This window comes from Oncorhynchus mykiss, chromosome 1 (genome assembly GCF_013265735.2).
Source record: "Oncorhynchus mykiss isolate Arlee chromosome 1, USDA_OmykA_1.1, whole genome shotgun sequence".
Taxonomy (NCBI): Eukaryota; Metazoa; Chordata; class Actinopteri; order Salmoniformes; family Salmonidae; genus Oncorhynchus; species Oncorhynchus mykiss.
In genome coordinates this window covers 23,871,854-23,943,942 of record NC_048565.1, presented here as the reverse complement: position 1 = coordinate 23,943,942, position 72,089 = coordinate 23,871,854, and the positions used below count along the sequence as shown (strand labels likewise).

Here is a 72,089-nt window from a genome sequence, read left to right as displayed (position 1 = left end):
ACTTCATTGGAGTATGACTCCTCTCTGGGAGACACACATGGACTGAATACAGAGCCCTCACCAAGAGATACTGAATCCAACATTGAGCATATGAGAGCTGCTCTTCCAGAGGGCACTGACAACGGTAGAGACAGCCATGAAAGACATAAAAACAGTAATATTACTAATGGGACAGGATCCACAGAAAACAAACGCTTCAAGTGTGATGTTTGTGAGAAGACATTCAGCAAGAAAGAGTTGCTCAGAGTTCACAAGCTAATCCACACAAAACCTTTCAAGTGTGACATTTGTGAGAAGACCTTCAGCAGGAAAGGGTTACTGGAAGGTCATAAGCTAATTCACACAAGACCCTTCACCTGTGATGTTTGTGACAAGACCTTCAGCCTGAACCGCATGCTGTTACGTCACAAACTAATTCACACAGGAGAGAGGCCATTTGCTTGTGGTCAATGTGGCAAAACATTCAGAATGTCCAAGCAGCTCGAACGTCACATGTTGCATCACAAAGAAAACAATTTCAGTTGCAAAGTCTGTGGAAATACATTCTCTACCAAGACAGATCTGACACAACATCGGCTAGTTCATGCAGTGGAGAGACCGTTTAAGTGCCTGACTTGTGGAAAGGGTTTCACAAAAAGGACCATACTTATGGGGCACGAGAGAATCCACACCGGTGAAAAACCATACAGCTGTGCTGAATGTGGGAAGAGTTACAGACAGTCTTATGACCTAAGAATTCATATGCGAAGACATACAGGTGCAGACATACGTCCACACTTATGCTCAGAGTGTGGTAAGAGCTTTAGGACAAAATCCGTCCTCGAAAAGCACAAGCGAATTCATACAGGGGAGAAGCCATTTAAATGTGAGACCTGTGGAGCTGCTTTTGGCCATAAAGGAAACCTTGTGAGACACCAAGTGCTTCACACGGGGGAGAGACCATACAAATGTAAAGTGTGTGGGAAAAGCTACCCTCAGTCCACTGACTTAAAAGCTCACATGCACCGTCATGGGGCAACCAAACCTTTTATGTGTGATCTATGTGGAAAGACTTTTATTTACAATTACCAAATGAGACAACATAATCTACAATGGCACATGGCTGAAGGAGATAAGGTTCCTGGGAGAGAGGGAACATCAACAAAGCCATTCAGTTGCAAAATATGTTTGAACGGCTTCAGCTCCATGCTAACTCTGAAAAAGCATAAAGAAATTCACACAGGACAAAAGCAATATTCTTGTTCCATTTGTGGAAAGACCATTGCATATAAAAATGCTTTTGACTATCACATGAGAGTTCACAGTGGAGTGAAGCCCCATGAATGTAAATACTGTGGAAGGAAATTTATTCTGAAACAAGCTCTTCAAGGACATGAGCGGACCCATACAGGTGAAAAACCCTTCAAATGCAGTTATTGTGACAAGACTTTCGCAGTCAACACCAATCTGAAAAGGCATGAGCGAATCCACACAGGAGAGAAGCCATTCAAATGTGATGTTTGCGGGAGAGGTTTCAGCCAAGCCAACAATGTTAAAGCCCACATGCAAGTCCACACTGGAGTTAGGCCTTACTATTGCAAGAGATGTGGAAAAGGCTTTTCTGACATAAGACACTACAAAAACCATAGCTGTGATGGTGTGGCTGTTACACGCACACACTGTGATGGTGATAATTATCGTAAATCTTCTGACGGCACTTTCAGAAGTAGAAAAGGAGACAGGAGTGTTTGCTATAATGCTGCTGTTGTGTAGACTCCGTGATATTATCTCAATATTATCTACAGACTGTAGACTAAAGTGGTGCAACTTCCTGCTTACAGATGTCATGAACAATGGGGATTTATTCAGTAGTGTGAAATGTTCTCGGGTGAGTGTCTGGAAAGCCTTGTATGAGATGAGAGCGTGCTTTAGGAAATTAGATATGTGCTTGCTGTAGTGCTTGGAGATCTTGCTATAAATCAAAGGGTTAATGTTCATGAGCCCAAATTCTCATTTGTTCATATTGTGTAAATCAATAAACACATCATTCATGTGAAGCTATAAACTGAGTGGGTCGAGCCCTGAATGCTGATTGTCTGATAGCTGTCGTATACCACGGGTATGACAACATTTATTTTTACTGCTTTAATTCCATTGGTAACCAGTTTATAATAGCAATAAGGTACCTTGGGAGTTTGTGGTATAAGGCTAATATACCACAGCTAAGGACTGTGTCCAGTCACTCCCATGTGTCGTGCCTAAGAACAGCCCTTAGCGGTGGTATATTGGCCATATACCACACCCCCTCGTGACTTATTGCTTAACTATAGACCCCTAAATCAAATCAAACTTTATTTGTCACATGCGCCGAATACAAGTGTAGACTTTACTGTGAAATGCTTACTTACAAGCCCTTAACGAACAGTGCAGTTCAAGAAGAGTTAAGAAAATATTTACCAAGTAGACTAAAATAAAAAAGTAACACAATAAGAATAATGAGGCTATATACAGGGGGCACTGGTACTGAGTCAGTGTGCGGGGTACAGGTTAGTTGCGGTCATTTGTACATGTAGGTGGGGGATGAAGTGACTGCATAGATAATATACAGTGAGTAGCAGCAGTATACAAAAAGGGGGGGTGGGGGGGATCAATGTAAATTGTCCGGTGACGATTTTATTAATTGTTCAGGAGTCTTATGGCTTGGGGGTAGAAGCTGTTGAGCCTTTTGGTCCTAGATTTAGCGTTCCGGTACCTCTTGCCGTGCAGTATTAGAGAAAAGTCTAACTTAGGTGACTGGAGTCTCAGACAATTTTATAGACTTTCCTCTGACACCGCCTATTGTATAGGTCCTGGATGGCAGGAAGCTTGGTCCCAGTGACATACTGGGCCATTCGCACTATCCTCTGTAGCGCCTTATGGTCAGATGCCGAGCATTTGCCATACCAGGAGGTGATGCAACCGGCCAGGAAGCTCTCGTTGGTGCAGCTGTAGAACCTTTTGAGGATCTGGGGACATGTAGGTATTACAGACTTGGTCAGGGAGAGGTTGAAAATGTCAATGAAGACACTTGACAGTTGGTCTGCGCCTGCTTTGAGTACACGTCCTGGTTATCCGTTTGGCTTTGAATGTTGACCTGTTTTATAGGTTTTTGTTCACATTGGCTACCGAGAGCGTTATCACACAGTCATCCAGAACAGCTGGTGCGCTTGTGCATGCTTCAGTGTTGCTTGCCTTGAAGCAAGCATAAAAGGCATTTAGCTCGTCTGGTAGGCTCACGTCACTGGGCAGCTCGCGTCTGGTTTTCCCTTTGTAATCCGTAATAGTTTTCAAGCCCTGCCACATCCGATGAGCATCAGAGCCGGTGTAGTAGAATTCAAACTTAATCCTGCTTTGCTTGTTTGATGGTTCGTTTGAGGACATAGAAGGATTTCTTATAAGCATCCCGATTAGTCTCCCACTCCTTGAAAGCGGCAGCTTTAGCCTTTAGCTCGATGCGGATGTTGCCTGTAATCCATGGCTTCTGGTTGGGATATGTACGTACAGTCACTGTGGGGACGACGTCGTCGATGCACTTATTGATGAAGCCGATGACTGAGGTGGTGTACTCCTCAATGCCATTGGATGAATCCAGGAACATGTTCCAGTCTGTGCTAGCAAAACAGTCCTGTAGTGTAGCATCTGCATCATCTGACCACATCCGTATTGAGTGAGTCGCTGGTACTTCCTGCTTTAGTGTTGCTTGTAAGCAGGAATCAGGATGATATAATTATGGTCAGATTTGCCAAATGGAGGGCAGGGGAGTGCTTTGTATGCATCTCTGTCTGTGGAGTAAAGGTGGTCTAGGATTTTTTTTTCTCTGGTTGCACATGTGACATGCTGGTACAATTTGGTAAAACTGATTTAAGTTTGCCTGCATTAAAGTCCCCGGGCCACTAGGAGCGCCGCTTCTGGGGGAGCATTTTCTTTTTGGTTTATGACCTTATGGAGTTGGTTGAGAAGTGGTCTTAGTGCCAGCTTCATTCTGTGGAGGTAAATGGACGGCTACGAATAATATTGATGAGAACTCTAGATGGTCTGGTCTACAGCTTATCATAAGGTACTCTACCTCAGGCGAGCAATACCTCGAGACTTCTTTAATATTAGACATCGCGCACCAGCTGTTATTTACAAATAGACACACACCCCCTCCCCTCGTCTTAACAGAGGTAGCGTCTCTGTTCTGCCGGTGCAAGAAAACGCTCTATATTGTCTGTATCGTCGTTCACTACGTCTCGGTGAAACATAAGATGATACAGTTTTTCATGTCCCGTTGGTAGGATTATCTTAATCGTAGGTCATCAATTTTATTTTCCAATGATTGCACATTAGCAAGGAGAACGAACGGATGGCAGTGGGAGTTTACTCGCTCGCCTCCAGATTCTTAGAAGGCTGCCCGATCCTAGGTGAGTTATTCAGGTGACTGCAAAGGTTGAATGAATTCTTGTTTTAAAAACAATTCTTATTTAAATTGACCTTATGTCTTTTTCCTGATTTATACACTGAAGTTTAGTGGTACCACCAGTCTCACATGGGTTTCTGTCTTTTTGTGCTTGATTAAATTAAATTGGGCAGGCAGGTTATTGCCAACTTGGGAATGCTGGCTAAAGTTTTATTTATAAAATAATTATCGTACCTTTCTGCTCAAACCTTGCATCAGTTTTACTTGCATTTCTAAATATTTACAATACCGAATATATTTAATTGTACTAGCACCACCTTATTGGCTTAGATGGTTACAATGTAGAAGAAATTGTAATTTAACATTGTTCAAAGCACCCCCCAGCAACAAATATGGGGAAAAAAAGCCCCATCAACAAAAAGTAGATGCAATGCCACTTACCTGCCTATATGACATCTGTAGGGAAAGTGGACAATGGTGCAGCAATAGGACTTGACCATAAACTAGACTTATTGACTTAGCTGCACAGTTACATTAGTTACCTAGCAGCATGATATACACTGCTCAAAAAAATAAAGGGAACACTAAAATAACACATCTTAGATCTGAATGAATGAAATATTCTTATTAAATACTTTTTTCTTTACATAGTTGAATGTGCTGACTACAAAATCACACAAATTATCAATGGAAATCAAATTTATCAACCTATGGAGGTCTGGATTTGGAGTCACACTCAAAATTAAAGTGGAAAACCACACTACAGGCTGATCCAACTTTAATGTAATGTCCTTAAAACAAGTCAAAATGAGGCTCAGTAGTGTGTGTGGCCTCCACGTGCCTGTATGACCTCCCTACAACGCCTGGTCTCCTGAGGGATCTCCTCCCAGACCTGGACTAAAGCATCCGCCAACTCCTGGACAGTCTGTGGTGCAACGTGGCGTTGGTGGATGGTGCGAGACATGATGTCCCAGATGTGCTCAATTGGATTCAGGTCTGGGGAACGGGCGGGCCAGTCCATAGCATCAATGCCTTCCTCTTGCAGGAATTGCTGACACTCTCCAGCCATATGAGGTCTAGCATTGTCTTGCATTAGGAGGAACCCAGGGCCAACCGCACCAGCATATGGTCTATATGGTCTCACAAGGGGTCTGAGGATCTCATCTCGGTACCTTATGGCAGTCAGGCTACCTCTGGCGAGCACATGGAGGGCTGTGCGGCCCCCCCCAAAGAAATGCCACCCCACACCATGACTGACCCACCGCTAAACCGGTCATGCTGGAGGATGTTGCAGGCAGCAGAACGTTCTCCACGTCATCTCCAGACTCTGTCACGTCTGTCACATGTGCTCAGTGTGAACCTGCTTTCATCTGTGAAGAGCACAGGGCGCCAGTGGCGAATTTGCCAATCTTGGTGTTCTCTGGCAAATGCCAAACGTCCTGCACGGTGTTGGGCTGTAAGCACAACCCCCACCTGTGGACGTCGGGCCCTCATACCACCCTCATGGAATCTGTTTCTGACTGTTTGAGCAGACACATGCACATTTGTGGCCTGCTGGAGGTCATTTTGCAGGGCTCTGGCAGTGCTCCTCCTGCTCCCCCTTGCACAAAGGCGGAGGTAGCGGTCCTGCTGCTGGGTTGTTGCCCTCCTACGGCCTCCTCCACGTCTCCTGATGTACTGGCCTGTCTCCTGGTAGCGCCTCCATGCTCTGGACACTACACTGACAGACCCAGCAAACCTTCTTGCCACAGCTCGCATTGATGTGCCATCCTGGATGAGCTGCACTACCTGAGCCACTTGTGTGGGTTGTAGACTCCGTCTCATGCTACCACTAGAGTGAAAGCACCGCCAGCATTCAAAAGTGACAAAAACATCAGCCAGGAAGCATAGGAACTGAGAAGTGGTCTGTGGTCACCACCTGCAGAACCACTCCTTTATTGGGGGTGTCTTGCTAATTGCCTATAATTTCCACCTGTTGTCTATTCCATTTGCACAACAGCATGTGAAATTTAATTTTTTCAATTAGTGTTGCTTCCTAAGTGGACAGTTTGATTTCACAGAAGTGTGATTGACTTACATTGTGTTGTTTAAGTGTTCCCTTTATTTTTTTGAGCAGTGTATATACTGAACAAAAATATTGACGCAACATTTTCATCGATTTTACTGAGTTACAGTTAATTTAAGGAAATCAGTCAATTTAAATATATTAATTAGGCAATAATCTATGGATTTTACATGACTGGGCAGGGGCGCAGCCATGGGTGGGCCTTGGAGGGCTTGCGCTCACCCACTGGGGAGCCAGGCCCTGCCAGTCATAATTTTTTCCCCACAAAAGGGCTTTATTACAGACAAAAATAATCCTCAGTTTCATCACCTGTCCGGTGGCTGGTCATGGAAGATCCTGCAGGTGAAAAAGGCAGATGTGGAGGTCCTGGGCTGTCGTGGTTACTCGTGGTCTGTGGTTGTGAGGCCTGTTGGACTTGTTGCCAAATTCTCTAAAACGACGTTGGAAGCCAGCTTATGGTAGAGAAATTAACATTAAATTCTCTGGCAACTGCTCTGGTGGATGTTACTGCCGTCAGCATTCCAACTGCACGCTCCCTCAACTTGAGACATCTGTCATTGTGCTGTGAAAAAACAGCACATTTTGCAATGGCTTTTTATTGTCCCCAGCACAAGGTGCACCTGTGCAAAGATCATGCTGTTTAATCAGCTTCTTGATATGCCACACCTGTCAGGTGGATGGATTGTTTTTGCAAAGGAGAAATGCTCACTAACAGGGATGTAAACAAATTTGTGCACAACATTTTTGAGAAATTCTGTGATTATGAAACATTTCTGGGATCTTCTATTTCAGCTCATTAAACACAGGACCAACACTTTAAATGTTGTGTTTATATTTTTTGTTTAGTGTATTTTCTAAATACAAGAGGCAGTGGAAATGCGATTTTGGATGCTTCTGTGCTTTTTGCTGATAATGCCCATCATTAGTGATGGAGTGTCACCACTAGGTGGAGAAGCAGCCCACTGAATAACTTGTATTTAAAAAAATAAAATAAATCACAACTGGTTGTGATACAGCCTTGATTCGAACCAGGGTGTCTGTAGTCACGCCTCTAGCACTGAGATGCAGTGCACCACTCGGGAGCCCAAAAGGCCTAGATGGCAATGGTATATAGCATTTATTTTGTATAAAACATTAGTCTTTTTCTTAGTGTCAACACAATTGAATCAGTATTTTCAGTTTTATCTACCGGTTTGTGCCATATGTCCTGTGAGTGTAATGTCTCCCAGATTTGGGGTCAATTTAATTAGACATTTGAATTCATCCATAAAGTGGAGAATATACTTTAAAATCTTCAAGTTATGGAATTTAATTGGAATTAGGCTGTTTTTTGACTTTTGGAATTGCAATTGTAAAAACATTTTATCTTCTCCCAGGTAATGGAATTAATGCGCATTGTATTAAACATTTACTGTAGGATTTGTTTTCAATCATTTCAACTTGTATCATTGTATTTCCAGTATAGCTAGGCTATTTGAACAGTGATGTGATTAGCCTGAAGGAATTTAATTTGAAATTGATTTGTTGTGATAATATTGAATTAATTTATTAGAAATGGGGTCTTCCAAATGGACAATGACCCCAAGCATACTTCCAAAGTTGTGGCAAAATGGCTTAAGGACAACAAAGTCAAGGAATTGGAGTGGCCATCACAAAGCCCTGACCTCAATCCCACAGAAAATGTGCGGGTAGAACTGAAAAAGCGTGTGCGCGTGAAGGAGGCTACAAACCTGACTCAGTTACACCAGCTCTGTCAGGAGGAATGGGCCAAAATTCACCCATCTTATTGTGGGAAGGTTGTGGAAATTTTACCCAAGTTAAGCAATTTAAAGGCAATGCTCCCAAATACTAATTGAGTGTATGTAAACTTCTGACCCACTGGGAATGTGATGAAAGAAATAAAAGCTGAAATCAATCATTCTCTCTCCTATTATTCTAACATTTCACATTCTTAAAATAAAGTGGTATTCCTAACTGACCTAAGACGGAATTCTTACTAGGATTAAGTGTCAGTAATTGGGAAAAACTTTGTTTAAATGTATTTGGCTATGTAAACTTCCGACTTCAACTGTGTATATGTATGTGTATATTCACTCACTCACTACCGATCAAAGGTTTTAGAACACCTACTCATTCAAGGGTTTTTCTTTATTTTCACTGTTTTCTACATTGTAGAATAATAGTGAAGACATCACAACTATGAAATAACACATGGAATCATGTAGTAACCAAAAAAGTGTTAAACAAATGAAAATATATTTTTCTTAAATAGCCACCCTTTGCCTTTGACAGCTTTGCATTCTCTCAACCAGCTTCACCTGGAATGCTTTTTCCAACAGTCTTGAAGGAGTTCCCACATATGCTGAGCACTTGTTGGCTGCTTTTCCTTCACTCTGCTGTCCAATTCATCCCAAACTAACTCAATTGGGTTGAGGTCGGGTGTTGTGGACTCCAGGTCATCTGATTCAGCACTCCATCTGGTTAAATAGCGCTTACACAGCCTGCAGGTGTGTTGGGTCATTGTCCTGTTGAAAAACAAATCAAATTTATATAGCTCTTCGTACATCAGCTGATATATCAAAGTGCTGTACAGAAACCCAGCCTAAAACCCCAAACAGCAAGCAATGCAGGTGTGGAAGCACGCTGGTTAGGAAAAACTCCCTAGAAATGCTAAAACCTAGGAAGAAACCTAGAGAGGAACCAGGCTATGAGGGATGGCCAGTCCTCTTCTGGCTGTGCCGGGTGGAGATTATAACAGAACATGGCCAAGATGTTCAAATGTTCATAAATGACCAGCATGGTCAAATAATAATAATAATCACAGTAGTTGTCGAGGGTGCAGCAAGTCAGCACCTCAGGTGCTGAACAGTTGAAACTGGAGCAGCAGCACGGCCAGGTGGACTGGGGACAGCAAGGAGTCCTCATGCCAGGTTGGTCCTAGGGCTCAGGTCCTCCGAGAGAGAGAAAGAGAATTAGAGAGAGCATACATACCCCGACACAAACTACTGCAGCATAAATACTGGAGGCTTAGACAGGAGGGGTCAGCAGACACTGTGGCCCCATTCGATGATACCCCCGGACAGGGCCAAACAGGAAGGATATAACCCCACCCACTTTGCCAAAGCACAGCCCCCACACCACTGGAGGGATATCTTCAACCACCAACTTACTATCCTGAGACAAGGCCGAGTATAGCCCACAAAGATCTCTGCCACGGCATAACCCAAGGGAGGGCTCCAACCCAGACAGGAAGATCACATCAGTGACTCAACCCACTCAAGTGAATCACCCCTCCTAGGGACGGCATGAAAGAGCACCAGTAAGCCAGTGACTCAGCCCCTGTAATAGGGTTAGAGGCAGAGAATCCCAGTGGAAAGAGGGGAACCGGCCAGGCAGAGACCGCAAGGGCGGTTCGTTGCTCCAGAGCCTTTCTGTTCACCTTCACACTCCTGGGCCGGACTACACTCAATCATATGATCCACCGAAGAGATGTCTTCAGTAAAGACTTAAAGTTTGAGACCGAGTCTGCGTCTCTCACATGGGTAGGCAGACCATTCCATAAAAATGGAGCTCTATAGGAGAAAGCCCTCCTATCCAAATGATAGTCCCACTAAGCCCAAACTAGATGGGATGGCTTATTGCTGCAGAATGCTGTGGTTGCCATGCTGGTTAAGTGTGAATTCTAAATAAATCACAGTGTCACCAGCAAAGCAACCCGACACCATAACACCACCTTCTCATTGCTTTACGTTGGGAAATACACATGCAGAGATCATCAATTCACCCACACCGCGTCTCACAAAGGCATGACGGTTGGAACCAAGAAACACAAGCAATAGACATTAGACCAGTGGAAATCTGTTATTTTGGTCTGATGAGTCCAAATTTTAGATTTTTGTTTCCAACTACTGTGTCTTTGTGAGATGCAGAGTAGGTGAACGGATGATCTCCGCATGTGTGGTTCCCACCGTGAAGCATGGAGGAGGATGGGTGATGGTGCAGGGGGTGCTTTGCTGGTGACACTGTCTTGTGATTTATTCAAGGCACACTTAAATAGCATGGCTAGCACAGAATTCTGCAGTGATATGCCCATCCCACGTGGTTTGCGCTTAGTGGGACTATCATTTGTTTTTTAACAGGCCAATGACCCAAAACACACCTCAGGGCTGTGTAAGGGTTATTTGACCAAGAAGGAGAGTGGTAGAGTGCTGCATCAGATGACCTGGCCTCCACAATCACTTGACAACCCAATTGAGATGGTTTGGGATGATTTGGACCGCAGAGTGAAGGAAAAGCAGTCAACAAGTGCTCAGCCTATGTGGGAACTCCTTCAAGACTGTTGGAATAACATTCCTCATGAAGCTAGTTGAGAGAATACCAAGAGTGTGCAAAGCTGTCATTAAGGCAAAGAGTGGCTACTTTGAAGAATCTAAAATATATTTTGTTTTGTTTAACACTTATTTGGTTACTACACGATTCCATATGTGTTATTTCTTAGTGTTGATGTCTTCACTATTATTCTACAATGTAGAAAATAGTAAAAATAAAGAAAATCCCTTGAATGATTAGGTGTGTCTAAACTTTTGACTGGTACTGTATATATTTTATGGGGAACAAATTTAACCCCTTGTTTTTGTTAGCACCAAACTACCAGCATACTTCATTTTGTTTGTATGGGTTACCTTCAGAAGAGTCCCTGTATAACACTTGTGGAGAGCAAAATGGAGAACACCATCATCAGTCTCCCCTTTCCACAGAGTGATCATATTCCTCCACAGATGCGGATGGCTGACATTGACGGATGCAGTGGATTTTGATGCAGCCCATCCAAAAAAAAAACGTATCTAGCTTAAATTGACAGATTTTGATGGGGATTTTTTGACTCTGTTGCTTTATACTGAATAAGATTTTACTGAGTTACTGTTCGTATAAGGATATCAGTCAATTGAAATAAATTCCTTAGGCCCTAATTTACAGATTTCACATGACTAGGAATACAAATATGCATCAGTTGGTCACAGCCTTAAAAAAAGGTAGGGGCGTGGAACAGAAAACCAGTCCGTATCTGGTGTGACCACCATTTGCCTCATGCAGAGCGACATCTTCACATAGTTGATCAGGCTATTGATTGTGGCCTGTGGAATGTTGTTCCACTCCTCTTCAATAGCTGTGCAAAGTTTCTGGATATTGGTGGGAACTGGAACACTGTCGTACACGTCGATCCAGAGCATCCCAAACATGCTCAATGGGTGACATGTCTGTGTATGCAGGCCATGGAAGAACTGGGACATTTTCAGCTTCCAGGAATTCCAGGAGTTATGCACAGATCCTTGCGACATACATTATCATGCTGAAACATGATATTATGGCGGCGGATGAATGGCACGACAGTGGGCCTGAGGATGTCGTCACAGTATCTGAAATTAAATTTGCCATCGACAAAATGCAATTGTGTTCATTGTCCGTAGCAAATGCCTGCCCATCCCAAAACCCAACGCCACCTTGGGGCATTTTCTTCACAACGTTGACATCAGCAAACCGCTCACCCACACAACGCCATACAAGCTATCTGCCCGGTACAGTTGAAACTGGTATTCATCTGTAAAGGGCACACTTCTCCAGCGTGCCAGTGGCCATCGAAGGTAAGCATTTTCCCACTGAAGTCGGTTACGACGTCAAACTGCAGTCAGGTCAAGTCCCTGGTGAGGTCAACGAGCACTTAGATGAGCTTCCCTGAGACATTTCTGACAGTTTGTACAGAAATTATTCAGTTGTGAAAACCCACAGTTTCATCAGCTGTCCGGGTGGCTGGTCTCAGACCATCCCGCCAGTGAAAAAGACAGATGTGGAGATTCTGGGCTGGCATGGTAACACGTGGTCTGCGGGTGTGAGGACATACTGCCAAATTCTCTATAACAACATTGGAGGCGGCTTATGGTAGAGAAATTCATATTAAATGATCTGTAAACAGCTCTGGTGGACATTCCTGCAGTTAGCATGCCAATTCCACGCTCCCACAACTTGAATCTTCAGAAATTAGATCATGCTTCTGTTGCCTGTTTTTTAGTGTTTGTTTAATAGACTACTGATTCCGTGTGCTCCAAGCCTCACGCAACCACAACATATATTTCCGATAAAGCAATTACACAAATTAAACGTTGAAAGTTCGTTGCCATGCTGTGTGACGACCCTCCTACTCTGTCTGCCGTATTCTCTCTTTGTTCTTGTTTCCTTATTAGGATGCCGGTGGGCGGAGTTGGGAGGGTCGTCAGCTACATGGGAAACACCTGGGCCTGGTGTGTCCCAGGATAAATACACCACTTCCCCATTAATGGAAGATACTCTCCATGCAGACACCTTTATAGATTTTGTTGTGTATCTTGGTGGTTTTTGGTTGTTTGCTTTGGCACCTTTCAACACCCTGCATTATCACATTCATGCATGCAAAACACTCACTTACACTACTGATTACTGATTACACACACCATTGTATATTGTACTTAGTTTACTTTATTTAATAAATATATGTTTTGTTACTCCTTATCTCCACGTTGTCTCCCTTTTGTTACGGGCTTTGAGCCGGTTCGTGACAGCTGTAATAGTTAAAATAAAAAATGTTGTTAGAACAGATAGGGATTTTTTAATAATAATGTTTTTATTTATTATCGATTTTGCTTTAAATAGGCTACAGTCAAGCAGTTTTGTTTTCAGTTTGAAAATGATATAACAATGGGAGTCTTGAATGATTAAACAATAAGTAAACCGCAACATGTCAGAAATTGCATTTCATGAATGAAAATGTTTTTAACTTAAGACTTAAAAACCTTTTTCGTTAGAACATATCTGGGATTTCTTATTTACACTTCCAAACAAACTAACACCTGTTTGGCCGTGGCTCACATACAATCGCTTTTCCTGTGCAGTGCTATTTTTGTACAGTATAGTGTTCAGGTGCCCCACTTTAAGCTTTTCGAACACAGTAAAAGTCCAGGAAAACTGCCTATGGCGTAGCTTTTGGTTCAAACTCACCTGCTTTGTATTCTAAGGACTGGATCGTGGTTTTATGGATCTGCAATCAATCGGGTTGGCGCCCCCCCTTGGGTTGTGCCGTGGCGGAGATCTTTGTGGGCTATACTCGGCCTTGTCTCAGGATGGTAAGTTGGTGGTTGAAGATATCCCTCTAGTGGTGTGTGGGCTGTGCTTTGGCAAAGTGGGTGGGGTTATATACTTTCTGTTTGGCCCTGTCCGGGGATATCATCGGATGGGGCCACAGTGTCTCCTGACCCCTCCTGTCTCAGCCTCTAGTATTTATGCTGCAGTAGTTTATGTGTCAGGGGGCTAGGGTCAGTTTGTTATATCTGGAGTACTTTTCCTGTATTATCCGGTGTCCTGTGTGAATTTGAGTATGCTCTCTCTAATTCTCTCTTTCTTTCTCTCTCTCGGAGGACCTGAGCCCTAGGAACACCTGGCATGATGACTCCTTGCTGTCCCCAGTCCACCTGGCCGTGCTGCTGCTCCAGTTTCAACTGTTCTGCCTGCGGCTATGGAATCCTGACCTGTTCACCTGACATGCTACCTGTCCCAGACCTGCTGTTTTCAAATCTCTAGAGACAGCAGGAGTGGTAGAGATACTCTTAATGATTGGCTACGATTTTCTCCTGAGGTGCTGACTTGCTGCACCCTCGACAACTACTGTGATTATTATTATTTGACCATGCTGGTCATTTATGAACATTTGAACAACTTGGCTATGTTCTGTTATAATCTCCACCCGGCACAGCCAGAAGAGGACTGGCCCACCCCTCATAGCCTGTTTATTCTCTAGGTTTCTTCCTAGGTTTTGACCCCTCTAGGGAGTTTTTCCTAGCCACCGTGCTTCTACACCTGCATTGCTTGTTGTTTGGGGTTTTAGGCTGTACAGCACTTTGAGATATCAGCTGATGTACGAAGGGCTATATAAATACATTTGATTTGATTTTGATTTTAATCGTTTTTCCTGTCCATGCTAGCTATATGTGCTGCATACAGACATTTTGTTTTTTATTTGACCTTTGAACATGTTTTAAAACCCAAATGTAATGCAGATGTCACTTAAATATGAATCATTGTTCATATTTATCTAATAATTTTTGATATCATGAATGAATACAGGTTATTGACACTTTTCTACTATTATGTCGTGGACTTTTATTTTGAAAATGTCTACCCGGAAGTGATTGGTTTAGCTGACAATACACAAACTGAAAGGAGCCAAGAAGACAGCTGCGAAAATTGATACAAAGGTTTCAGATGTTTAAATGATAAGAGGTACCTAGCTAGGCTTTACATGTCATTGTCACCTCTACCCACTGCTAGCTACTACTTACAGTTTAAACTTTAGAGTCGAGAAATATGTCTTTATGGCTTAACTTTGGCATGTGTGAAATGGCAAATCAATCATAGAATGCCATTGTCTACAGTACACATTACCAACACTGTACACAGTGAACAATTTCCTCTGGCATTTGGCCTGGCGACACTGATACCTGAGTATCAGTCCATGGATGCCAAGAAGACAACAGTTGTGGAGACTGCCTGTTCTCACTCAGGTGACCCATTTAAAGGCCCAGTACAGTCAAAAACGTGATATACTTGTGTTTTATATATATTTCCACACTATGAGGTTGAAAAATTATGACATATGAAAAATTATGATATTATGATTATGATGGCCTTTTAATGTAAGAGCTGTTTGAAAATAAATATCAGCCTGTTTGGTGGGATGGAGTTTTGGTCTGCCTGGTGACATTTGCTTGAAAATAATTAAAAGTAAACAAATACCCTACCACCTAACACTACACACACACAAACAAAAAACATACAATTCTAAAAATAAATGTAATAAAAATAATACCACCCTACTACACTATTTAAATCTATTTAATCCTACTTCATGCCGACAACCTGAAAGGATGGGAAACTTAACACACCCTGTAACTCTTCTGATGTCAAGTCTCGCACACCCAAATACTTCTCTGCAGCTGCCACCACAACCTTTCTGATCCCCATCCTCATGGGCACCCCTACAATTAACACATACCACTACTATCCCTAATGCTGCACATTCCTTTATCTCATGGCCTTCTGCACACGTCTCACACCTAGGATCCTCCCTCCTACACACTGCTGCCACGTGCCCATAAGCTTGACACCTGTAACAACGTAATGTATTCGGCACAAAAGCTCGTACAGGATAACTTATATATCCTAACATCACTTTGTCAGGCAAAGACCCAACATCAAAACTCAAAAGAACAAACAATTACTTTTCTGTTTCACCACTCTCGCCACCTTGTCTGCGTTTGCACCAAACGAAGAGCATCACAAATACCGGGAATCTTCCCCTTCAGTTGGTGAACTTTAACATTTACTGCTACCCCAGTAATCACTCCTTTCAATGGCGCCCGTTTCTTGAGAGCGAAACAATTCACATTTCTTGCACCCATTTGTTTAACGCCGAGTGCCTTCTCCCTCTGACCAGCAGAAACACAAACAATTATCACAAGACTACTTCTGGTTACCCTCACCGATTCCACAGTACCCAACTCTGTTTTCACCCACCCTGAAACCACAAATGGATCAGCCAAATGGCAAGGGTCCACTTTTTCCACAGACTCATCTTCATTCTGACACTCGATGCAATCCTCGCGCTCCGAGAACTTAGCCCTCTTTCACTTCTATTTCTCCTCCTGTCTTCAGCTCACTCTGCTTATACTTTCTACCTTCTTTAACAAACCATCTCCCTTTTTTCCTCCATTTTTAACACTCAAGCTCACCATCTTCCTCCCTCTCTCTCGTAGACCTCCTCTGCCTCTCTTTTTCCCTCTATTCCTCTTCTGTATTCCAAATATATCTCCTTATGTCTCCTTATGATGATCCTGCACTTCTCCTGACACATCTTGTTTTTCCTTCCCACTCAGACCACTCGCAGACAGTCCCAGCAAAATTCATGCCTGAGAAATTGCTCTTTGATAAGCTCTTTTTTTGAACACATTTTTTTTTACCATTTTAATTGAAAACAATCACAGTAAGGTACTTAAAGATGCACTATGCAGAAATCACTCTGTCATTTCCTGGTTGCAAAAATTCAAATAGTTCGCCTAATTTCAGTTTATGTAACAAATTAAGCAAGTATAATGTAAAGAATCATTGTACCATCTAAACCGCAGTGAAATATATTTTCCATAACCAAAAATATTGTACAAAACTGAAAGTAAAAGACGCAAAAACAAAACTTAAGAACAGGAAGTATCAAAATAGCACACACAGAACAGATCTACCACTTCTTAGACTTGATTTCAATGAGAATTTATTGGGATCGTCCAAGAAGTTACATATTGCAGCTTTAATTGTTACCCAGATATGATTTGATATTGAGAAAAAATGACTGCATTGGACCTGTAAGTCCTGGACATTGACCTGGTGTGTATTCATTACGCTGAATCTGTTACAAAACATGAAACGGTAGACAGTTTCCATTGATGTAATCAATACACCCCAGGTCTGTGTTCAATAGGCACATAATGGGGGAAAGTGTTTTGAAACCTGGGTTGCATTTAGTATGAAAAAAAAAACCGGTGTGCAACATTGAATTCAATAGAAACGGTACTGTACTGAACGACCAGTTGAAAAAACGTGATAATGGTGGCCCAGACGGCAATTACCATATGGTGTTTTGCCCGAGTTTTGCGATTTCAGATGGTCATACCCATATTGATTCAGACCATGTGTCAGGGGATATTAATATCCAGTGTCAGTATCCTGTTGGTCTCATCACTGTCTGTCTCATCACTCCTCAGGTTGAATTCCTCTCTGTCAGCATACCCCGACAAGGAAGAACTGATCTTGTTTGGGGGCGAATTCTTCAACCTCAAAAAGGTAAGATTGATATACCTTGAACATCATTATATCCTTAAAAAAATGTTTTGGACAAATCCTTGTTGACTTTGGATGAATAGGTTTTTAGTTGACAGTGGGTTTATTTCCTTCCTTTCAGTCTTACCTTTACAATGACCTGTTCTTCTATAACATAAAGCAGAACACCTGGGTCATCGGGTAACTATGTACCTCCTATAAACCTCAGTGCTTCCACTACAGTCATTAAGCAGAGGCGTGCCGCCGCTGGTAAATCGTTGCCGAATATACAGTGCCTTCAGAAAGTATTCAGACCCCTTGACTTTTTCCACGTTTTGTTACGTTACAGCCTTATTCTAAAATGGATTTAAAAAATATCCCTCATCAATCTACACACAATACCCCATAATGACAAAGCAAAAACAGGTTTGTAGACAGTTTTGAAAATGTATTTTAAAAAATAAATGAAATATTACATTTACATACAGTACCAGTCAAAAGTTTGGACACACCTACTCATTCAAGGGTTTTTCTTTATTTTTATTATTTTCTACATTGTAGAATAATGGCGAAGACAACAAAACTATAAAATAACACATATGGAATCATGTAGTAGCCAAAAAAGTGTTAAACAAATCAAAATATATTTTATATTTGAGATTCTTCAAAGTAGCCACCCTTTGCCTTGATGACAGCTTTGCACACTCTTGGAATACCCTCAACCATCTTCATGAGGTATTCACCTGGAATGCATTTCAATTAACAGGTGTGCCTTGTTAAAAGTTAATTTGTGGAATTTATTTCCTTCTTAATGCGTTGAGCCAATTAGTTGTGTTGTGACAAAGTAGGGTTATTATACAACAGATAGCCCAATTTGGTTAAAGACCAAGTACATATTATGGCAAGAACAGCTCAAATAAGCAAAGAGAAACAACAGTCCATAATACTTTAAGACATGAAGGTCAGTCAATCCGGAAAATTTCAAGAGGCGCATATTTTTTCAAGTACTTTGTGGCAACAAAGCTCTTAGGCACGTCTCTCTCCATGCGCACCGACTCCCACAGATTTGTGTGCATTCATAGTTTTCATGGTTTTAATTGCTTGCCAGTTTTTATGAATTCTCCACTATATAGCAAAAGTTTCACCAGTAGTATATGTAGGCTACCGTTAATCATTGCCGTTTCTAGAATGTTTGGTTAAGGTCCTTTCTGTTCATTAAATGTATTAATACTGCATACCATTCTCATTCTCTTTGTGGACCTTGTTTGGGGAGCTCACGAACGGCGCTATACTTGTGATAATGATGTTGTGGTTTATTTAATTACCAGTTGTATTTACATTTCTTCATTGTCTTTCGTTTGGAGCACATGTCTGGTTTCTCTGTCTTGTCACTGATGTGTGAACGCATGAGTGCGCAGAAATGTAGGCTGCCTGACCTGCACACCAGGATTATGCTAAATATGTCCCCTATCACTTTTAAGCTCTCCTATCACAGTATAACTAGTTTCTTGACAAATCATATGCTTATCGCAAAGAAACGTTATTGGAATGGAACAAGCAGCAGCAATCTCGCATCACATCTTTTGCCACTGCAAAGCGCCTCTGTAGACCCTGCCAGACCCTAGCAGTTAACACAGCTCATTATGGTTTCAATGAAGGGTTCTCAAATGGATCTTGTTTTTATTGACTGAATATATACTCAGGTGCCAGTTTATAAGGTACACCCATCTAGTACCAGGTCGGACCCCCCTTTGCCTCCAGAATAACCTGGATTCTTCATGGCATGGATTCTACAAGGTGTGGCGTTCAAACATTGCTCAATTGGTATCAAGGGACCTAATGTGTGCTATGAAAACATTCCCCACATCATTAAACCACCTTCACCAGCCTGTGCCGTTGACACCAGGCAGGATGGGGCCATGGACTCATGCTGCTTATGCCAAATCCTGACTCTGCCTTCAGAATGATGCTACAGCAACCGGGATTCGTCTGATTAGGCAACATTTTTCCACTCTTCAATTGTCCAATGTTGGTGATCGTGTGCCCACTGGAGCCACTTCTTCTTTTTTTAGCTGGAAGGAGTGGAACCAGGTGTGGTCTTCTGCTGCAGTAACCCATGCTTGACACGGATGGACGAGTTGTGCTACAACTACTGTTGTAGTGCGCCCTTATTGGTCTGTTTGCGACCCGCCTGTTAGCTTGCGCAATTCTTGCCATTTTCGACCTCTCTCATCAACGAGCTGTTTTCGCCCACAGGTCAGGCCAAAATTAATGAATTGCCAAAATCTCGCACTATCCCTTTAAAATTAGAGTGACAAGTTATAATGTATACTTGTAGGAAACCGAGTGAGCATGGTCCCAGCTTGCTCCTCATTTCCCTACTGTGCAGTGGCACGAATTAGTTATATTTCAGATTGTGTCCACATAATTAAATTTTCATGCATTTTGGAGTAGAATGCCTTTCTAAGTCCCCCCCCCCCCCAAAAAAAACAAACAAACAAATGTCCCGGCATACAAACGCTGCTGAAAGAAATCCTAGGGGAAACACTGAACCTCCAACCATCATCTCTACCTCCATCCTCGTTACTCTACAGAGCTTACCATATCCCCCTGTCATGATGTTGGCCTGGGGGTAGGTTTATGACAGTCATAAATACCTCTTCCCCCCTTTTTCCTCTCTCTACCCTACTGATGTTACATTTGCAAAACCCTTGGTTAACATAGAGATTATGGGAACATCAGAAGGTGGGGGGAAATTAACTATATTCTGGTTATCCGACCAACTGAACATATGCGGTGGTACTTAATGAATATGATGTCAGTTCGGTTGTCATCTGAGACATTGTCATCAATGATAAGATGACATAAAGATGACTCTACAGTGGAAAGTTTACACATCAGAGTTATCGGATTCACATGGAATTTTTGTTCAATTTAAATGTTTGAATATGAAATTATTTGTGATGGGATGAAATTTTATTTTAGCTTCTAAAATGTGAGATTTGGGTTTTCAAAAGATAGGGCTCTGCTCAATCAGTGACCAGCCCCTGTGAAGGGACATGGGCTATAAAACTTTTTAAACACGCCCTCCTATATAAGCCCTTGATGACAATATAACCTCCTGTTCTGAGGACGTGAGGACGACGGTCTGATGTCAGAATGGTTCAGATAATAACTACAGAACGAAGCCAACATCAGCGTGAGCTTTGGTTGCGAATGGTATGAACTTTGAACTCTTATTCACTACAGAAGTGATACCTCCTAGCCGTTCAGTTAGCAACAGCCGCTGCAAACGAGGGTTAGGAAGGAACAGACAGAGTATCCCGTCTACCACACAACGACGTTACTACAACGTATTCAATTTACCAGCAGAGACATTCTTCAAAAGAACAAAGGACTCGGTTGGGCAAAACGGCCTTCCATCTACCACCAACCTACCGAAGCGCAGCTCAGAGTAAATATTTATTGCATTTTACTTTTCCAAATGGGTGGTAATTGAGAATACATAGATACTGTATTTACGATAGCACAGCTTCGCCCTTTGTTCCTCAGTCTTCCCGCTCTTTCACTCAAACCCAGCCCCTTTTCTTTTGTGTAACAAGCTGTCATATCTGTTCCGCCCCCTAGGGACGTTTTCCTTTATGACGTCATTTGTACTCAAGTTATGATTTAATTATGTGTATGTGTAATTCCGTGTGATTAGTTAGGTATTTAGTAAATAAATAATTAAACCCAATTTTGTATTGCTGGTTCAACTTGTTAGCCAGGGTTCATGCAGATAAACAAGAATTTACAACTTTCAGATGAGACTTAATTAAGATGACGATTAATATTGACTGCTATTGATGTAAAATATTACTAGGTCTTTAAGAGTTTATTCAGAAGATAACAGCTCTATAAATATTATTTTGTGGTGCCCGACTCTCTAGTTAATTACATTTACATGATTGGCTCAATCAGGTAATCTTAATTACGGATACATTATTTTATAGAATAGCATGTCATATCACTTAACCTGGCATTGTCACACCCTGGTCTTAGTATTTTGTGTTTTCTTTATTATTTTGGTCAGGCCAGGGTGTGACATGGGTTTATTTATGTGGTGTGTTTTGTCTTGGGGTTTTCGTAGGTATTGGGATTGTGGCTTAGTGGGGTTCTCTAGCAAAGTCTATGGCTGTCTGGAGTGGTTCTCAATCAGAGGCAGGTGTTTATCGTTGTCTCTGATTGGGAACCATATTTAGGCAGTCATATTCTTTGAGTGTTTCGGGGTGATTGGTCCTGTCTCTGTGTTTGTTTGCACCAGATAGGCTGTATAGGTTTTCACGTTACGTTTGTTGCTTTTGTATTGTTCGTGTTTTCTTCTTCTTTATTAAATATGTATCAAGAATACCACGCTGCATTTTGGTCCGACTCTCCTTCATCTAAAGAAAACCGTAACAGGCATAGCCAAAGACACGACACCCCCACCCCCCACCTTATGCCAGGAACCTATCTATACCCTCCATAGTTACTTAGACAGCTCAGAACGTTGTTGGGGAGCTCAGAACGTTGTTGAACACCTCTTGTTCTACTTTTCTCTATTGTTGTGGACTGGTGATTCCAGTCCACAACAATGATTCCTCTCACTGCGGGTCTCTGTTGGCAGCCTGCCCATTGTTCTGTTATTCTCCCATTTGGACACCAAGGGGCAGACTATGCTCTGATACAATATGAAGAGATTTGAGAGATAGCCAGGGTAGATGGTATCGATCTGATCACTGTCCCGCCCTCTAACTCTCTTTATTTCTCTCTCTCTCCCTCCTGCAGGCTGTGGTAGTTCCCCAGGCAAGGGGTAGCTGTTGGTGCTGGGGGGGGGGGGGGGGGGGGGGGGGGGGTTTGCTTCCCCTGAAGTGGAGCAGTTCAAAGACCTCTGGGGGCTTCATCTTTCCACAAACACCTGGGAACAGATCAAGTGAGTGGCCAGGTGTCTTTGCGTGCCATGCTGTTACTGTAGTAGTAGACTGGGTTTGTGTTTGAGGTGCTACTACAGTAGGTGAACCTTGTCTGTGTCAGTGTGTGTCTGTAACCAAGGGTTCCAGGTGCTCCCTCTGGTAGGAGTGGCCATCGTATGGTCCAGCTGCTGGTGTTTGGAGGTTTCCACAAAAGTGCCAGGTAAGGAGAGATGATGGGAGGAGCTATTGTTTCAGGTAATGACAGGAGGACTAATTGTAATTGTAGGAAATAAGAGGAGAGAAAATAGTTCTGGAGAGTTTATGGCTGAGGCAAAAATATAATCTCACAATATTTTTTAGAAGCTTTCGGCCTGCCGCTGTTATCGAAATATGGAAAATGTATGATAATCTGACGGTATGAACTCTAGATTACTAGATTACACTTCTGTTAGTCAATTTATTTTCCTGCAGGGGTTTTATCTACTACAACGACGTGCACAGCTTCAGTCTGGACTCCTTCACCTTTAGTCGCCTCTTCCCCTCTGGTACCCCCCTCTCCCCTCACTCTGCCTGCCAGATTACCTCTGCCCCTGATGGCTCCGGGGTCATCATCTACGGCGGTTACTCCAAAGTGGTGTGTGTGTGTGTTTGTGCATGTGTGTGTGTGCGCAAGAGGGTCTTAAGTCTGTGCATGTTCATTTAAGCATTATGATATTGAGAGTTATGCAACGTGTCTTTGAGTGACTTCCGTCTGGACACTCTACTATAAAGGCCTGATTGGTGGAGTGCTGCAGAGATGGTTGTCCTTCGGGAAGGTTCTCCCATCCCCCAGAGGAACTCTGGAGCTCTGTCAGAGTGACCATTTGACCTCCCTGACCAAGGCCCTTCTCCCCTGATTGCTCAATTTGGCCGGGCTGCCAGCTCTAGGAAGAGTCTTGGTGGTTCCAAACTTCTTCCATTTAAGAATGATGGAGGCCACTGTGTTCTTGGGGACCTTCAATGCTGCAGACATTTTTTGGTACCCTTCCCCAGATCTGTGCCTCGACACAATCCTGTCTCAGAGTTCTACGGACAATTCCTTCAACTTCATTGCTTGGTTTTTGCTCTGACATGCACTGTCACTTGTGGGACCTTATATAGACATGTGTGAGCCTTTACAAATCATGTCCAATCACTTGAATTTACCACAGGTGGACTCAGCTCAAGTTGTAGAAACATTTCAAGGATGATCAATGGAAACAGAATGCACCTGAGCCAGTGGCAATTTTAGCATGTTAATCTTGGTGGGGACAACGCAAAAAGTTTTTTTTTTTTAGATGCATGCCAGCAAAGCCACAACACAACATAACACTAAACAATACATTAATTGCATATACATTAAACAATGTATATGCACTAAACAATACATTATAACGACGACAAGCGGTGCCCACAAACTGTTAGCGCCTACATAAAGCTGTCCCAACAGCAGAGCTTTCTATCCAGCACAATGGAGTGAATCCTTACCACCGCTACACCAGGCTATCAGCGGGGTCTTGTCTGGCGGCGATACAATTCATTCAGCCTCATTTACTGCCTTTTTAAAAAACATAGCTGATATGGCTGGCATAACATACCATATCTCCCTGGCATATCACATAATTTATGCAGCAGCATATAAGACATTTTTGGTCTCAACTTGTTGTGTGCAGCAGTCCTTCGTTGGCAAATTTTGTCATCAAAGAAAAACATTTACAATTCTGAATTGGTTGACCTTTCAAAACAAATTTCCCAGTCTTCCCAGTTGCAATGCTAGCGGTTAGCCACTGTCACGATTCCTTCCAAACAACTCATTGTTGAAAATTGCGATTTCCAACTTGTGTTTATGTCCAACAGCCGATGAGTACCGATACATTTTATCTGTAATTAATCTGCATTATTTCTCTTCATATGACAAGGATTAAAAAGGATTTGCCAGTAGATTATCTACTTGATTTATGATGATGACTGCTAGCTAAGATTTTGAAAGTAAGTCCAATCAAAGCTACTGTAGATATAATGTGATTTGACGTAATTTTATCTGTGGCCAATGACCTTGAGCCTTATTGGATGGGCACTTCTAATGTAACTCTATGGCAGCACCTAAAGGGCTCACATTCTTGATGTCTACCCTTGCTAAAGGTGAGTGACGTAGTGTCAACGTGAGTGACAGAACACTGAGACAATCACGGTGCAATGCTTGAGCCAATCATGGTGCAATGCTCCTATTTTCTGCTGACCTGCCCCACCACCACAGAAAGCACTGAGCTAGGCTGAAACACCTGCATTTTGGAGCTGCCGATTTGTATGCAGCTTTATTAACTCAATGATATATATATATATATATATATTCTTACATTGTTTGCAAACTGATATGTGACACGTATTAATGTCAAAATAACATGCAAAACAGGCAAGCCCCACCTGCCCAGAATGATGGGTCGCCACTGACCTGAGCTTAATTTCCAGTCTCATAGCAAAGGGTATGAATAATTATAAGGTAAGGTATTTCTGTTTTTATTTATAATATATTTCTAAAAACCCTGTTTTCGCTTTGTCATTATGTAACGTAACAAAATGTGGAGAAAATCTACCGGTCTGAATACTTTCCAAATGCACTGTATGAGTTAACCGTATACTATTGACTACAGACTAGCTTGGACATATAAAACGCAGGACAGAGAGACAATGTGAAAATGAGACTCAGGAGGGGGAATTCTACAACGGCCTCTACCAGTATGATAAATGTAATCAAAAATCGAATCAAACACTTCATGAGAGCCCATGAGCTCATGTTGCACACCATTTCTATAGGCTATGCAATTGCGTGAGAAAACAGAGTGATACCCTCTATTAAAAAGAGGATCCCATCAGCTTTCTATAGGCTAGGCCTAATAACTTTATTTTTTAACTAATAACTTTCCTAATATTAAGCACATTGCTTCTCTTTGTAGCAGGAGTTACAACCAGACGGGCTAAATGCCTTTTATGCTCGCTTCGAGGCAAGTAACACTGAAGCATGCATGAGCGCACCATCTGTTCCGGACAACTGTTTGATCAAGCTCTCCATAGTCGATGTGAGCAAGACCTATAAACAGGTCAACATTCACAAGGCGGATTACCAGGACATGTACTCAGAGCATGCCCGGACCAACTGGCAAGTGTCTTCAATAACACAGACCTGCCAACATGCACACATTTTGCGTACCAACTACGCAATGCTCTGTCCATGTACGCAAGTATGAGATCCAAGTTAAAAGTATGCAGAAATTATTAGGGGCTGATTTATTTTGCATTCTTTTAACATTTTAATAAAAATAAATTCACTGAGTAAATCTAACATCCTGATTCTCAAATCAAATGTTATTGGTCACATTCACATGGTTAGCAGATGTTAATGCGAGTGTAGCCAAATGATTGCGCTTCTAGTTCCAACAGTACAGTAAAATCGAACAAATAATCTAACAATTCCAACTTCTACCTAATACACACAAATCTAAAGGGGTGAATGAGAATATGTACATATAAATATATGGATGAGCGATGGCCGAGGCATAGGCAAGGTGCAGTAGATGGTATAAAACACAGTATATACAGTGGGGCAAAAAAGTATTTAGTCAGCCACCAATTGTGCAAGTTCTCCCACTTAAAAATATGAGAGGCCTGTAATTTTCATCATAGGTACACTTCAACTATGACAGCCAAAATGAGAGAAAAAAAAAATCCAGAAAATCACATTGTAGGATTTTTAATTAATTTATTTGCAAATTATGGTGGAAAATAAGTATTTGGTCACCTACAAACAAGCAAGATTTCTGTCTCTCACAGACCTGTAACTTCTTCTTTAAGAGTCTCCTCTGTCCTCCACTCATTACTTGTATTAATGGCACCTGTTTGAACTTGTTATCAGTATAAAAGACACCTGTCCACAACCTCAAACAGTCACACTCCAAACTCCACTATGGCCAAGACCAAAGAGCTGTCAAAGGACACCAGAAACAAAATTGTAGACCTGCACCAGGCTGGGAAGACTGAATCTGCAATAGCTAAGCAGCTTGGTTTGAAGAAATCAACTGTGGGAGCAATTATTAGGAAATGGAAGACATACAAGACCACTGATAATCTCCCTCGATCTGGGGCTCCACGCAAGATCTCACCCCGTGGGGTCAAAATGATCACAAGAACGGTGAGCAAAAATCCCAGAACCACACGGGGGCACCTACTGAATGACCTGCAGAGAGCTGGGACAAAAGTAACAAAGCCTACCATCAGTAACACACTACGCCGCCAGGGACTCAAATCCTGCAGTGCCAGACGTGTCCCCCTGCTTAAGCCAGTACATGTCCAGGCCCGTCTGAAGTTTGCTAGAGAGCATTTGGATGATCCAGAAGAAGATTGGGAGAATGTCATATGGTCAGATGAAACCAAAATATAACTTTTTGGTAAAAACTCAACTCGTGTGTTTGGAGGACAAAGAATGCTGAGTTGCATCCAAAGAACACCATACCTACTGTGAAGCATGGGGGTGGAAACATCATGCTTTGGGGCTGTTTTTCTGCAAAGGGACCAGGACGACTGATCCGTGTAAAGGAAAGAATGAATGGGGCCATGTATCGTGAGATTTTGAGTGAAAACCTCCTTCCATCAGCAAGGGCATAGAAGATGAAACGTGGCTGGGTCTTTCAGCATGACAATGATTCCAAACACACCGCCCGGGCAACGAAGGAGTGGCTTCGTAATAAGCATTTCAAGGCCCTGGAGTGGCCTAGCCAGTCTCCAGATCACAACCCCATAGAAAATCTTTGGAGGGAGTTGTAAGTCTGTGTTGCCCGGGCAACAGCCCCAAAACATCACTGCTCTAGAGGAGATCTGCATGGAGGAATGGGCCAAAATACCAGAAACAGTGTGTGAAAACCTTATGAAGACTTACAGACAACGTTTGACCTCTGTCATTGCCAACAAAGGGTATATAACAAAGTATGGAGATAAACTTTTGTTATTGACCAAATACTTATTTTCCACCATAATTTGCAAATAAATTCATTAAAAATCCTACAATGTGATTTATTTTCTTCTTTTTTTTCTCATTTTTTCTGTCATAGTTGAAGTTTACCTATGATGAAAATTACAGGCCTCTCATCTTTTTAAGTGGGAGAACTTGCACAATTGGTGGCTGACTAAATACTTTTTTGCCCCACTGTATAACTATGATGTATAATTGTACATCATAGTTATTATTGTAATTTTATTTGTTGACTTTTTTTAATACAGGGTGGGTCACCATTGAGACCAGGGTCTCATTTGCAAGTAAGCCCTATGAACATACAATAAATAATATCAATACAATAAATACAAAAATATGAATCAAAACAAACAACTCTCACATATCACCTCAATTAAACTCGATATAAACTTTCCAATGGAGACCAGCGAGTCTAATTTTAAAGTGACCTGAAGGCTATTCCATGAGCCAAAGCAACATGCAACAATTTCAAAGATTTGTTTGAGTTACAGTTTATATAAGGAAATTAGTCAATTGAAATAAATTAATTTGGCCCTAATCTATGGATTTCACATGACAGGGAATAGAGATATGCATCTGTTGGTCACAGATACCTTTTTAAAAAAGTTACAGGCGTGGATCATAAAACTAGTCAGTATCTGGTGTGACCACCATTTGCCTTAGGCAGCGCGACAGTTGCTGGGCATTGGCGGGAACTGGAACATGCTGAGTTACACATTGATCCAGAGCATCCCAAACATGCTCAATCTGTGATATGTCTGGTGAGTATGCAGGCCATGGAAGAGCTGGGACATTTTCAACTCCCAGGAATTTTGTACAGATCCTTGCGACATGGTGATGAATGGCAAACTGCTGTCAGGTCAAGACCCTGGTGAGGACGACAAGCATGCAGATGAGCTTCCCTGAGACGGTTTCTGACAGTTTGTGCAGAAACTCTTCAGTTGTGTAATTACACAGTTTCATCAGCTGTCCGGGTGGCTGGTCTCAGACCATCTCGCAGGGGAAGAAGCCGAATGTGGAGGTCCTGGGCTGGCATGGTTACACACGGTCTACACAAGGCCGGTTGGTCGTACTGCCAAATTTTCTAAAACGACATTGGAGGCAGCTTATAATAGAGAAATTAACATTCAATTATCTAGAAACATCTCTGGTGGACATTCCTGCAGTCAGCATGCCAATTGCACACTCACGCAAATCTGTGGAATCTGTGGCATTGTGCTGTGTGACAAAACGGTACATTTTAGAGTGGCCTTTTATTGTCCCCAGCACAAGGTGCACCTGTGTAATGATCGTGCTGTTTAATCAGCTTCTTGATATGCCACACCTGTCAGGTGGATGGATTATCTTGGCAAAGATCAAAGTTTTTTGTGCATATGGAACATTTCTGGGATCTTTCATTTCAGCTCAAGAAACATGGGACCAACACTTTACATGTTGCGTTTATATAGTATTTTTGTTCATTATATCACCATATTAAGTACTGGGAGAAGTGTTTCTTGAACAATCTTCCTTCTATTTTCAAAAGTGAGTTTATCATCAATCCAAATACCCAAGTACTTATAATTGGCTCCCTTCAATGTGCAAATATGCAGGTCCTCAGGGTCAATGTTATGAGAAGGGATGATTGTTTAGCAACAGAACTGACGTGTGCCCAACTATTGGGCAAAACAGACAGGGTTGGCTTAGTTTCCTTAGCATTTAGCACTAGTTTAGGATCAGCAGTAAACCATGCTGAAGGTCATAAATGGCCTGCTGTTCTGACGGGGCAGAGGAGTAAATAACTGTATCATCCACGTAGAGATGAATGTTACAGGTTTTAACAGAAACATGTTATTTATATAAATAGTGATGAAAATAGGGCCCAAATCGACCCCTGTAGCAAAGGGATAGGAGATTGACTTTATTCATTCAATTCAACACATTTTAAAAACTAGTCAACACTTGCTGCTGTTAGGTCGTATATTTCAAAGCATCATAAATAGCCCATGTGCCCCGACTATAGTAGGCCTATGAAACAGACAAAAGAAAATAAATGGGTGCGCCACAAAACAATTAAGTGGATTTCAATTCATTGTTACCACTTACATTACACTGGACATCTAAATTCACTCACAGGAGACAATGAAGAAGCATCATGCTCTCCCTCCTCCCTGAAAAAAAATTCTGTGTAAATAAATTTGACTGCAGCCAACCAGAGCGCACAAAAAATAAAAAGTGGAAAAAAGTATCTGGCTGACAATGAGTCTGTTATTGGCTATTGAGACTACGGGTGGGATTTATGGAATACACTGCTCTACCCTGGGCCCAGTTTTTCAAAAGTTATCTATCTGGATTTAGCCTATTGGATAGGATTAAATAAATTAGAAATAGAATGGGAGTCCCCATTCAAGTCAGAAATTCATCCGTTCTATTCATTCTATTTCTATGCATTTAATCCTATCCGATAGGCAAAATCCAGATAGATAATTTATGAAAAACTGGGTGCTGCTGATTTGGGCCAAAGCTTTGCCTGAATATATGGAGGGGTTGGTTGTTTAGCAACAAAACAGATTTAAGTTTTGGGAACAGAAAACTGAATTGAGATCAAATTTGCAGGATGTCGGCCAAAATCCATCTTGCTCCATCTTCACCCACTGCTGGCCACTGGGCTTCCTCTCATCATCATACCATATTTGGTGGTGAGTGGAAATGCCAACTGGATGCTACAGATTTATACACCCAGCGAAACATCTAGCTCATTGTTCAATCTGTATTATAGCTCTGGGTGTGTTATATGCATCACTAGTGGTTAGAGTGTTGGACTAGTAACTGAAAGGTTGCAAGTTCAAAACCCTGAGCTGACAAGGTACAAATCTGTTGTTCTACCCCTGAACAAGGCAGTTAACCCACTGTTCCTAGGCCATCATTGAAAATAAGAATTTATTCTTAACTGACTTGCCTAGCTAAATAAAGGTTTAAAAAAATTGTACTGAGTTGTTGCACATGCTAGTTTCAAGTGCAAGCTAGTTACACAGTCTGTCCCACAGTCTGCAATTTATACATTTTTTCACTCTGTGACAAACACACTTTTTGCCTTGTCTCAATTTGTCTACGTGGTTGCTGGCTGCGCTTTGCTACCGTCCGAAAAATCGGAAACATTGTCCATTATTTCATTTCGTAAGGACCCCAAAACACTAAAGCAGTGGGAGAACCTATTCACGTAAGTAAATACATGTTTCTTATGTAAAAAAAACAATGTATTATTAGCTAGCTGGCTACAGAAGGCCATTTTGTAGGCTAACTCAACTGATCTGCTAGCTAGCTTTACACACTGTTTAGCTAAGTGAATTAAATGTAATCAGCTACTTAACTTCTTATTACTGTAGCTGGCCATCTTGATGTGATCATTGTAAATTAAAAACAGTCTCTAAATGCATTTGTAAATAACATCCATGAAAGAGGTTGACATTACAGCTCCAGCTGTCAGTAAAGGGAGAGTGTAGGTTACTGGATAGGGCAGGCCATTTTGTGGTCATTATGAAAACATTCTCCAGTTCCAGTACCTAGAGGGAAAAAGTTCGAGGACAGAGAGATAAGAGCAACATAATATTCAACGATGTCTAATTTTAGTATAATGAAGCCTGTTTCTTTGTGATGTTTTCTGTCCTTAGATATGGAATCCTGTGAAAGCCTGATTGCAGATGAAGAGAGAGGTCCCAATGAATGACCCAAGAGAATAAGGGTATATCCTATATGCCATGGGTTATATATGTAAGCCTACCTATTTTAGCAAATGTATAAAGAAATACAGTTAATCATCACACACAATGTACTGTATAAACCTATTACAATTGGAGCAGGCCAACCCTACTGGAGGTCTGCTGTGTATGCAGGGTTCTGTTTCAGCCCAGCAATAACACACCTAACTCAACTTATCAAACCTAATGAGTAGATAATCAAGTGTGCTATTGCTGGGCTGGATTAGAAGTCTGCTCACCCAATAGGTCAGGTATCAGTGAAGCAAGGTTGGCTAGCTAGTCTCCAACGAACCTCGTTGTGGCTGGCTAGTTCTTGTCCCTCATGCTAGCCTTTACAGCCAAATATCACTTCAGAAACTGTTATTTGTTTGTTCCGTCAATAAATCTATCAGATTTACGCAGAAACAGAGTGCTCCTTTGTCTTTTTTTTCTGGATAGTCACCAGTTGAAGTGTCCTGGGCTAAGGAATGATTTTTGGATCATGTCAGAAACATCAAAATGTAAAATATTGATATGGCCAGCATTGTAGACCATTTCTCCCCTCTTACTGCAGCTTTAGCTCATCTAGAGATAACAGAGAAATGATGTGAAAACCAGCGTGCTGCAAACATTCCAAAATGTTTTGTCACCAGTGCTTGTTGCGTTGTCCTTTTTAGTCCTCACACACTGTTGCTCCTACGACATTAATCTAGTGAGCACCTTTGGAGTTCCGCCCAAGCAAGGCATTTGATTGGTTTGAAGTTGTCACTGATCCCTCCGGAACTTTCATTATGCACACCTGGCCCCAATTCCCAGTGATTAGTAATTGTATACGTGTGCCCTTGGTTTACAGTGTCCTGTTGATTGTTGTTACAATGTCCGTTGGTTTTTTGTGTGTACCTGTGCTGTGTGTTTTGGCTTTCGTGCCATTGTGAATTGCGCAGATGATGGTACTGGTCAATACTGGTCTCGTCTCGTGTGTTAATCATTGTGCTCTTGTGTGATTTATTTGAGGTACTCCTCGTTCTTTTGTTTGGGTTTCAACCCTGTGTTTTGTATAGTGTTTGTTTGGTCTTCGTCCCCGCGCCTTTATTTGGGTAAGAAATAAAAAATAAAAAATAAAAATTATTATGCATTCCTGCGCCTGTCTCCCGACCCTTCATACCAACGTGACAGAAGTGTTGTGAGGTTTCACTGATTTGCACAGTTTCCAATCCCTTGTTAGCTGATTTCTGCCAGGGAACTTCCCCAGGCTTCATGTTTTAGGGAAGCCTGGATCGCGACTAGGCTAGGAGGGGGTCTCTGTCGCCTGTCCCGAAGTTAGAGAATTTAGCATTCTCATATTTTTATGCATATCTAAGCATACCGCTTGAGCTGTCTATATCCTCCTGACTGTTTTATTTTGTTTAAATAAGCTAAATATGCATATCTGTTAAAATCTGGGTAAATGATTGAAAGGAATGTGAGTCTTAATCAGTGCATTTAGTAATTCTTGCTTTTCTAAAGTTTATCAATGTCACCAGCAGGCATGCTAGTTAGCTACTCTAACTTCATTGATAGCCTGAAATGGCTTCTTGGTAGCTACTGTAGTTGAGGTTAGGAACCTATCTGGGCTAGCTAAAGCGAACTTCATAAAGTTGCTACTAGTATTACACAGAAACAACAACAAAATGGACAAATCTGAAGGGGCACGTGCCCCGTGCCCCCTATGGGCATGACACCTCTGGTCAGACAAGCGCCAGAGCCAGGGAGGAAATCAGTGCCTCCAAATGAAACGCAACCTAGTTACATGTAACTATCTCAGATTGACCTATTTTATTCAGTGTTCATTTTGTCACTCTTTAAGATTTTGACAAAATTATTGTCTTAGTCACATTTGTGTCCTTTGAGTAATGATTTTGTCAAAATGATGAAAAGTGGGCCATTTTAGTCAACTAAATACCCTTTCATTTTAGTCACATCACATTTGTATTGCCTCATTACACTAAAGTAAACATAAATGACTGGCTTCCATGTGCACAAACATATTTTTCTGCATACCATCCTATTTTCCCAACAGCAGAGATATGACAAACATACACTGTATAAGAATTATCTGGCCATATAAATTCCTAATTCAGCCGACATTAGATATTGTACATTAGATACAAAACAGACTCACAATTGCAGAGAGAGAGAGCGTAGCTCAATCACCAGATGGTGCTGCAAAGTATTGACAAAGTCACTCGGTCGCATCATTGTAATCACAGTTCCACAGACGCCGCAGCCACATTGATGTCCAAAAGTAGAACGAGGGAATGACTTTGAACAGGAGCAATGACTGTTGTGATGTTGTCGATTCATTAAAACTTGAGTCCGAATCGAGCCATAAGTCCACTGTGCTCATGTTCGAGTCCTGGTCCAACTGCTCAAGTCTGATTCACTGGATCCACATTCATTCCAAATAAAGTTATTTACACAGTCATATATAGTGTAGTGGCAAGAGGAATGTAGTCAAATTGTTTGCTAACCATTATCCTTTCCTTCTATGCCAACAAATGTTTGCATATACAGTGCCTTGCGAAAGTATTCGGCCCCCTTGAACTTTGCGACCTTTTGCCACATTTCAGGCTTCAAACATAAAGATATAAAACTGTATTTTTTGTGAAGAATCAACAACAAGTGGGTCACAATCATGAAGTGGAACGACATTTATTGGATATTTCAAACTTTTTTAACAAATCAAAAACTGAAAAATTGGGCGTGCAAAATTATTCAGCCCCTTTACTTTCAGTGCAGCAAACTCTCTCCAGAAGTTCAGTGAGGATCTCTGAATGATCCAATGTTGACCTAAATGACTAATGATGATAAATACAATCCACCTGTGTGTAATCAAGTCTCTGTATAAATGCACCTGCACTGTGATAGTCTCAGAGGTCCGTTAAAAGCGCAGAGAGCATCATGAAGAACAAGGAACACACCAGGCAGGTCCGAGATACTGTTGTGAAGAAGTTTAAAGACGGATTTGGATACAAAAAGATTTCCCAAGCTTGAAACATCCCAAGGAGCACTGTGCAAGCGATAATATTGAAATGGAAGGAGTATCAGACCACTGCAAATCTACCAAGACCTGGCCGTCCCTCTAAACTTTCAGCTCATACAAGGAGAAGACTGATCAGAGATGCAGCCAAGAGGCCCATGATCACTCTGGATGAACTGCAGAGATCTACAGCTGAGGTGGGAGACTCTGTCCATAGGACAACAATCAGTCGTATATTGCACAAATCTGGCCTTTATGGAAGAGTGGCAAGAAGAAAGCCATTTCTTAAAGATATCCATAAAAAGTGTTGTTTAAAGTTTGCCACAAGCCACCTGGGAGACACACCAAACATGTGGAAGAAGGTGCTCTGGTCAGATGAAACCAAAATGGAACTTTTTGGCAACAATACAAAACGTTATGTTTGACGTAAAAGCAACACAGCTCATCACCCTGAACACAACATCCCCACTGTCAAACATGGTGGTGGCAGCATCATGGTTTGAGCCTGCTTTTCTTCAGCAGGGACAGGGAAGATGGTTAAAATTGATGGGAAGATGGATGGAGCCAAATACAGGACCATTCTGGAAGAAAACCTGATGGAGTCTGCAAAAGACCTGAGACTGGGACTGAGATTTGTCTTCCAACAAGACAATGATCCAAAACATAAAGCAAAATCTACAATGGAATGGTTCAAAAATAAACATATCCAGGTGTTAGAATGGCCAAGTCAAAGTCCAGACCTGAATCCAATCGAGAATCTGTGGAAAGAACTGAAAACTGCTGTTCACAAATGCTCTCCATCCAACCAAACTGAGCTCGAGCTGTTTTGCAAGGAGGAATGGGAAAAAATTTCAGTCTCTCGATGTGCAAAACTGATAGAGACATACCCCAAGCAACTTACAGCTGTAATCGCAGCAAAAGGTGGCGCTACAAAGTATTAACTTAAGGGGGCTGAATAATTTTGCACGCCCAATTTTTCAGTTTTTGATTTGTTAAAAAAGTTTGAAATATCCAATAAATGTCGTTCCACTTCATGATTGTGTCCCACTTGTTGTTGATTCTTCACAAAAAAATACAGTTTTATATCTTTATGTTTGAAGCCTGAAATGTGGCAAAAGGTCGCAAAGTTCAAGGGGGCCGAATACTTTCGCAAGGCACTGTAGGCTACTCAGATGCACTGAAATTGTTTCTGTAGTTAGAAACAGATTTTGCAAAATTTTTGTTGAATTGTAATTTGATCTCTGAGAAAGTAAGTTAATTGTTAATCAAGATGATCAATTGATCAATTGTTAATCAATATTTTTCAATATTCTATGAATCCGATCAATTCATATGTCCAATTTGGGTGCAATCAATTAGCTTAGATTCTTGGAGATCAACTTATATTTCAACAAAATTACGTTACAGGAATGCTAATCTTATCTGTTTCTAACTACAGAAACGATTTCGGAACAATATGAGTGTCATGGCTTGCTGAATTGACATGGAACGACGTTCAGCTGGAAAATGTCCTTGAACGTTGCAGATAGAAATTCCATGAATAGAGCCAACGTTATTCCTTATTCAACATGTCAGAGGCATGTTTGTTCTACATAGCATATTTCTATCTGAATGTTCCAAAACGATGCTTGCTGAAAGCGCCCCAGGTTGTTTTTAAAGTTAAGAGCTAGAATCAAGCCGTTTTCTCTGAGGAGAACAGGGAGACTTGGCTACAGAACCTGGCTATGAAATGCAGTGGGGAACATGGGAGGGTTGAGCGAGACTACAAATTCAAAGACAGCCTATTTTTCTATACTCAAGGGAGAAACATAGCTAGACTGTTGTTCTACTATTCAACTCAATGCTGCTATTGTTTTTCATTTTGTATAGCACCTTGAGAGTCTTAACCAGGCAAGGGTAGCAAACTAGAAGGTTGGTGGTGACTGGTTAGCTATGGGGAAGCAAGAGAGTCGCCTGTGCAATGTGTATAATCAGACGCAGCGCTGGAGTGGAGCCTGTCTGCCCACACATAGCTTACTCCCCCACAGCTCACCAGCTGATGTAGACTGTGTGTGGTGCATTCTTCCTACTGCTGAACAGAACTGCGCTACGCATCTGTGCTGCTAATATTAATTGTGCTTGTCACTGAAAAGCTCTCAATCTCTCCAAAAATGCTTGTCCAGTTCACTTAGTAGTCAGATTTAGTCACAGAGATAATTTTGTCTCATCTCTTTTTATTTAATTGAAATTCAAAATATAATATAATATAATATAAATATAATTTTAATAAATATAATTTTCATTTATAGGTTTTTCTTTAGTCAGCTATAGTCTCATCAATCAAAATGTGTTTTACGAGTGGTGCAGCGGTCCAAGGCACTGCATCTCAGTGCTAGAGGCGTCATTACAGACCCTGGTTCGATTCCAGGCTGTATCACAACTGGCCTTGATTGGGAGTCCCACAGGGTGCACACAATTGGTCCAGCGTCATCAGGGTTAGGGTTTGGCTGGGATAGGCAGTCCGTGTAAATAATAATTTGTTCTTAACTGGCTTGCCTAGTTAAATAAAGGTTAAATAAAATCAGCCCTGAAAAGAATGAGAGAGGGATGATGAGAGGAATGATGAATAATAGATGGAGAGATGGCTGAGGTTACTGGGATGCTGCAGATGTTTTCCCAATCTTTTTTCACTCACTCCCTTCCTCATCTGCCTTCAATCCCCTTATTTATTTTAAATCCTGTAAAAAAGACTGATATTATAAATAAAAATACACATTTTTGGGCTCAGTGCCACTGACATGTCAGGGCACATGCAGTCAGTGGTCTCGTGAGTCCTGTGTGTGTGAGAAGTGAGACTCACACCCATAGAGTTTGTCTCCATCAATTAGTTGTATAATATCAGATATTGATCTTGTTGGTGTTTCATCATTTACACTTCTCCTCTTTGATAACACCATATTGGATGTTTTTTTTCTTCCAGATTACAGACTGACTAGATGATATTCACCATCACTCATTATCAGCCCTTTTCAATGTTGTCCCGCTAAGATTGTTCAGGCCCAGTATAAGTGACTCATGAAAACATTATGCTTACACAGTTAAGGCAAATAATCACATTTTGTAGCCAAACACGTGTGTTTTATGGGCGTAGTTGTGATCATACACCCAACTGTCAGCTGGATAGATATTTGACAGACTGTCGCCTCTCTCTCTAACCCCTCTCTACCTCCTCCAATAGATTTAGAGGAATGACCCATAATCCTCTTCTAGTGGTGGGACACGGCTAAACTCCACACAGTGATTTTATTACAGTAATCTCTGGTGAAATTGGCTTAGCTTCCCTTCAGACAGCAAGCAGACAGGGAGGCAATCAGAGACACAACAAGACATACAGAGAGCTGCAATGAGAACAAGACAGTGGTTCCAGAGTCTGGCAACAGAGAGAGGGCTTACTGGGAGTTGACAGCAGTGCAGGTTGATGTTTATTGTCAAGAGTCATGTCCTGGAGGCAGAACTGAGCGATTTCCCCTTAGATATAGGCCAGCTGCAAAGTCAAAATTGGCTATATTGTAAACATTTATGAAAACAAAACAAAAAAATATTTTTGGTCTTAATTTAAGGTTAGGCATTAAGGTTAGCAGTGTGGTTAGGGTTAGGTTTAAAATCAGATTTTATGACTTTGTGGCTGTTCCAGGCTAATAACCACTCTGCAGAGCTGCCTCCAGAACAAGATTCATGACCGAAAACGCTGACCTGCAACAGGGGTACGACACTACTAGCAATACAAACTAGGCTCTGTTGTTATGTGCTTGTGTTATGATTTACCAGTATAATAAGATAACAAGATATCATTTTTATGTAAGCTGCAGCCTGCTGATCTTCATTGTGTGGTCTTGCTGTCTGATGTAGCAACATACAGTATAGGACACACACACACACACACACACACACACACACACTGTAATGTTATTGACAGGTAGCCAGTATAAACCAAGGTGGAATGTACCATTTAAATTCTATTCAAGGGGAATTTTTGTCTGTGCTTCATCAGCTATTCTTCTCTGCATTATTGTAATCCAGCAGGATAGTACAGAAAGAAGGCTAGAGAAGGGAGAGTATAGAGGAATAGTTCACATTGAAATGGCATAGAGGCAAGATTGATTAAATGGAAATTAAAGTGTGTTGAGCTTGATACAGCGGTTTTCCTCTGCCTTGTCCCTTTTTTCTCACTCTCTCTTTTATTGAGAAGATGGGTCCCAGATGGGCCCCAGGAAACTAGCCCCACCCCCATATGTCTGACCACTCCCCTCACGTGACAATGAGGAATACTAAATCATGGTGGCCATGGTGACCCCCCTCCAATGGTGCCGTTTGAAGTAGCAGTTTGGTTTACTCCCTCTGCATCTTTATCATACTTTGGTATCTAACATGTTGTATACCTTAACAGTTTAACAATATGCTGTGTAAACCCGCATACACACGCATTGCGCATGCGCAAACACACACCCTGGAAAACACACACCCTGGAAAACACACACACACGTGGCCCCACACACACACACAATGCATTTTATAGCTAATATCATCAGTACTGTTTCTGTATATGGAAAGAATTGAGTGAATAATACAATATCAAAGTTGTATCTGAGCAAAATAAGAATAAGAAAGAGGGAGAAGACAAGGATTCAATAACCACAAACAATGAGTTTTCTTTCAAACACTTTCATTATTTTCTCCACATAACTCAAAAACAAACAGACCCCCAAAAAGTTAATAAATAAAAGAGGAGAGGAGAGAGAAAAAGAACTGGGCATGCTTGGGCATGCGATGGGCTCTCAAGGTGATGGGTACTTCCAGTCGGAATGGTAGAAAAACCACAGGAACAGGGACATCACCTCTGCACCTCTCAGCATCAAGACCCGCTGGACCAATATTCATAGTTATTCTTTGAATCAGTGAACCATTTCCCATAATATCCCTTAACCATCTTACAGTATCAGTCCAGTTTCCAACAGTACCTCAGTAAGTCAAGACTGGGGGAGCAAACCACAGGAGGTTGGTGGCACCTTAATTGGGGAGGATGGGCTTGTGGTAATGGCTGGAGCGGAATTAGTGGAATGGCATAAAATACATCAAACACATGGTTTCCATGTGTTTGATGCAACTCCATTTACTCCGATACAGCCATCAATATGAGCCGTCCTCCCCTCAGCAGCCTCCACTGGCGCAAACGTTCTTGAAAAATATAACTCCAAGCATTTGGCCCCAGCTTTCATTCCTTCACATCGGCAGCTCTGTTTGACTTTGCTGGATAGAGAAACGGAGAGGTATGGGAGGAAGAGAAGAGAGCACACATACTGTAGATTGTGAATGATTACTGACTGGAGGACCAAGACAATCAGGAGGGAGTACTAGCCCATTACAGACATGCTATAAATGTCTCAGAGTGTTTGAGTTAGTTAGCCAGCTATAAAAAATACACAAAACATTTCTCTCTTAGTTTGTCTGTTTTTTTTTCTCTGTTGTTTAGTTCCGTCTAAGATGTGGGCTTTGTCATGGAGAAGCAGTGGGATGCAGTAGACTGTCTGATTCCTTTACTGTACCGTACTATAGCTCCAGCCCAGGCTATCCTATGGAAGATTCTGCTTCTCAGAACAGTACTGGACAACACCTGGAAAGGTTCTGCTTGCTCACAACTAAGAGGAAATTGGCAAAGCCAGTAAAAGACAACCTTTCCTCATTGGGATGACATTTTAAAATGTTTTTATTTTTTTTATATTTTTTTTTCAAAAAAAATGTATACAAATCTAAAACATACTTGACCATGCATTTTAGAATATATTTTTTTTCTTTATAAACTTTATAAAACAAGGCAGTTGGCGTTTTTTCAGACGTCTTGCAAATAGCTAAAAATGTTGATGATTTTTTTCTGTCTTGGGAAATCGTTGTTTTGAAAGCAGCAGTTTGAAACGTAACAGTCTCTGAACTTGTACTTGGGCACACCCGTCTCTTACTGTACGGCGAGCCAGTGGCTCCAGACCAGGTGTGTGGGGTGAGGTTTGGGAAGAAACCTTTAGTCATTATACTGTAATGAGAAAGAGAGAGAGAGAGAGAGAGAGAGAGAGAGACTCTGTTGGGGCCAAAGGGGCAGTTAGATGACAACTGACAGAATGTCATGCCCTACAGTCCTCATATGAAGTTCAACCTGTACATTAAAGACCAGAGAGATACTGATGAAGTTGGTTGGAATGTTAATATTTTATACAAATCTAGCGTATAATAACTCCACTGGACAGACGTGCATGAGCATTGTACCTGTTGTGTACATGGAATTGTACAGTGTGTGTGTGTTTGAGAGTTCTTTCCTTTAGATCATGATTTCCTTTTGTTGTAGACTACAGAGAGAATCTTTAACATTAGAGACTTTTGTTGTAGACTACAAAGAGAATCTTTTACATTAGAGACTTTTGTTGTAGACTACAGAGAGAATCTTTAACATTAGAGACTTTTGTTGTAGACTACAGAGAGAATCTTTTACATCAGAGACTTTTGTTGTAGACTACAGAGAGAATCTTTTACATTAGAGACTTTTGTTGTAGACTACAGAGAGAATCTTTTACATTAGAGACTTTTGTTGTAGACTACAGAGAGAATCTTTTACATTAGAGACTTTTGTTGTAGACTACAGAGAGAATCTTTTACATTAGAGACTTTTGTTGTAGACTACAGAGAGAATCTTTTACATTAAAGACTTTTGTTGTCGACTATAGAGAGAATCTTTTACATTAAAGACTTTTGTTGTCGACTATAGAGAGAATCTTTTACATTAGAGACTTTTGTTGTCGACTATAGAGAGAATCTTTTACATTAGAGACCTGGATGAAGTCCTTTCAGACAGAACTATTCCTACTCCGGTTGCGGACGGATTAGAGTTGATAAAGAGTAGATCCTCGTGCATGTTTCAATCTTGGTAACCCACGTTGCTAAATTTACAAACGGTTTGCTAACATAGATAGGTATAGTGTTATAGTTGTTAGAGGCAAATTTGTATTGGTCATCCTGGTTTTTCAGATTGTAAACATGTCCTGTTGCTGACCAGATTCTGTAGTTGCAAAAGTTTTTTTGCAGCCCTATTTTTATTTAATCATATTTTCATGAAAGAAGGAAACAAAATGAAGTCTTGGTGAAAATGGTTGGTTGTTAGGATTTGGGGAGCATGGTGGGGTATAAAATGAAAGGAGACTTACATGAAACAAGGAAAAGAGGGTAACAAGATATGGAGTGATGTCATGAGTGGACTACCGGGAAGGGGAAGGATGGGTGGTGAGAGGCTGAACTTATAATCGTGAAGGGGAACAACGTGCCAGAAGGGTGATATGTGCAGGGGTAGAGGATGGGGAGGGTTCGGAGGGCACTGGGTAGGACAGGGGACAGGGGGCCGTTTCCCATCCCTTTGAACCTTGTATTACTGGGTGGACAACACCTGTGTTCAAATACTACTTGAAATCTTTCAAATACTTTCAGCATTTGCTTTAGCCTGCCTCAACTGTCAGGTAGGCATTGTTTTGCACTTTTGGGACTTTTCTATTGTTTCCACTGCAACAGGTAAGCTCAATCAAGCACAGATACAGTATTTAAATATATTATTAAATAGTATTTGAACCCAGGTCAGGTGGACACAGTCAGAACCAGAGTAGATACATTATCTTCTGCCTCATTTGACCCACTACACCATCATACAGGCAGTGCCACCACTCATCTGAGTCTACCTCCAGAAACAAACTCAATCAAAAGAACATCAGCAATATCAACAGAGAGAAAAGGCAATTAAGGAATACAAAATAATATATATTAACATGTCATATGTGATAAATAAAATTAATCATTTTAATTATACGTTTTTAAACGATGATTTAAGAAGAAGAACAGGTAATTTCAGGGAGAGAAATCCAAAATGTTTTGCAGATGTTTTGCAGATAACTGCTTCTCTGAAATCTGGGCATTGGGAACCATCTGTATCCCCATATTGTTTATCCTCTTACTATATTCTTTACAGAAGTGTCAAATGGTCAAGGTCTGGTTACTGATAGTCATGATAGTACTCATAATAATGTATAATCATAAAAGGAATCAATAGGCAATACATGTTTAAATAAAAAAGTGGATAAACAAAATTGCGACTCCAATGTTGAGCAAAATCACCATGACGACCAGAATTGAGCTGGAGCTCTGTGGAGGAGGGAGGGAGAGAATAGAACATGTTCATTCAGACTTTCACTAACGTAAGCACACACACACACACACACACACACAGCTCTGCCTTACCACACAAGCAAATACACAGCTAATGTGTACTTTCATTGATTTTGGTATTTGAGAGATACAATATTTTCAAGTGACTCTCTATGTCATTGAGAGCCAGCATGTCTAAACAGCAGACTGTTAGTGAAATATAACTGATGGGCTTATGTACTGTAACACTGTCATGGAAAATGTGCAGGACTGGATCTATTGTACAAGGTAGAAAGCATCACAAATGACCGATGTAATTATCAAAGCAATTGAGTCCATAGTATGATATCTAAAATATTTAGAATAAAATATATCATAGTGTTAAAATATATCATAGTGGGATCTTTGTCCAAGAGTGTTTTACAATGTGATCACTTTCAGAATCTACGTCTGTGTCTCATGTCTTACACAAGTTCACTGCATTACTTGCCTCACTGCGGTTGCAAACACCCCCCCCCCCCCCCCCCCTCCTCCAGTCACCATCACACGCCCACTTATTGGCTACCGCTGAAGCAAGGCATAACCTGTTCCCTAGCAACAGAGCGTGGGGCAGCCAATGCGGGGCTGCTTTGTGGAAGGAGCTACTTTGCCAATCTGCTGTTACTAAGGTGCTGGGAGTACAGTGGGAGATAGCTAGCTGAGGCTGTGGTGCGGTGGAGGGGACTGTGGGAGGTTAGAAGCCCAACCAAGGTGTCTGTGTTGTGTAGAGCACCTGCCTATCAGGAGACTACACCAGGGCCTGGGATGCTCCCACTTGCTACCTTACACATAAGAGTTAATTCTGTTATTTTGTCTGTATACAGTAAAGTTGTATCTGAGAGCTGTGTGAGTGCAATTGACATGTGCATGGAAGTGATTACCCATGCATGTGTATTTTTCTGCATGTGTGCACACAATAAATAAATTACATGACTAAATGTGACTATGAATGTGTGGTTGAGAGGAGGACTCCTTACCGAGTTTGCTTTGAGCTGGGTCAGTTTCTTGTCATCGTCGTGTTCTAGTGCAATGGGTGAGGATTTCTGTGGGGGGGAGAGGGTGAGATCCCTGCGCAGAGGCCTAGCCTCCAGCTTGTCCTCCTTGCGCAGACTGTCCATCTTTTGCATTGAGTCTGGGGCCGGTCCCTCCTTGCCCTCTTTACCCTCCCGTGCCCCTGAAGGCCGTGCCGCCTCCATGTCTCGGCCCTCCCTGGCCTCCCGGCTCTTACTAGGCCGCTGTCTCTGCAGCGTGTGGGAGTGGGCTTCGCCCTCGTGACCATGGCCCTCCTCTCCCAGCCCATAGGGCTTCTGGGAGTTGGAGTCCATCGGCTGCAGTGGCCTCATCTCCATCTCGTAGTTGCTCAGCTTCTCCTCATCCTGCTCCAGCAGTCGTGTGTCACCGCTGTGCGTCCGCTGGGACCTCCACGATGCTGATGGGCAGTCCGACCACCGGTCCCTGGAGGCCTTGTGATTGGACGAACCATGCTCTCGAGACTTGTGATTGGAGGAGGCATGCTTGTGGCCGTGGCCATTTGTGCGCCCGCTGCCCCTGGCTTCCTCTTGGACAGAGGGGGTGGTAGAGCGACTTCTGCCCCAGCTGCCCCTCCTGCTGCCCCCTTTATAAGAGTGCTTGTCCTTGTCCTCGCTCCAGCTGTTGGCCCTAAGGTACTCCCCCCCTCCGCGCCCCTCCATCAGCACCTGGATCTCCTGCCCACTACTGCCCCCTCCCCCACCGCCACCACCCCCAGCATCGTCCACAGCACTCTGCCGCAGGAAGCGAGCGTTCTTGGTGCAGTGTGGCTTGGTGGTGGCAGGGCTGCAGGGGGGCGAGGAGGGGTGGCTGGCCTCAGGGCTAAGGTCAGGGGTCAAGTTTGGGGGTGTAGTGCCCTTCATGTAGAGTTCAGGACTGTCTGGCCCTGTGCCACTGGAGACCACCTCAATGTCGTTCTCACTGGAGTTCTGATGTTTTGGCCTTTGGACCTCTACTCCTGACCAACAGCACAGAGACACAGAGAGAGAGACACAGACAGAGACACAGAGAGAGAGACACACAGACAGAGACACAGAGAGAGACACACAGACAGAGACACAGAGAGAGACACACAGACAGAGACACAGAGAGAGAGAGACACAGACAGGGACACGAGAGAGAGACAGACAGAAAGAGAGACACAGACAGATAGAGAAACACAGACACAACAGAGAGACAGAGAGTCAGGACAGCATGACACACAATGTTGGAATAGTCCCATTTCAAAGTGAATGATTTAGAGTTATTACATTGGGATAGTCTCTTTTTCAAAGAGAATGATTTAGAGTTGTTACGTTGGGATGGTCCCATTTCAAAGTGAATGATTTAGAGTTATTACATTGTCATAGTACCTTTTCAAAGAGAATGATTTAGAGTTATTACGTTGGAATGGTCCCATTTCAAAGTGAATGATTTAGAGTTATTACATTGTCATAGTACCTTTTCAAAGAGAATGATTTAGAGTTATTACGTTGGGATGGTCCCATTTCAAAGTGAATTATTTAGAGTTATTACGTTGGGATAGTCTCTTTTTCACAGTGAATGATTTAGAGTTATTACGTTGGGATAGTCTCTTTTTCACAGTGAATGATTTAGAGTTATTACGTTGGGATGGTCCCATTTCAAAGTGAATTATTTAGAGTTATTACGTTGGGATAGTCTCTTTATCACAGTGAATGATTTAGAGTTATTACATTGTCATAGTACCTTTTCAAAGAGAATGATTTAGAGTTATTACGTTGGGATGGTCCCTTTTCAAAGTGAATGATTTAGAGTTATTACGTTGGGATGGTCCCATGTCAAAGTGAATGATTTAGAGTTATTACATTGTCATAGTACCTTTTCAAAGAGAATGATTTAGAGTTATTACGTTGGGATGGTCCCATTTCAAAGTGAATTATTTAGAGTTATTACGTTGGGATAGTCTCTTTTTCACAGTGAATGATTTAGAGTTATTACGTTGGGATAGTCTCTTTTTCACAGTGAATGATTTAGAGTTATTACGTTGGGATGGTCCCATTTCAAAGTGAATGATTTAGAGTTATTACGTTGGGATAGTCTCTTTATCACAGTGAATGATTTAGAGTTATTACATTGTCATAGTACCTTTTCAAAGAGAATGATTTAGAGTTATTACGTTGGGATGGTCCCTTTTCAAAGTGAATGATTTAGAGTTATTACGTTGGGATGGTCCCATGTCAAAGTGAATGATTTAGAGTTATTACATTGTCATAGTACCTTTTCAAAGAGAATGATTTAGAGTTATTACGTTGGGATGGTCCCATTTCAAAGAGAATGATTTAGAGTTATTACGTTGGAATGGTCCCATTTCAAAGTGAATTATTTAGAGTTATTACGTTGGGATGGTCCCTTTTCAAAGTGAATGATTTAGAGTTATTAAGTTGGGATGGTCCCTTTTCAAAGTGAATGATTTAGAGTTATTAAGTTGGGATGATCCCATTTCAAAGTGAATTATTTAGAGTTATTACGTTGGGATGGTCCCTTTTCAAAGTGAATGATTTAGAGTTATTACGTTGGGATGGTCCCTTTTCAAAGTGAATGATTTAGAGTTATTAAGTTGGGATGATCCCATTTCAAAGTGAATTATTTAGAGTTATTAAGTTGGGATGATCCCATTTCAAAGTGAATGATTTAGAGTTATTAAGTTGGTGTGATCCAATTTCAAAGTGAATTATTTAGAGTTATTACGTTGGGATAGTCTCTTTTTCACAGTGAATGATTTAGAGTTATTACGTTGGGATGGTCCCATTTCAAAGTGAATTATTTAGAGTTATTACGTTGGGATAGTCTCTTTATCACAGTGAATGATTTAGAGTTATTACGTTGGGATGGTCCCATTTCAAAGTGAATTATTTAGAGTTATTACGTTGGGATAGTCCCATTTCAAAGTAAATTATTTAGAGTTATTAGGTTGGGATAGTCCCATTTCAAAGTGAATGATTTAGAGTTATTACGTTGGGATAGTCCCATTTCAAAGTGAATGATTTAGAGTTATTACGTTGGGATAGTCCCATTTCAAAGTGAATGATTTAGAGTTATTACGTTGGGATAGTCCCATTTCAAAGTGAATGATTTAGAGTTATTACGTTGGGATAGTCCCATTTCAAAGTGAATGATTTAGAGTTCTCTTTGTTTTATATTCATGTTTGGACTTTATATTCAAGTCCAATCTCTGTGATATGGCCATGGCCAATTTACCCCATGAATGACATGAACAGCTGTACTGCTAACGTCAACCAGATGATGTCAGTATTATGTAAAGGAAATCAAAGGGACGTGCATATGGAAGGAACCATTGCCCTTAAAATGACCTAATTTCCTTTCCTGAGATGTGTGTAGTTGATGTGCCCATTATATTATGCAATCATCACAATAGAATAGAATACCTCTTAGACAGACAGACTATTCCTGACCACTCCTGTCCTGTCTTTAGACTAGACTCTGCCTCTTTTCAAGGTTTTTCAGTCAGCAGCACCAGAGAGGGGGGGGGGGGGGGCTGGTTAAGCATTCTACTCAGTTACGCCAGACACTCCTTTCTCTCTCTGCATTGCCTACCTTACCTCGCTGTCTCCCAGACGTCTGCACCCAGCCAGTCACAGCACTCACACAATCTTTACTCTGCTCAACAGGCAGCACAGCACGGCAAGGCACAGCACAACACTATCACTCTCACTCTGAGCCTCAACAGTGCTCAATGTGCTAATTTATCATGTGCAAGTGCACAGATATTGTGTGCAAAGGGTTTTGTTGGCACATAAGAGCTTGGTGAAATGACCCGTTTCAGTTAAGACAAATGCTGTTGTTGTTGCTCTGAGGATAAACTCAGCCTCCTAGGGAATCTGTAACTGTGAGTCTTTATAATGTCATGACATTCAAAACAGCCATCAAGGTATTGTCAGGTACGTGGAACAAACAAACAAGCAAGGGAGAGTATATGTCAGGAAGTGTGTGTGTGTTTAAGAGTGTGTGTCAGTCAGCCTGCCTTGCGTGGGCTTGTTGGAAAGTTCATTGTTGACCTCCCTCCAGCTTTCTGTTGCTGCCTCCATCACTCATGACTTGCACTGCACTGTGGGTAACCGGTCCCATGGGGCACGAGCACATACAGTAGAGCACCCACATGCCTGCCACTGACACCTGATTGACTTGGCCATTCTCTCCTCTCTCTTGCCATTATTTACATGTTCAGGAGACATACTGTATGTTCATTCATATATGATGCAGTATGTATTTTCTCTCAGCATTTCAAGTTGATAAAATAAAGTGACACACTGTGAGTGACAAATAGACTCAGGGCATTAGTGTATTGATATTTGTGGTTATAAAAAGACTGTGTGTGACAAAATTGGTGCTTCTGGTGTATTGATGGTTGCTATGGGGATGGTGGCACACTCACCGTTTTTGCGGTGCTGGAAGGAGGGGGAGAACTCTTTGGCCGTGACCCTGGCGAGGCGACACTCTTCCTGGGCCTTCTGGGCTGCTCCCATGGCTGCCTCTGCCTTCCCTCGTGCATGGGCTGTCCTGGTGGTGAGTAAATAATCATTAATTAAAGAATGCAACTGCAGGGAGCAAGTTGCATGACTGACTTTGTGAGTGTACTGTACGTGCATTGGAATGTATAATATAATAGACAGCCAATTCCCATTTCTCCTGTGAGGTCAGACCCTCTAAGTCAGGGCTGCCCAATTCCCATTTCTCCTGTGAGGTCAGACCCTCTAAGTCAGGGCTGCCCAATTCCCATTTCTACTGTGAGGTCAGACCCTCTAAGTCAGGGCTGCCCAATTCCCATTTCTCCTGTGAGGTCAGACCCTCTAAGTCAGGGCTGCCCAATTCCCATTTCTACTGTGAGGTCAGACCCTCTAAGTCAGGGCTGCCCAATTCCAATGCTGGAGCATTTTCAAATCATTTCCTATAAATAGCCTACTATTTTAACATATTTTCAAATACTTATTTCAAATACTATTTTAAAATGCCTGGGTTAAATGCATGGGAGTGTATTTGAGTCTGTGTATTTCAGTATTTTCAAATACTTTCCAAGTGTATTTTCGAATAAATTCCAATATTCAACTACTTGTCTTTGAAAGTAACTGAAAAAACCTAAATAGTATTTGAACCCAGAGCACGATATTACGAATCAAGTTTTAGGAGTTACCGAGGTAACTTTGGTCAAATCTGAGTTCAACTCGGGATAACCGGTACCACGAAAGTGTCTCACCTTTTAGCCAGGTACATTTCTATGGCAATGAATCCTTCAGAACTAACCTGCTCTGGTGCAGGTGTCTGAGTATCTGAGCCTCGAGTTGAGGACCAAAGAAATCAGATTCTCTCCCTCTCGCAAAGATTGCGTCATCATCTACTTCATTCGAGGAAGATGACTGATTAAATATTTTTTTATTACAAGTTTTTTTTGTGTTAAAAAATAGTAATGTTGAAATACCTATCACATTACACATTTAGTAATGACAGAATGCACTTGAAACTTCACACAGTAAAACCTTTGTATGACAATACAATTATTTTGCTGACAGGAGTGGGAAAAAGGTACTTGTGCATTGATAAGCACACCAAAGATGACCTTAACGATAAGTAATAAAATAAATACCTCACTTCTAAAAGCCCATTTCACACTATAGCCTGCTGAATTGAAAATATGAATTATAATCCATTTAATAATTCACATTTCCTGTGGCTGCAGGATTATTTCCCTTCTGTATCAAACTGGCTCAAATTAAGATCCTACATCTGTAGCTTCCATCGTAGTATACCCTTCTGGTATGTGACAGATAGCCCCATACTGACATCTGTTTCTATGTCACACTACTGTGGTCTCATAAAAATAATAGAGGCCTGATGATAATGTGCAACCCCTTCAAATGGATAATTACGTTTTAGCTCGCATGACATAAACCCACGTCCAGAGGAGAAGATACGGTGCTTTCCCAATCGTTTTGCCTTTACCATTCTTTCTAGTCTCTCTCTCTGAACCCTCTATTTTGTCTCTTTCCTTTTCTATTTCCCTCTCTCCTCCTTGTTTGTGCAGGAACTGTCTTGGTGCAGTATTGCATGTCGATGGTTATTGATTTTTTTTTGCCTGTGTTTCTTTTTGCTTCTGTCTCTCTTCACCCTGGCACTAGAGCTCACAGCACTGTGTGTGTGTGTGTGTGTGTGTGTGTGTGTGTGTGTGTGTGTGTGTGTGTCCGTCCATCCGTCCGTAGTAGTGTGTGAGTAATAGTCTGTAAAAGTTTCTGTTTGTTCATTTTAGATAGCCGTGTGTGGACAGTGTTGGCTGGCCTGGTGTGTTTGGTAGGGGCACATTAGTGGGTGTTAGAGAGGGGTGTGGTGAGGGGGTAAGCTGAGGTGAGCTGAGAGGGGGATAGAGCTCCTCATCCTGCTCTACCGGGGACCAGCCCTCTCCTGGACCGTTGTCCTAGCAACTGCAGGAGCAAGGGAGTGAGAAACATAGTGAGAGCGAGGGAGGGGATAGGAATCTTCCATTCAGTGTTACTGTGCCCCAGAGCACTGCATGAGTTATTTTACAGCTTCATCATTTAGAAAGAATGCAGTGATCACCCCACCACTCACTGACACACACACACACACACACACACACACCCACAGACACACACACACACCTACACACACACGCACACTAGCACATGTGCTGGCATGTAAGGCAGATATGGATTTGATTCTCTGTCTATTTATATCACACCAAGCCACAGCAGTAAGAACACCACTTCTGATTTCACAGAGACACTAATCATTCTATGACATCAGACACACACAGGACTTTTTGCCTGCACCCCTCATCTCTCCTAATACACCTTCTTACTCTCATGCGTGCGCACGTGCACACATGAACAGAAGTTATTTCACCGCTCTCTGACTCTCACAATGCACAATGTCTCGACCTCTTGAACCCTCTTTCTCATGCAAACACAGATATGTTTTCTCACACAACCTGCACTCACCTTGTAACACACAAGTAAAGACAAACGCCCTCCTCCCCACCTCCACTCTAGCAGACATTTAGAGAATTAACTTCCTCTCACACCTTTATCTATCTAACACATTCATTCACACTGAATATATTTGTCTTGAGAAGCTGCTAGCTAATCTTATGTTAACGGGAAAGGGGCCATGCTTATACAATCTTAAGTAACCAGGAATGGTCTGACTAAGGCATGACCTGAGCCGTCTGGGGAATAGGGTGCCATTTGGGACACAAAGAGAGTCTCACTAATCCTCAGGATGACACACATAAGGAGCCTCTTTTTAATAAGTTGCATCAAAATGGAGTTGAACAGAGCCGGAGACAATTCATGCTTGTTTCCGATATCAATGTCTCATCAGCAGCACATGACGCAGGGACTCTGATAAACGCATTTACCCTATTAACATCTCATGAACATCTCTTTCTGTCCTACTGTGGTCTCTTTCTGTCCTACTGTGGTTTATTTCTGTCCTACTGTGGTCTCTTTCTGTCCTACTGTGGTCTCTTTCAGTCCTACTGTGGTCTCCTTCTGTCCTACTGTGGTCTCTTTCTGTCCTACTGTGGTCTCTTTCAGTCCTACTGTGGTCTCCTTCTGTCCTACTGTGGTCTTCTTTCTGTCCTACTGTGGTCTCTTTCAGTCCTACTGTGGTCTCCTTCTGTCCTACTGGTCTGACCAATCGGATTCCACGCTTCAAGATTGCTTCGATCATGTGGACTGGGATTTGTTCCGCATTGTGGCGAACAACAACATTGATGAATACGCTGATTTGGTGAGCGGATTTATTAGCAAATGCTTCGGCGATGTCGTATCCACAGCGTCTATTAAAACATTCCCAAAACATAAACCGTGGATTGATGGCAGCATTCGTGCAAAACTGAAAGCACGAACCCCTGCTTTTAATCAGGGCAAGGTGACCGGAAACATGACCGAATACAAACAGTGTAGCTATTCCCTCCGCAAGCAATCAAACAAGCTAAGCCTCAGTATAGAGACAAAGTAGAGCCGCAATTCAACTGCTCAGACACGAGAGGTATGTGGCGGGGTCTACAGTCAATCACGGACTATAAAAGGAAAACTAGCCCTGTCGCGGACCATGATGTCTTGCTCCCAGACAGACTAAACAACTTCTTTGCTCGCTTTGAGGACAATACAGTGCCACTGACATGGCCCGCTACCAAAACCTGTGGGCTCTCCTTCACTGCAGCCAATGTGAGCAAAATATTTAAACGTGTCAACCCTCGCAAGGCTGCAGGCCCAGACAGCATCCCCAGCCGCGTCCTCAGAGCATGCGCAGACCAGCTGGCTGGTGTGTTTACGGACATATTCAATCAATCCTTATCCCAGTCTGCTGTCCCCACATGCTTCAAGAGGGCCACTATTGTTCCTGTTCCCAAGAAAGCTAAGGTAACTGAGCTAAATGACTACCACCCCATAGCACTCAATTCCGTCATCATGAAGTGCTTTGAGAGACTAGTCAAGGACCATATCACCTCCACCCTACCTGACACCCTAGACCCACTCCAATTTGCTTACCGCCCCAATAGGTCCACAGACGACGCAATGACAATCATACTGCACACTGCACACTGCCCTAACCCATCTGGACAAGTGGAATACCTATGTGAGAATGCTGTTCATCGACTACAGCGCAGCATTTAACACCATAGTACCCTCCAAACTCATCATCAAGCTCAAGACCCTAGGTCTCGACCCCGCCCTGTGCAACTGGGTCCTGGACTTCCTGACGGGCCGCCCCCAGGTGGTGAGGGTAGGTAACAACATCTCCACCCCACTGATCTTCAACACTGGGTCCCCACAAGGTTGCGTTCTCAGCCCTCTCCTGTACTCCCTGTTCACCCACGACTGCATGGCCATGCACGCCTCCAACTCAATCATCAAGTTTGCAGACGACACTACAGTGGTAGGCTTGATTACCAACAACGACGAGACGGCCTACAGGGAGGAGGTGAAGGCCCTTGGAGTGTGGTGTCAGGAAAATAACCTCACACTCAAAGTCAACAAAACAAAGGAGATGATTGTGGACTTCAGGAAGCAGCAGAGGGAGCACCCCCCTATCCACATTGACGGGACAGTAGTGGAGAGGGTAGAACGTTTTAAGTTCTTCGGCGTACACATCATGGACCAACTGAAATGGTCCAACCACACAGACAGCGTGGTGAAGAAGGCGCAGCAGCGCAACTACTCCTCCCACGACCGCAAGGCTTTCCAGAGGGTAGTGAGGTCTGCACAACGCATCACCAGGGGCAAACTACCTGCCCTCCAGGACACCTACAGCACCCGATGTCACAGGAAGGCCAAAAAGATCATCAAGGACAACAACCACCCGAGCCACTGCCTGTTCACCCCGCTACCATCCAGAAGGCGAGGTCAGTACAGGTGCATCAAAGCAGGGACCGAGAGACTGAAAAACAGCTTCTATCTCAAGGCCATCAGACTGTTAAACAGCCACCACTAACATTGAGAGGCTGCTGCCAACATACTGACTCAACTCCAGCCACTTTAATAAAGGAAACATTGATGTAATAAATGTATCACTAGCCACTTTAAACAATGCCACTTAATATAATGTTTACATACCCTACATTACTCATCTCATATGTATATACTGTACTCTATACCATCTACTGCATCTTGCCTATGCCGTTCTATACCATCACTCATTCATATATTTATATGTACATATTCTTATTCATCCCTTTATACTTGTCTGTATAAGATAGTTGTTGTGAAATTGTTAGGTTAGATTACTCATTGGATATTACTGCATTATCAGAACTAGAAGCACAAGCATTTTTGCTACACTCGCATTAACATCTGCTAACCATGTGTATGTGACAAATACAATTTGATTTGATTTGATTTACTGTGGTCTCTTTCTGTCCTACTGTGGTCTCCTTCTGTCCTACTGTGGTCTCCTTCTGTCCTACTGTGGTCTCCTTCTGTCCTACTGTGGTCTCTTTCTGTCCTACTGTGGTCTCCTTCTGCCTCTGTTTGTGAGTATGTCTCTATCTCTCTCTCTCTCTGTGTGTGTGAGTGTTTGTTGTTATTTACCTATATTGTTCTGTGACTATGCATTATTTCTTGGTATCTTACCTCGAAGAGTAACCTTTGTGTTGGAGTTGTACAAGGAAAATACCTTTCCTCTCATAATATCTGGGTTAGCCTGTGTACTGTTTGCACCAGAGAAGTGCTCTAGAGGCAATTAACATGTTTAGCATAGAACGGTTGAGGTCAATCTCTTCTCACACGGTGTTCCTCGAAATGTGCATCCCTGTCATCACAGACAGAGGTATGTTACCCACATTCTCCTTGCTGTATTTTATGACAGCTTTAAAGTCAAGCAGTGGCTGCTATTGTTCCTGTATACAAAATGATACCCCCATACCCCTGCTCTCATCCTTTCCTCTCTCTGTGCTACAGCAGTGCCACACTGAATCAGTTGACATGGGTTGAGATAAATGTATTATCCTGCTGCATCGAGGTGTAGATGCCCTCATCTATAATGAGTGTCCCTGTGTAGGTAGTTAGCTGTAGCCAGTTTGTCCTGTGTAGGTAGTTAGCTGTAGCCAGTGTGCCCTGTGTAGGTAGTTAGCTGTAGCTAGTGTCCATGTGTAGGTAGTTAGCTGTAGCCAGTGTGCCCTGTGTAGGTAGTTAGCTGTAGCCAGTGTGCCCTGTGTAGGTAGTTAGCTGTAACCAGTGTCTCTGTGTAGGTAGTTAGCTGTAGCCAGTGTTCCTGTGTAGGTAGTTAGCTGTGGCCAGTGTCCCTGTGTAGGTAGTTAGCTGTAGCCAGTGTCCCTGTGTAGGTAGTTAGCTGTAGCCAGTGTCCCTGTGTAGGTAGTTAGCTGTAGCCAGTGTTCCTGTGTAGGTAGTTAGCTGTGGCAAGTGTCCCTGTGTAGGTAGTTAGCTGTAGCCAGTGTCCCTGTGTAGGTAGTTAGCTGTAGCCAGTGTGTCCTGTGTAGGTAGTTAGCTGTAGCCAGTGTGTCCTGTGTAGGAAGTTAGCTGTAGCCAGTGTGTCCTGTGTAGGTAGTTAGCTGTAGCCAGTGTGCCCTGTGTAGGTAGTTAGCTGTAGCCAGTGTGCCCTGTGTAGGTAGTTTGCTGTAGCCAGTGTGCCCTGTGTAGGTAGTTTGCTGTAGCCAGTGTGCCCTGTGTAGGTAGTTAGCTGTAGCCAGTGTGCCCTGTGTAGGTAGTTTGCTGTAGCCAGTGTGCCCTGTGTAGGTAGTTTGCTGTAGCCAGTGTGCCCTGTGTAGGTAGTTAGCTGTAGCCAGTGTGCCCTATTACTATACTTAAAAAAAGAAAAATATGCAGACGCTCTTATCCAGAGAAACTTACAGGAGCGATTAGGGTTAAGTGCCTTTCTCAAGGGCCCATCGTCAGATTTGTCACCTAGTCGTCTCGTGGATTCAAACTGACCCAGTGCTCTTAACAGCCAGGCTACCTGTCGCCCTGTGTAGGTACTTAGCTGTAGCCAGTGTGCCTGGAAGAGTTTGATGAGCTTAAATAGGATTTGAGTTTTAGAACCAAATATAGCAAATGCATACCCTTGCATATACTGTATGTATGTGTAGAAACACAGACACAGACACACACATGGAAGTGTACAGATGCCCACAAAACGTAACATAGCTATGTAAAACAAGACTTAAGTCCATAGTTTTCAGAGTAATAGCCTTTGGGGTTGCATCCTATGATATAATAATTAATTGATATGCATAGTTAAGACTTTGGAGATCTTGGAAGAGTGTGCTGGGTGTGAAGGTTGTAAGCGTGGGTGTTTGAACATTTGTTTGCATGCACATATATTTATGTGCAAATTGTGTGTGTGTGTGGCGGCCAGCCTCCCGTTCAGCCTCCCTTGTCTCTCTCAGGCTGTCCGCCAATGCAGATATCACTCCCTGCCTCTGCTCTCTCTCTTTCTCTCTGTATCTCTGATATTCTCTCTTTCTTTCTCTATCTCCCGTCATGCCTTTCTCCCACCTCCCTCCAGGAGAAGGCTTCAACGGCCCAACACAGGAGTGCAAAAGAAAGTCAAGAAACAGGCAGATCACACAGGTATTCTGTTATCATAGCTTATGGCCTAATTGGGCTTTCTCTTTATCTCTCTCTGTCAACCACAAAAACACATACACACATGCACTTATGCACGGACACACATTCACATATGCATGCACGCACCCACACACACACGTCACACCCAAACAAATGCATACATGCTTTCAAATAATGATGTAATAGTTCATAGCCATGACACCATGACCGTGTATACCCACATCATTGATTGCCTCTACTGCTCACCCATCAATATAGACCCATCAAGGTTCCGGGCAACGTGTTTAAACAATCCATACCAGCCTCATTCAGACCCCAGTCTGGTTTGGTCAGGAAGAGGAACTCAGTATAGTGGGAGATGCAGAGTTCCACATGCATGTGTGATATTCAAGAGCAACCAGCTATGTAATCCAACCCTAGTTTATAACTAATGTAGCTCAATGTTGCATTCTTTCAGTTCCTCAGTCCAGAAGGGGATACACAAACTAACAGTGGGGAACCGTGAGGGCCTTCTAAACCTTCAGAGAAGACCTAAGAATTTATAAAATAATTGTTGTCGTTTTAAAATATACACTTATACACTTAAAATATACACACGTTGAATTTCTATTTAATCTTTTCAATAATATTTCAATGGTATTCTGATTATATTATCCTTCTCAAGGATATTCTGATTGAAACTCTTCAGGTGGTTTTGGAAAGCAAAGGGTTAACACTGAAACAAAAAAAAGATCCAATCAGGATTTTTCTTTGTTGGTCTCTGGGGAGATAAATCTAGCTAGCTATGTCAGCGATTGGCTAGGCCCTCAGAAGCTAGATAGAAGGCATCTGCCATTCAACTGTATTTGAGTATAATTTAGGAGTAACAGTGGAATCAACCAATCACATTTTGACTTGGGTGGGACGGTTCTTACAAAAACGTATGAAAACTTCCAGCTTCTTGAAGGCGGACAGGCAGTAGTTTTCCCATGGTTTACCTAGCTAGCTTTTGTTGTAAGCTTGTTAAAAGTGTGTAGCAGCTGCAGCATGTGTTATCGAAGAGGATGTTGTTGCTAAATTGTTACTCTGGCTTCGCCCTTTTCAAGATGAACTTTCAACAAGAAGTTATGTTTCAAATGATCATTGTCTGGTGAATGGAACAGTGTTTTTTTTTATTGCAGCTCGCTTGCTGTTGTTAGCTGTCTCTGAAAATAACTTACAGAATGTGTGTGAAACAATGTTGCAATTTCAAATGCTTAGCCTAATGGTTGTGTTTTTGTATTCTTATGATTGGGACCTACTGGCTTATTATGTCTGAGTGAATGAGCTTCTTATCCTTTAACGTCATGCCGTGTGAGACTGCTGTCTTTCTAGTGGCTCTATGTTTTTGGCTAATGGTGTTTCTGTATGCTACTGTACAATGTAGGCCTACAGTGTAAGCTACATGTGATAGCAGAGTTTGCTAAACAAATGACCTCCCGATACAAATCTTCTTGATATCACGTATTCACGCGAATATCCCAAAGGTAGCGTGTTCGAAACTCATCACAGACAACTTTAGCATTTTAGCTAATTAGCATCTTTGCAACTACTTACTACTTTTTAGCTACTTTGCAACTACTTACATGTTTGCTAACCTTAACCCTAACCTTAACCAAAACCTTAACCCCAGCCTAGCTAATGTTAGCCACCTAGCCATCTAGCTAATGTTAGCCCCAACAAATTGGAATTTGTAACATTGCAAATTCCTAACATAACATATGAATTGCAATTCATAACATATCATATGAATTGTAATTCATAACATATGAATTGCAATTCATAACATATCATATGAATTGTAATTCGTAACATATCATATAAATTGTAATTCGTAACATATCATGTGAAATGGATGAGGGACATCCACAAATTAATACATATTATATACCACACCAAACGTAACAGATCATACTCCTGAGTGACGCAGCGGTCTAGGGCACTGCAGCTCAGTGCAAGAGGTGTCACTATAGTCCCTGGTTCGAATCCAGGCTGTATCACATCCGGCTGTGATTGGGAGTCCCATAGGGTGGCGCACAATTGGCCCGGCATCGTCTGGGTTTGGCCGGGGTAGGCCGTCATTGTAAATAAGAATATGTTCTTAACTGACTTGCCTAGTTAAATAAAGGTTAAAAAAAATACGAATTATTATAGATTTAAAAAAAATACTATTTTCAGTGTCCTGGTTTTAATTTTACTATGCTACGTCTACCCCTGATTACAGGTTGTAGGCAAACAACGAGTTGAGAGCTGCTTGCTCTTGAGATGATATTCTGGTGAAACTAAGCTATGTAAACTAAGCATGCCAATATATTTGTGCTTTGCGATGTCGTAGGCCACTTTGTGCATGATATCTCTATTGTACTACATAATTGATATGGTGTATAATATACCTCCACTACACTACTTTGATACACATCAATGGCAATTAAAAGTGAATATACGCAATGCCCACTGAAACAAAAGTTGGTATATGGCATATTCTTTTTTATTTTGTATTTGCTTATAGCCCACACTAACATGAGCGAGTCACAATCACATCCTTTGATGTGTCATCATTGTCACTTTTGGTGATAGTAATCAGTCACAGTTTGCCACTGCAAACTAAACCCTAGTAATTGCTATTTGGAGGTACTATAAGCCCTCTATCCATCAAGCCAGACCCAAAGATGACCCTCTTCCAGCCTCCTATACACAGACTGCTATCATTAAGCAATAAAGCACGAGGGGGTGTGGTATATGGCCAATATACCACGGCTAAGGGCTGTTCTTAAGCACAACGCAACGCGGAGTGCCTGCATACAGCCCTTAGCCGTGGTATATTGGCCATATATCACAAACCCCTGAGGTGCCTTATTGCTATTATAAACTGGTTACCAACATAATTAGAGAAGTAAAAATAAATGTTTTGTCATACCCATGGTATACAATCTGATATACAATCAGCCAATGAGTATTCAGGGCTTGAACCACCCAGTTTATAATAAGGCCCTACTCCTACTCCTAGTAAGGCCTACAAAAAAGGCTACATGGACCTGTTGCTGGGGTTTACCTGGACATGGCGATCTCAGCCTTCTGCTTGGCGATATCTGCAGCCTTCTCTGCCGCGTCCACAGCCCGGTCCACCTTCTCTCTGATCTTACTGGCTCTGAGGGGGATCAGGTTCTTTCTCTTGCCGCTCACCAGGACATTCTGCTTGTACTTGCCCTCCTCCTTGGTCCCGTCAGGGAAGGTAGTGCAGCCGTACCCGTGCCGCTTGTTTCCCACCCACTCCCCCTCATAGTGCAGGCCATCCGAGCGCCGGCTCACGCCAAAGCCTGTGCGCTTGTCGTTCTTCCACTCACCGCAGTAGGTCTCTGTTGCCGTGGCGTCCACATCATCCTCGGCAGCGGCCAGTTCGGCCTCGCCTTCTCCCAGGCTGATGGTGGAGTTGACTGAGCTGACCGTGCTCATGCCCGCCTCGCTGCGGAACGAGCTCTGCTTGGAGCGCTGGCTGGCTAGAGAGCTCCTGGACTCGGATTTCCTCAGTTTGAGTCCACTGAGGATCGAGCGACCTCGGAACAGACCCTTCTTCTTGCCCTTCAGCAGCTCTGCCTCGCTGGGTGCCGTGAGCACGAAGCCCCCCCGCGACACGGCCGGACTGCCAGCAGAGCCCATCCCACCCACGCACGCCATGCCGGCCCGGTCCGGGAGCAGAGCCATCCCGTTACTGTGCTCCGAGCGCAAGGAGTTTATGGAGGTACGCAGCGGAGAGCGGATGACGGCTGCCATGCCGTACGGCACACTCTGCCGCAGGCCGTATCCCTGTCGCATCCCCCCCAGCCACTGGCCCTGGTACGTACCTGCAAAGAGAGAGAAAAAGGTCACAATGCATACCAATATGATATAACAGCATATCAATAAATTATTCATTTTTATATTTCACAATACAACAACAACACTAGAGATAGATATATGTGCCTAAGGGGGCTAATGAACATACTGCAGAGTCTAGCATGTGTAAATGCCTCTTTGTCTGTGTCGGGACTCAGCTGATGACATTACAGCCTACTACAGTAATCCTCGCTGCCTGAACACACACTCTTCCCCTCCAGCATTGTCTGCATCTTACCTGAGACACTAAGTTCAAGTGCTTCAATTAGGGACTAAACCATGCAGTATTACCATAATAACAACAACCAAACATACTACTACTACTACCACTACTAATACCGCCAGTACCAACACTACTATACTAAGGATATCAAGTAAAAATACTGCATCCCAGGCTGTATCCCAGTCATCAATATATGTATGAGGGAAACTGTGGCGAGATAGTAAGTGAAGAGCACTCATAACATCTATCAACATGTCCATCCCGTTATCTATCACTATATCCATCCCGTTACCTGTCAGCACTGTTATTTAGGGGTCATATTGCCAACAAAATAATGTAATGTTCTTTTCCCTGAAATGTCCAGTATGGCAGCTGGTCATCATGTCGTCTGCCAACCTCTCTGATTGATCATGTCTCAGTGTGCTCCTATATAGAGGTAGCAAATGGACATTAGGTACCTGAACAGCGTATCAAAGGGCTGACCCTGACTGGCTAGGGTCAAAGGTGAGGCTCCACTGGGCACTGGATTCCATAATTCAATTCAGTGGTGCTATATTATGTCAAAGGTTTTCAGCCCGATTTTCAGCCCGATGCAATACATGACATTTCTATAGGGATAGGTAGCATTGTTTCCTATTGTGAACTACACTCTAAGTCTATTTTGTCTGTGAATAGGTCCAATACTTGTTCAGTACACTGCCTTAGTAGTTTATATTTTAAAGATGTCGCAGGATTTTTACTCTCTTTTTCTCTATTTCCCATTCCAGTATTGGTCCATCTGTTGGATATCTCTGTAGTGCTGAAATCTAGGACAATTCACTGCATCTCTCTCTGTCTCTCTCTCACATGCATGCACGCACGCACGCACGCACGCACGCACGCACGCACGCACGCACGCACGCACGCACACACACACACACACACACACACACACACACACACACACACACACACACACACACACACACACACACACACACACACACACACACACACAATCCTTGTGGGGACCAAACAATTGATTCCCATTCAAAATCATATTTTTCCTAACCCTAACCTTGACCCCAAACCTAACCCCAAATCTAACCCTATCTCTTAACTCTAACCCCTAATCCTAATTGTAACACTAACCCTAATTGTAACCCTAAACCTAAACACTAAGCCTAAAATAGCGTTTTTCTTTGTGAGGACAGACAAAATGTTTCTGTATTTTACTATCCTTGTGAGGACTGCTGGACTAATTGCCCGATCTATAGGAGCCATCTATGTACAAGTATTCATCTATCTTATCTATATTCTGTCCTTTCCATGCTGCCAATGACTGAGCAAACCCTCTGATGTAACAGCTCTTTTGCTCGGTGATTCATCGCAGCAAGCTTTCTAGAATTTGCTGCTTAAGTGTGGAATCAGCACACATACAGATGTAGGATCTTAATTGGATCACCCTGTCACAGGAGAGCTGTACCGAAAACTTGTAGTGTATTTGAGGTTTTAAAAGGCTTCTAAAGTTTGTATTTTTCACATTGACATTTCGGACTTGATTTTTCCCTTATGAAAAATGTATCAACCCCTACAAAAATGTCCATGAATTATAATCCTCATAATAATTCATATTTCCTCTTGCTGCATGATTATTTTCCTGCTGTAGCAAACTGGATCAAATTTAGATCCTACATCTGTGTAGGCCCATATAAGGATGCACACACGCACGCACACTCACACACATACACTCTCCCCTTTCCTCTCTGCCTTCATTGCTATCTTTGGGCTGGCGTGTCAGTGAAATGCATAAGGTTGGATGGCTCAATGAGGCAACAGCAGAGAGAGTGTGGGATATCCCACCCCCACAGCAACACACTGCTGCTGCTACTTCTACTGCTGCTGCTGCTACTGCTGCTACTTCTACTGCTGATGCTGCTGCTACTCCTACTGCTGCTACTTCTACTGCTGCTACTGCTGCTACTTCTACTGCTGCTACTTCTACTGCTGATACTTCTACTGCTGATACTGCTGCTACTGCTGCTACTCCTACTGCTGCTCCTTCTACTGCTGCTACTGCTGCTACTTCTACTGCTGCTACTGCTGCTACTTCTACTGCTGCTACTTCTACTGCTGCTACTGCTGCTACTTCTACTGCTGCTACTGCTGCTACTCCTACTCCTGCTACTTCTACTGCTGCTACTGCTGCTACTTCTACTGCTGCTACTGCTGCTGCTGCTACTTCTACTGCTGCTACTTCTACTGCTGCTACTGATGCTACTTCTACTGCTGCTACCACAGTAGGATGGAAACCTACTGAAACCTACTACTCTTCAAAACAGGCCTGGCAGTCTGGGTGGGCATTGAATATTTCTGTGCGTTTGAGTGTGTGCGGGGGGAGAGTGAAATAGGTAGACAGAGAAGAGAGAAAGAGGAAGAGGGCAAGACTAAGACCAAGCTCTAACATATCTCTCATGTGGAGGTATTAATCATTGTCATACCTCCCCCCGTTCCACATACGTCTGACCGTCACAGAGACAGCTGGCCGACATCTGGGCACACCCGCCCGATCCTATCAGTCAACAGCTGTGTGCCTTATGATGGATCAAACACAGGCCTCAACTGATAGGATTACACTGATATTCCCATAGACAGAGACAGAGAGAGACAGAGAGAGACAGAGAGAGACAGAGAGAGACAGAGAGAGAGAGAGAGAGAGAGAGAGAGAGAGAGAGAGAGAGAGAGAGAGAGAGAGAGAGAGAGAGAGAGAGAGAGAGAGAGAGAGAGAGAGAGAGAGAGAGAGAAAATGAGAATTAGCTAGGGCCTTCCAGCATTGCTCTGGCACATCTATCTATCTAGGATCACTTCCTGTTTCCCAGCTCTTGATTTGATTTGATTTAATTGATCCCAGCACAGACACTCCAGAAATAGAGAGAGAGGGAGGGAGGATGTATGAGTGCTTCTTCTTCTTTTTTTAATTGTTAGCTTTTGCGACACAGCTGAAATAAGGTCCAGACTGAAATAACTTGGGTTATGTCTGGTTCCATATACACAGAGAAGTGACTTATCCTCTCTTGACAGTTTGATTAGGTCCATTTTGGATCAGACCACAGCATATTAAGTTGTTATTATAGTTTTCAGACACATTAGCTAGAATCAGATCATAATGAAAGACTTGTATGTATCCCCCCCCCCCCCCCCCCCCCTCCCACACACACTCACACACAAAAAACACTAACAATACAAATAAAGACTGGTGTGTCCCCGACCTGCAACAGCAGAACACTTCTCAGTGAAGGAGGTGAAGCTTTAAAAGAGTTGAGAAGGGACGTCTCTCTCCCATGAGAGAGCAGCGAACGTAAACTCTGATTCTTTGGCAATCCATTGACATAGCCATGGGATCATCATCTCACCATTACTTGTATCTCACTACAGCCATTAGTAAAGCATAGCTAGGCTAATGCCTGATGCAAGTTTGCACACATAAACATTAATTATGAGGCAAAATAAATACAATGCCACATCTAGCCACATTAGCAGAGAAAAATGCAGTAGTCTACCTGAATATACGTTTAACAAATATGTGTTAATTTAATTCAAAGTATCAAGTGCTCCTGAAATGTCAGTGACATTTTCCTTCTGGCTTAATTTTGACATTGACATAAACATCCTGTCATTACACATGCCATGAATCATTCCACATCAAGCAAAACATATTACATGCTTACTTGAGTTGTGTCATCCTTGTGTAGCCTTATAGACTTTAGGAATGTTTTAATATGCTGCATCGTGACCCAAAGTGTAGGCCTATTGTCATCGGAGCTCTCCAAGGTGCTGAAATGATAGCATTCTCTCTGTGGGGGTGGATGGATGCACGTTCATCATTGGTTTGCCTGAACAGTTTCCCACGCTTGTATGTGCCCTTACAGCTCTACCAGGAAGTCGGAAATCCTATTTCAATTCAGATGGACGCTAGTTTCATCAGTTAATTTCCTCGTGGAGGCATCTCTCAGTCGTGTTAATAATTAGTGAGGCAAGCATATTATTCAATTTCCCCACAGCTATAAAAACATCTAGGCTTCTGAAAATATATTTGAATTCACAACGTGTCACATGCTGCCGGCGTTCAGATTCGGCCTAGTATGTGATGCATGTAGCCTGACTACAATAATCCTCTGTCGTTTATTTGCCTATTGGTTTTCTATGGACTATGCAACTCAGATGTTAAAACGAATCCGGTGGAGGTTTTCCGCCGAAGGGCTGCGAGATGGGTTTTGCAACAGCAGTACAGGGGACAGCATGGAAATGGTTAAACGTGGAAAGATCAAAGACGCGGAAACATCAGAGAAACTCTGATTAGATCACGCGCCAACCAACCCCCTGTCTGAATTCATGATAGTTATGTGTTCTTCTGTTTCTAGGTTAAACTTGTCTGTTGTATATTCACTCCAACAGAGATGGCGCGTCTTTTTCAAAGTTTAGGCCTACTAAATCTGTAATCAAATGATGAATCTCATTTTGATATTTTAGGCCGCATTGTGAGTTAAATTCATGACAGAGGAAATTGAGAAGGATGGCAGAAAGTGTGTTTGGATTGTCTCTTTCATGAATTATTCATATTTTACAAAGTCAGCACTTGCACTTCAGACTTGTATGTTTGTGTGTGAGAGAGAAAGTGAGAGAGACAGACAGAGAAAGTGAAATATATATATATAAAAATCTGGTGATGGTTATGCTTAGGCAAACAAACTATGAAGGAAAATAGAAATTGGGCATTTTGCCCATCTATCAGGTACATTTTTTAGTATTTAAAAAAATGATTTTATTATTTTAATTAAATGTATAAATATTGAAACAAAATGGCATTACACATCTCACTATTAATATTCCCACTATTATGGGGTTTTGATGTAAGGTCCCTCTTTTCATTATTGCGCCAAATCATGTCCAAAGCATCCTAATGTATCTTAAAACGGCCTGTTTAACTCAATGAAGTTACTTATAGATGATTTGGACATGATTTGGAAAATGCTAATTTAGGTACCATTGACTTGCAACACACACCTTAAATTTGACTGCTTTATTAAAAACTGATTTCAAATGATCTCTAAACAAGTGGATTATTTATCTTTAGGCTCTCCTAATTGTACACTATATGACCAGAAGTATGTGAACACCTGCTTGTTGAACATCTCATTCCAAAATCATGGGCATTAATATGGAGTTGGTCCCCCCTTTGCTGCTATAATGGCCTCCACTATTCTGGGAAGGCTTTCCACTAGATGTTGGAACATTGCTGCTGGGACTTGCTTCCATTCAGCCACAAGAGCATTAGTGAGGTCAGGCACTGATGTTGGGCAATCAGACCTGGCTCGCCGTCTGCGTTCCAATTGATCCCAAAGGTGTTCGAAGGGGTTGAGGTCAGGGCTCTGTGCAGGCCAGTCAAGTTCTTCCACACCGATCTCGACAAACCATTTCTGTATGGACCTTGCTTTATGCATGGGGGCTGAAACAGGAAAGCGCCTTCCCCAAACTGTTGCCACAAAATTGGAAGCACAGAATCATCTAGAATGTAATTGAATACTGTAGTGTTAAGTTTGCCCTTCACTGGAACTATGGTGCATAGGTCTAACCATGAAAAACAGCCACAGACCATTATTCCTCCTCCATCAAACTTTACAGTTGTCATGGCATCCGCTAAACCCAGATTAGTCTGTCGGACTGCCAGGTGGTGAAGCGTGATTTATCACTCCAGAAAACGCGTTTCCACTGCTCAGGAATCCAATGGCGGCAAGCTTTACACCACTGGAAACCCATTTCATGAAGCTCCCGAAAAAAACAGTTATTGTGCTGACGTAGCTTCCAGAGGCAGTGTGGAACTCTGGAGTGAGTGTTGCAACCGAGGATAGGCAATTTTTACATGCTATGCGCCTCAGCACTCGGTAGACCCGTTCTGTGAGATTATGTGGCCTACCACTTCACGGCTGAGCAGTTGTGGCTCCTAGATGTTTCCTCTTCATAATTACAGCACTTACAGTTGATCGGGGCAGAAATTTGACGAACTGACTTGTTGGAAAGGTGCCACTTAATGGTTCTACTGCCTATGTTTGTCTATGGAGAGTGCATGGTTGTGTGCTCGATTTTATACACCTATCAGCAACGGGTGTGGCTGAAATAGCGAATCCACTAATTTGTTGGGGTGTCTACATGCTTTCGCATATATATATATATATATATATATATATATATATATATATATATATATAAAGGTTATAGAGATAACTTAATTCAATTATATATAGAACCATTTCTAAATGACAAAAGGTTCGACCAACTTCCCTCGTTTTGTTGTTGAAGTCACTTAAAACATTTAGATCAGACAGATTACAGTTTTAGTCGAGCAAGAGTAGTGGCAGCCAGGGAAAGAGTTGGGAAAAGTTTTTGTGACATAAAGTGGTTTCTGGCTAGAACAGACACGGACAGACTGCAATCCAGAACAGAATACAGCTAGCAAAACTGTTGCAAAAACGTCAACATTCAAAATGAGCTGCAGTTAAAAGCTAAATCTCTCAGTAAGCTTAAATCGACTACGGATGTTATCCGGGATTTGGTTTTGAGCTTTTTCTGTCACAGAGAGGTGATGGTGTGCCCCTGTCTTAGATTTTTCCATTTAAGGATTATTAACACATAGAAACATCAGACTATTGATTTATCATTTGAACGCTAATTCTCCCAAAATTGCCCTGTACATCACAAAATTGATTTACATCGTGCTCATAATTTTGAATAACTGAGCATGCTATTTATTTGGCCTCATAACATAATCTGGTTCAACAGCAACAAGATATGTTCTTTAATAACTGCGATAACACACCATGCAGGATGATATAACAACATAAAGCAGCTGACGATCTACAAACCGTAGACCCCTCCACATCTCTACATGGTTCAAACCACTTCTTAACAACCATGTTGGTATGTAGGTCAGGGATCACATTATAAAGGCTACTGTACTGTAAGGTTGAACAGGTTGACTCATATCCAGATAGACAACTGTCAGGGCAGTTTCCTGTAGCTTTCAGTTTTGTGAGTGTGTTTTACTCCCAATCACATAGTGTGTGATAATCAGCAATCACTTTGATCATTATCATGTGACTGATGGTGTACAATGGAGCATCAACAACCATCAGAAACACTTGTAAATTAGCTACATGACAATTATTAACACAGACTGTTGAAGTGTTCTCCATAGATACCTTGGATGGGTCCCTTATTCCATGGCCATTGGCAGTATAGAATGTCTGACTCCATCTGAGGGGTAAGACATTGGAAAGACAATGCTACTTTAACCTCTCTGTAGCTTTGACTCCTCCCTCCTCTCTGTCACGGTCTACTGTGATTGTGATTAAGCAGCCAGATTAGTTCTCAAATAAGTAAACCCCATTAGCAAAATCAACCAGCCAATCAGAGCAAGGAACACTGAGTCCCCTGTGACACGCTGACTTGCTGCGTGTCTGTGCGTTTCCACAGCAACTTACTGTACAGAGACAAGAGGCAGTGAGGCACGAGGGAGCAACTGCTCAGAAGCAACTGCTCAGAGCATAGATCCTTTTCCTCCTTTCAGTTGTGGTTTGATAAGGAGGTTATGCAACATGTGTGATCACAGATCAGGGGGTAGAATGCAAGACTATTTCTTATTTATGATGATGGATGCTGTAATCAGCTGATTAACATTGTTGTTTGGCAAAACATGCTGTAGCTTACAGACACGAGGAGTATACTGGTGTCTTTTAAAGACACTGACTGATTTATAGACACAGTGAAGTGTTACATAATGAATACTGACTGTAGATATCAAGTATCTGAGTGTCTCTCATACGACAATAATCGACTATTCCTCATTCTCATACATCTTTATCTACCAGTTTATCTTCTCCAAATCCATTTCTCTCTATTACATCTCATACTCATTTCATTATAACAAAGCCTCACAGGCCTAGTGCTCTCTTCAGAGTGGATACTGTAACTGTTATCATTGTGGATATAGTACTGTATCATATCTGTTCTGCATATTCTGTCCCCATTAGCCTGCTCTCTCTCCTCGTTCAGCCAGTGTTGGGTGGGCTGCTGGTTGGGTGCATGATTGTGTAAGGTGCTAGAGAGTTATATAAGCTTAACAATGGTGTTGCACCAGGAGGTTTCACCAGAATAATTCAAACTATTCTACAGACAGTTATGTCCTTTAACTGTGTGATTGTTTTAGTACCTTTGTTTTGTGATATGAAATGTTTTGATGAATATATCTGGATGGACCTGGAATCCACCTTAGGAGAGAGTATGTGTGTATTTGGGGTATAGTAAGGACTTCCAGGCTCTCATCACTGTCATCTTCAAAGTGTGTAGAGCATTTATGGCCTTAGAACTAGATCTCTCCCAGCCCAGCCTGGTCTCATAGACTAGCTGTAACATAGTAAACGTATATCAAATCAAATTGTATTTGTCACATGCCTCAAATACAACAACCTTACCATGAAATGTTTACTTACGAGCCCTTAACCAACAATGCAGTTCAAGAAATATAGTTAATAAAATATTTACTAAATAAATTAAAGTTAAGAAAAATGTATCAATCAAACAGTAACACAATAAATGTACATAACAATAACAAAGCTATATACAGGGAGTACCAGTACTGAGTAAATGTGCGGGGGTACAGGTTAGTCAAGGTAATTTGTAAAGTGACTATGCATTGATAATAAACAGCAAGTAGCATCAGTGTAAAAACAAATGGGGGGGAGGGGTCAATGTAAATAGTCAGGGAGAATAAATTGTTCAGCAGTCGTATGACTTGATGGTAGAAGCTGTTAAGGAGAAGTTTGGTCCTAGACTTGACACTCCAGTACCACTTGCCATATGGTAGCAGAGTCTATGACTTGGGTGACTGGAGTCTTTGACAATTTTTTGGGCCTTCCTCTGACCGCCTAGTATATAGGTCCTGGATGTCAGGAAGCTTGGCCCCAGTGATGTACTGGGCCGTACTACCCTCTGTAGTGACTTGCAGTCAAATGCCTAGCAGTTGCCATACCAGGCGGTGATGCAACCGGTCAGGATGCTCTCGATGGTGCAGCTGTAGAACTTTTTGAGGATATGGGTACCCATGCCAAATCTTTTCAGTCTCCTGGGGGGGAAAGGTGTTGTTGTGTTCTATTCATGACTGTCTTGGTATGTTTGGACCATGAAAGTTTGTCAGTGATGTGGACACCAAGGAACTTGAAACTCTCGAATTCTCCACTTCAGTCCCGTCGATGTTAATGGGGAACTGTTGGGCCCTCCTTTTCCACTGAGACCAACAAATGAGTATGATATGTTACACTTGGTATGGTTACAAAAAATGAAAGTAGGTTTGTTGGTTGCGGTGGATAGGTGGCGTATAATGCGAAAGTCGAGCAACTCAAAAATTGTGAGTTCTTTGAGACAACTTTAGCATTATAATTTGTAACATATCATAGGAAATGGGTGATGGGCATAAACAAATTAATACATACCATATGAAACATATCATACTAAATGGAACGTCTGGGATTTACGTACAGAAGGATACAAAATGATCTGAGACCAGGTTGCCCAGCCAGGTTTGCCATGAGTTTCTCTGTCTGGTTATGGGAACTTCACCCTGACTGCTTATTTCCTATTCATGGCTGTACAGGTCATCTGGAATATCTCTTTCTCTCTCTCCGACTGCATGCAGAGTCCGGATGGCCTTAATTTGGGCCTCTAAATGTATCTCCCATTGCAGCTCGAGCAGCGGAACTGCTTACTTAAATGACAGATGGACGGAGAAAGAGAGCTTAGTTTCTGAGTAACAGGAGAATAATGAAGCAGGAGACAGTTCAATTTTGTGTGTGTGTGTGTGTGTGTAAGGCATCCATATGTTGATGCCTTACACAGAGGGTACTACTCAGCCATAACATGACTCAGTCTGAGTCTGGGTCTTACCTCCATCAGAGTAGGTCTCCGTACCGTATCCGTCCTGAAGACCGTTGTTCCAGGTTCCCTCGTACTTCCCGCTGGTGCCGGTGCTCTCCCTGAGGCCGTAGCGTCCCTTAAATCCACTTGTCCACTCCCCCTTGTACACCCACTTTCCCTTGTTCTCAACCCCAATCCCATGGCGCTTGCCCTGCGCCCAGGTGCCCTGGTAGGTGTTCCCACTGGGCCAGGTGTACACCCCCACCACCTCAAAACCATGGCTCCAGGACCCTGAGTACTCGCCTTGGCCCTTCGGCCCAGTGCAGATGCCATGGCCGTGGGCTTTGCCTTCCTGCCACCCGCCACAGTATGACCCCCCATCATCAAAGTTGAACCTGCCCCCAGTGGACATGCATGAAATAGGTTTTGGCAAATCCCCCAAATCTCAAAAAAAGAAAAAACACAGTTGGGGTCGGAGTTGGTGATGATGAGGTGTGAGGGGGAGGAAGACACACATACAAATCCCCTGGGTTGACTTAAAGAAGAAAAAGAAAAATAGCCCCCAGAGTGTAAGGTCCCTCCTGTGAGGCCGGAGCAGCGGGAGCCTCTTCAGACCATTATCCTGGAGCTGTGGTTCACTGTCACTCCCAGTCCAATCTCCTACAGCCGCAGCTCACAAATAGGAAAATGCCTATGCCAGCCATGTGACTTCCCTGATGACACAAATGCAGAAACCCTCCTTCTCCAGGTTTTGGGTTCTTTCCCCCTCCCTCCACACAGGGCCCCACCGCCGGCACTCTCCCAGCCGCTCTTTAGCGCTCCCTGGCAGCTGAGCACCACCAGGCTCCACCTAGAAACCCCAGGTAACACAGCTAACAGTCAGCCGCTGGGCAGATCCGACACCATTTCCAGCTTTACAGATCCATCTCTTCTGGCTGGCTCAGCTTGTCGTCTGTACCCAACCCACCCAACATGCTCCTGCCGCACAGTGCAATACAGAAACAGAGAGAGAGAGAAAGAAAAAAAGAGGGATTCAGCTTGCTTCTCTCCTGATGCCTCTGCTAGTGAACAGCAATGCAGTCTCTTCCCATATGCACACACACATACGTACACTCTCACCAACAGCAAGTGCGCACACGGACCATGAAAAAAAAACAAGTGATCTGATTATTTTCCTCCTCTCTTTTCCCTTTCCCTCTCTCTTTTTTCATCCACGTCCTTAAGTGGTTGAGCGATGCTGATGCTTTTATTCTTGTTCCCTTTCTAGTGAGAAATCCAGATTTATGTCTGCTTTTCCTCTTAATGCGCCATGCTCTTAATTTTTATGTATCACTATCTGCCTTTTCGGTTGTTGTCTTATTCCCCACTTCTCTCCTTATGGTTGGGTCTCTCTCTCTCTCTTTCTCTCTCTCTCTCTCTCTGGTGTCTCTCAAATCTGCTCATTAGAGGAGGACTGTTCCAATGCAGCCAACACCCCCTCCCCCTCACATGCATGCTCCTGTTTTTAAAGAGACAGAGGCTGCATAACATCCAAGCCTCTCTCCTCTCTCTTTTGCAGCCCTGAAGAGCAGAGATTGCTTTTCTATTTGCATGCCTTAGCCTTTTCACCTCTCCATCGCTGGTCTGTGCATAAAAATGTATTTAATCATTATATAAGATAATTATGTGGTAATAGATAGAGACTGGTAAATCTGTTTATTAGATATTATTTACCAGAGTTCTGTTGAATCATTATGTTAGGTAATCTTCCATAAACACTCTTAATACTGTAATAATAATAATGTAATGCACATTAGTTTGACATGATATCAGAGGAATAACATTGACATACCTAACTTAAATTATTTACATTTTACATCCAAAGTTAAGACATTATTGAAAGATACAGATGAAGAGGATGCTGAGTTAAACATCTCTATGTTATGACAAGGTGAAGGTGACAAGGTCATAGTGACAAGGGCATAGTGACAAGGTCATGTTCTCCTTTTCAAAATGGCACTGCAATGGATAGCAGCCGTTTTACGGGCTCCTGACCAATTCTGCTATTTTGTGTGCTTTTTTGCGCTGATCAAATATTTTGTACATAATGTTTCTGCCAATGTTTCCTATGACCAAAATAGCTTTTGGACATCAGAACAGCGATCACTAACCTCGATTTAGATGAAGAAAGGCACAGGGTGAACCCAAAGTGCAAAATATAAAGTACTCAGGAAATAGTAGGAGAGATTCCTCTCAGGAAAACAAGTAACATATGCAACGACCAACAAAGACAAATGGCAGAGGGAGTATATATACACTGTGATAGAGTGGGGATTGGAACCAGGAGTGTGTGATGATGACGAGACAAGTACGGGGATGATGAGTGAAGGGCGTTTACCAGCAGTTGGTTCGGCAGCAGCTAGAAGGCCAGGCGACACCGAACGCCAGAGCTGGACAGGAGGGGGAGCCAAGTGAAGGCTGGTGTGACACATGTCACCCGCGAAAAAAACTCTAAATCACCTTTACTCCACACACAGAAATGCATACAAAGATCGCCTTCCATTTGGCAAATCTGACCATAATGCTATCCTCATGATTCTTGCATACAAG

The 72,089-nt window shown here is 42.4% G+C and overlaps 2 protein-coding genes across 3 annotated transcripts in view; one reads left to right on the top strand and one right to left on the bottom strand.

Moving 5' to 3' along the window:
- The window catches only part of LOC110511707 (zinc finger protein 708), a 4,049-nt gene extending 2,001 nt beyond the window's left edge, over nt 1-2,048 (top strand). Inside the window, exon 4 of the mRNA XM_021592530.2 lies at nt 1-2,048. This exon is cut by the window's left edge and continues 35 nt beyond it. Coding sequence (XP_021448205.2) covers nt 1-1,752 — 1,752 coding nt within the window. The 3' untranslated portion in view covers nt 1,753-2,048.
- A 36,719-nt stretch (nt 2,049-38,767) lies between these two features.
- On the bottom strand, nt 38,768-71,029 carry LOC110511358 (junctophilin-3). Of its 2 annotated transcripts, none has more exons than XM_021592337.2 (5): nt 69,531-71,029; nt 58,512-59,301; nt 47,776-47,900; nt 43,310-44,319; nt 38,768-42,290 (listed from the first exon to the last, which is right to left on the bottom strand). In XM_021592337.2, the coding sequence occupies exons 1-5, from the start codon at nt 69,910-69,912 to the stop codon at nt 42,210-42,212; spliced, it is 2,388 nt and encodes a 795-aa protein (XP_021448012.2). In that variant the 5' UTR covers nt 69,913-71,029; the 3' UTR covers nt 38,768-42,209. The 2 variants fall into 2 exon arrangements, with proteins under 2 accessions (XP_021448012.2, XP_021448059.2); XM_021592384.2 differs by having other exon boundaries at nt 43,310-44,313; nt 69,531-71,028.
- Nucleotides 71,030-72,089: the final 1,060 nt, after the last annotated feature.

Excerpts from the sequence above, each read along its gene's own strand:
- LOC110511358 (XM_021592337.2), bottom strand. The coding sequence starts at position 69,912 with ATGTCCACTGGGGGCAGGTTCAACTTTGATGATGGGGGGTCATACTGT. Across the intron at positions 59,302-69,530 it reads GGAGACCTACTCTGATGGAG|GTACGTACCAGGGCCAGTGG; the intron begins GTAAGACCCAGA and ends CTCTCTTTGCAG. Across the intron at positions 47,901-58,511 it reads GCTGAGATCGCCATGTCCAG|GACAGCCCATGCACGAGGGA; the intron begins GTAAACCCCAGC and ends ACTCACCACCAG.